We start from the raw sequence: 71,502 nt of genomic DNA, 5'->3' as shown, positions 1-71,502 counted from the left end.
GAGGGGTTTTCATGGATGAGTGGCCAACTCCTTCCGGGTTCCCGACATCCCACTCAGACTTCTGCATCATCCTGAGAACAAGAAATGAACAGGGTTTGAGGCGCTAAACAAAACACGAAGTGACAGGTTGCTATACTAGATTAGCCCCTTCAGTCCCCTATGGACGTACCGGTACGTCCAAAAAACACATCCCAAGAATCCCCTATGGACGTACCGGTACGTCCTGCCCTTCTTGCAGCGTCAGGGACACATCCCTGCCGCTGCACGGGAGATCAGGCTGTCGTTTGACAGCCTGGACTCCCCCCCGACAGCAGAAGCCAGCATCGCCAGCTTTCTGCTGTCCGATCTGATGCAGGGAGAAACCATGTTTCTCACCCTCCTCCCATGCTGAAAAATGAAACTGAGAAAAAAAAAAAAAAAGTCACTAAAATAATAAAATAATTAAAAAATAAAACAATAAAGTGAGCTAAGTGATGTCATTGTGAGTTCATGTCATTGTGACATCACTGGCATTAATAACATGTTCAAGAGGTCCCTAAGAGGACCTCTAACAATTTTTTTTTTTAAATGCAAAAAAAAAATGTAAACAAATTAAGAAAAAATAAAATAAAATATATATAAAAAAATCTTACATCCCATTGCCCTAAGATAACATCTACCCAGTATAACCCTCCTGCCCCCGCTCACAACCCCCAAACCTGTGAAAAATAATAAAAATTCTACGAATAATGTACACCTTATAGTATGTTCCCTATAAGTGCTGGGAAAGTATGGAAAATCTATAGAAATTAGGTATTTCTGAAATCAGGACACCTGAATTGATAAACTTGGAGGGGATTTTCCATCACTTTACCCAATTTTGTGAGGATTCAGAGTGAAAATTTATATTGCTTAACCGACATACCGCAAAAATGGCAAAATTGCTCCGGGGCTTGGGATTGAAGGGGTTAAAAGCTTTACAGAAACTACAGACAGAAGCCGATCCACGTTCCTTGATGGAGGAAAAATTTCATATCCAAGAAAAATAAAGTTTCACCCAAATATGCACGTAGGAAATGTAAAAAAATGTAATTAAAAGACACTTTAAAGAGTGTGGAGAAATCTACAAAGACAAAGGGTTAAATTCACCATGGTGGATACCGAAATAGAAAGGGGCAGCTTCCGAGGGGTGGGGGAGCGCAAGGGAAAGGGGTAAAGTTAGGGGGGTGGATGAATAGGAGAAAGGCCTGGGAATAGACCAGGGGTGTCCAACCTGCGGCCCTCCAGCTGCTGCAGAACTACAATTCCCATACTCCTCAGCCAGCCCCTTAGCTGAAAGAGCATTATGGGAGATGTAGTCCTGCAGCAGCTGGAGGGCCGCAGGTTGGACACCCCTGGAATAGACAGATGCATACAGGGAAGGAAAACCTGCCCGACCCGGGTCAGTAAAAGATAAAAAGTGCCCTCAAAGATCCACCCGCCCCCGATAATCTTAAACCATTGGCACACTCCAGATCCTTTGCTCTATGTCAGGGGTGTCCAAGTTTTTTCTGCAGAGGGCCGCACTCATTTTTCACTGAAAATATGGCCTTTTTCGCTTTATAATGCATATTAATACAGTGTTATTCTATCAATACTGAATGACTTAAACCGCAACACAGAGTCCACAAACCATTTAAACCAAGTTCAGCCACATAAAACGGCACAAGGCTGGAGCACACTGTGGGCACACGCTGGATTTAAGATGGAGCACACTGTGGGACACGCTGGATTTAAACTGGAGCACACTGTGGGCACACGCTGGATTTAAGATGGAGCACACTGCGGGCACACGCTGGATTTAAGATGGAGCACACTGCGGGCACACGCTGGATTTAAGCCGGAGCACACTGCGGGCACACGGGCGGATTTAAGCTGGAGCACACTGTGGGCACACACTGGATTTAAACTGGAGCACACTGTGGGCACACGCCGGATTTAAGATGGAGCACACTGCAGGCACACGCTGGATTTAAGATGGCGCACACTGCAGGCACACACTGGATTTAAGATGGAGCACACTGCTGGCACACGCTGGATTTAAGCTGGAGCACACTGCGGGCACACGCCGGATTTAAGATGGAGCACACTGCGGGCACACGCCGGATTTAAACTGGAGCACACTGCAGGCACACGCTGGATTTAAGATGGAGCACACTGTGGGCACACGCTGGATTTAAGCTGGAGCACACTGTGGGCACACGCTGGATTTAAACTGGAGCACACTGTGGGCACACGCCGGATTTAAGTTGGAGCACACTGCTGGCACACGCTGGATTTAAGCTGGAGCACACTGTGGGCACACGCTGGATTTAAGATGGAGCACACTGCGGGCACACGCTGGATTTAAGCAGGAGCACACTGCGGGCACACGCTGGATTTAAGATGGAGCACACTGTGGGCACACGCTGGAGTTAAGCTGGAGCACACTGCGGGCACACGCCGGATTTAAGATGGAGCACACTGGAGGCACACCCCGGATTTAAGCTGGAGGACACTGCAGGCACACGCTGGATTTAAGCTGGAGCACACTGTGGGCACACGCTGGATTTAAGCTGGAGGACACTGGAGGCAGGGCCGGATTAAGAGCATCACAGGCCCGGTGCTGAGGGTTTTGGGGGCCGTTTTATGGAAATTAATAAAATGGACAGAATCTTAACCCCTCGGCATCGATGTGCGCTGGATAAAGATGACATCAGAGCTCGGCAGATAATATAGGACAGAATCTTACGTGATGGGAGTGGGAGTCATCAGTGCACTAAAAAAGTCTTCATACACGGGACGCCTGAAGCCACAATTTACTGCTTTTTAATAAAATACGCAGATTGAAACACCGTATTTGCTCGATTATAAGACCGCCCTGATTATAAGATGATTATGATTTAATAATACGTTAGGAAAAAACATAAATCTACCCTATAAGAAAAAAGCTTCACCAGCAAATATTAATTCGCGCATAAACTATTTTCTCATTTTTAATAAAAACTATGATGGAGAAAAATGCTTTTTTTTTGTTTTTCTCTCTTTTTACTTCCCAACCTGCCCCATACCCCCTTATATACCACTCTGCCTCCCTGATATTCCTATTTAACCCCATATATGCCACTCTGCCTCCCTGATATTCCTATTTAACCCCCTATATGCCACTCTGCCTCCCTGATATTCCTATTTAACCCCCTATATGCCACTCTGCCTCCCTGATATTCCTATTTAACCCCCTATATGCCACTCTGCCTCCCTGATATTCCTATTTAACCCCCTTATATACCACTCTGCCTCCATGATATTCCTATTTAACCCCTATATACCACTCTGCCTCCCTGATATTCCTATTTAACCCCCTATATGCCACTCTGCCTCCCTGATATTCCTATTTAACCCCCTTATATACCACTCTGCCTCCCTGATATTCCGATTTAACCCCCTTATATACCACTCTGCCTCCCTGATATTCCTATTTAACCCCCTATATGCCACTCTGCCTCACTGATATTCCTATTTAACCCCCTTATATACCACTCTGCCTCCCTGATATTCCTATTTAACCCCCTTATATGCCACTCTGCCTCCCTGATATTCCTATTTAACCCCCTATATGCCACTCTGCCTCCCTGATATTCCTATTTAACCCCCTATATGCCACTCTGCCTCCCTGATATTCCTATTTAACCCCCTATATGCCACACTGCCTCCTTGATATTCCTATTTAACCCCCTTATATACCACTCTGCCTCCCTGATATTCCTATTTAACCCCCTTATATACCACTCTGCCTCCCTGATACTCCTTTTAACCCCCTATATACCACTCTGCCTCCCTGATATTCTTTTTAACCCCCTATATACCACTCTGCCTCCCTGATTTTCTTTTTAACCCCCTAAGTATTATTTTTTTGTTTGTTTGTTTTAAAATACTAACTTTTTTTGCTGGCTTCTTTTCCCTGGAGACGGCTCTCCTCCAACACGCTCTTCCGCCCGTCACGAGGAACGCTTCCGTGTGACCCCGCCCCCTTGAGCGTCACGACACATTTTCAAATGGGCGGGGCGAAGAGCTCCACATGGGGCCTATGTCATGAAATTAAGTCATGTAGGGCTTCTTGAAGGATTGACAAAAAAAAAATGTAACAAGTACTGGTTGTCATCACCATGGCAACCAGTAGAATGTACCTGCCCTATTAATTCCCTTGCAGCACCCAAACAATTATTCTAAATTTATTGGGCCTGCTTTATCTTTCAAAAATCCCAACTGTGGTGGACAAACAAAAAATTCATTAAAATAAAACTTTACTGCAACTGTTTTCCCTCCAAATCTCCCGATTCTAAAAGAATATGATATATAATATAATGTAACAATAACGCCCCCCCCTCTGTAGGACAGGAAGAACCCAGTGATATTAAAAGCAACATCCAGCTGCCAACCCCCCCTGAACTCCACTATAGTATCTACTACTGACCCGCATGCAAAAGGGGAATTTAAACACTTACTGTACTGCCGGGGGCCTTCACACTCACAGGGAGCTGTGTCATGTACTGAGGGGTAGTAGATAAATGGATCCGCCTCCCATCAGAAGTGATAGAGGCTAATACGTTACAGTAATTTAATCATGTATGGGGTAGGCATACAAACCTCCTCAGATTCCTTTCACACAAACTGCACATCAATCAATGTCTTCAATGAGCAGAGAAATCACCCCCCATTACATAAATATACATTTACTATACCCACACTATACCCAGTGTACCCCCCCGCAATCTACCCCACACTATACCCAGTGTACCCCCCCGCAATCTACCCCACACTATACCCCCCGCAACCTACCCCACACTATGCCCAGTGTACCCCCCCTTAACCTACCCCACACTATACCCAGTGTACCCCCCCCGCAACCTACCCCACACTATACCCAGTGTACCTCCCCCGCAACCTACCCCACACTATACTCAATGTACCCCCCCTCGCAACCTACCCCACACTATACCCAGTGTACCGCCCACAACCTACCCCACACTATACCCAGTGTACCCCCCCGCAACCTACCCCACACTATACCCAGTGTACCCCCCTGCAACCTACCCCACACTATACCCAGTGTACCCCCCCGCAACCTACCCGGCACTATACCCAGTGTACCCCCCCGCAACCTACCCCGCACTATACCCAGTGTACCCCCCCGCAACCTACCCCACACTATACCCAGTGTAACGCCCCGCAACCTACCCCGCACTATACCCAGTGTACCTCCCTGCAACCTACCCCACACTATACCCAGTGTACCCCCCCGCAACCTACCCCACACTATACCCAGTGTACCCCCCCCGCAACCTACCCCACACTATACCCAGTGTACCGCCCCGCAACCTACCCCGCACTATACCCAGTGTACCCCCCGCAACCTACCCCGCACTATACCCAGTGTACCCCCCCTCAACCAACCCCACACTATACCCAGTGTACCCCCCGCAACCTACCCCACACTATACCCAGTGTACCCCCCGCAACCAACCCCACACTATACCCAGTGTACCCCCCGCAACTTACCCCACACTATACCCAGTGTACCCCCCGCAACCTACCCCACACTATATCCAGTGTACCCCCCCCGCAACCTACCCCACACTATACCCAGTGTACCGCCCCGCAACCTACCCCACACTATACCCAGTGTACCCCGCCCCCGCAACCTACCCCACACTATACCCAGTGTACCCCGCCCCCGCAACCTACCCCACACTATACCCAGTCTACCCCGCCCCCGCAACCTACCCCACACTATACCCAGTGAACCGCCCCGCAACCTACCCCACACTATACCCAGTGTACCGCCCCGCAACCTACCCCACACTATACCCAGTGTACCCCCCGCAACCTACCCCACACTATACCCAGTGTACCCCCCACAACCTACCCCACACTATACCCAGTGTACCCCCCGCAACCTACCCCACACTATACCCAGTGTACCGCCACGCAACCTACCCCGCACTATACCCAGTGTACCCCCCGCAACCTACCCCGCACTATACCCAGTGTACCCCCCTGCAACCTACCCCGCACTATACCCAGTGTACCCCGCCCCCGCAACCTACCCCGCACTATACCCAGTGTACCCCCCGCAACCTACCCCGCATTATACCCAGTGTACCCCCCCGCAACCTACAACACACTATACCCAGTGTACTGCCCCGAAATCTACCCCGCACTATACCCAGTGTACCCCCCGCAACCTACCCCACACTATACCCAGTGTACCGCCCCGCAACCTACCCCACACTATACCCAGTGTACCGCCCCGCAATCTACCCCGCACTATACCCAGTGTACCCCCCCGCAACCTACCCCACTATACCCAGTGTACTCCCACGCAACCTACCCCGCACTATACCCAGTGTAACGCCCCGCAACCTACCCCACACTATACCCAGTGTACCCCCCCGCAACCTACCCCACACTATACCCAGTGTACCCCCCCGCAACCTACCCCACACTATATCCAGTGTACCCCCCTGCAACCTACCTCGCACTATACCCAGTGTACCCCCCGCAACCTACCCCACACTATACCGTGTACCCCCCGCAACCTACCCCACACTATACCCAGTGTACCCCCCCGCAACCTACCCCACACTATACCCAGTGTACCGCCCCGCAACCTACCCCACACTATATCCAGTGTACCCCCCCGCAACCTACCCCGCACTATACCCAGTGTACCCCCCGCAACCTACCCCACACTATACCCAGTGTACCTCCCCCGCAACCTACCCCACTATACCCAGTGTACCGCCACGCAACCTACCCCACACTATACCCAGTGTACCCCCCGCAACCTACCCCGCACTATACCCAGTGTACCCCCCCGCAACCTACCCCGCACTATACCCAGTGTACCCCCCGCAACCTACCCCGCACTATACCCAGTGTAACCCCCCGCAACCTACCCCACACTATACCCAGTGTACCCCCCCGCAACCTACCCCGCACTATACCCAGTGTACCCCCCCGCAACCTACCCCACACTATACCCAGTGTACCGCCACGCAACCTACCCCACACTATACTCAGTGTACCCCCCGCCACGCAACCTACCCCACACTATACCCAGTGTACCCCCCGCAACCTACCCCGCACTATACCCAGTGTACCCCCCCGCAACCTACCCCGCACTATACCCAGTGTACCCCCCGCAACCTACCCCGCACTATACCCAGTGTAACCCCCCGCAACCTACCCCACACTATACCCAGTGTACCCCCCCGCAACCTACCCCGCACTATACCCAGTGTACCCCCCCGCAACCTACCCCACACTATACCCAGTGTACCGCCACGCAACCTACCCCACACTATACTCAGTGTACCCCCCGCAACCTGCCCCACACTATACCCAGTGTACCCCCCGCAACCTACCCCACACTATAACCAGTGTACCCCCCGCAACCTACCCCAGACTATATCCAGTGTACCCCCCCGCAACCTACCCCGCACTATTCCCAGTGTACCCCCGCAACCTACCCCACACTATATCCAGTGTACCCCCCCGCAACCTACCCCACACTATACCCAGTGTACCTCCCGTCACACTGCCCCCTTACAAACCCAGCTGCACCCCTACCCACTGCCCCCCTTACTCACCCACCTGCACCCCTACCCACTGCCCCCCCTGTATATGTATCTGTGTGTATGTATAATTATATATTTAATGGTATGATTTAAAGAAGAAACCTCATACACATTTTATTGGATCCACATTAAAGACCCCCCTTGTTTCATAATACATTAATTAATAATAATGATAATAATATAATACATTAATAATAATAATAATATAATACAGCAATAATATAATACATTAATAATAATATACATTAATAATAATATAATACAATACATTAATAATGATACAATACATTAATAATAATAATATAATACATTAATAATAATATAATAAATTCATTGAAGTGATATTGATAATTATTTGAAAAGAAAAGTGTTTTTCCCATGGGACGGTCACAAAGGCATATGAAGACGTGAAGACTCTGACTTTGCCAAGCGATGATGTCACCAAGCTGTGCAGACACTGGCTGTGCCTAGTGATGATGTCACCAAGCTGTGCAGAAACTGGCTGTGCCTAGTGATGATGTCACCAAGCTGTCCAGATACTGGCTGTAATGTCATACAGCGAGTGACCCGCGTCCAGACTCCGCTCTCCTTTTATTCTTTATCAGCATTTCTTTAGATTTCTGAATGTGTTTCTTTTTATTCTGTACTCCGGCATCTCTGTAAAGTCTCCGGGCGCTGGGATTTCAGCAGGTATTCCTTTCTTATTTGGTTACAGCGAGTGAGAGTGGTTACTCCGCTAGCATGGAGTCCGCCGGCGGATCGAGTGCTTCAGCTCTCCAGCACCTGGAGGAAGAGCTGAGACAGAGAGATCTCCAACTTAACGACACTAAAGGAGAACTTGAGAAAGAGACGGCTGCTTATGAGCGAGTAAGTAGAGAGCGCTTCGAGAGATTTCCATATAATAAATTCACTGTACAGCGCTATGGAATATGAGGGCGCTATGCAAAACAATAGATAATAGTAGTAGCTGATAAAATGGGTTAATTCCGGTACACGTTCAAATCCTTCTTTCAATGTCTGGTCCCTTCTGCAGAACCTCCTCTATTTCTATGACCTTTCGACCTTGAGTAATGGCGCAGAATATGTCACTGATTTGGTTTTTTTTTTAGTGTTTTATTTTATTAGGAGAGTTTCAGGTTTATTTGCAATGTTTATTACCTTCTGTGAAAAAGTCATTTCTCTGTTTTTTAAATAACTTTGTTTTTGAGTAATTTATTTAACCCCTTAAGGACAATGGGCGATCCCTAAACCCATTGAAAACAATGCATTTTGACCCCGTACATGTACAGGCTTTGTCATTAAGGGGTTAAATACATCTGAAAATGATTCATTTCCTCCTCGATTGTTTTTCTGCGTTATACAAATTACCCCAGCATCACCGGCCACACTGTATCTTATTTATGACACGTGTTTATCAAATATAATATAAAATACAGGGTTTGTCCATCGGGGGCCACAAAACGGCACCATGAAATATAGGGCTGGGATTACATTGTTACCGGGGCCACTCCGGCCACCTATGTTATGTGTTGGCAACATGAAATAATCAACAAAAAGGTAAAGTTTTTCCTCCCCGATACTTCGTTTCAAATACTTTACTTAATAAACGGAATGTATTTTTGTAATTTCAGGTCAGGCGTCAGAATCGAGAACGTTTTACTGAATTCACGAAGCTCAGACGTGAGGTTGGTCCGGTGGGGTATTTGTTTTTTCTGGGGGGGGGATGCGGAAGGAAATTCTCTCTCGTTCTCGTTGTCTCCCCACCTTTTCCATCGTCCTCTTTTTGCCGCAGCTCGGCTTCTTCATTTGCCGCCTCTTCTCCGTCCGCTTCTCCTCGGTACCGGCACCGTTGGCCGGGCCTCTCGGAGAACATTCGGCCCCTTTGGCAGAAGTCATCCGGGAGGCCTGATCGACGGAGATAAAATAGGCAAGGGCCGAGGGAGAGCTGCGGGAGAGGAGATGGACGCACGCAATCAGACAGCGGAGGTAGGGTGAGCGAGAGAGAGTGCGGGGGTCTTTACATTTTAAAGCAGGGGGTCCAGCGTGCGGCCCTCCAGCTGCTGCAGGACTACATCTCCCATAATGCTCTTTCAGCTAAGGGGCTGGCTGAGGAGTTTGGGAGAGGTAGTCCTGCAGCAGCTGGAGGGCCGCACGTTGGACGCCCCTGCTTTAAAGGGTAGAGGACATGGGACGTTCCAAATATAGGATGCGCCCCGGGGGCCAAATACTTTAGGTAAATGGTAAATGTGCAAAAACCTTTAAATAATATCATATCAGCTAAAATGATAAGTAGGGGCAGCGACTATTAGATTTTTAACTTGTTTTATTTTGCAGAATAACAGCCGATGCGTTACTTTATTGTCTTTATTGTTATTTAATCGGTGATGGAAAAACCTTCTTAATTTCATAAATACCACTTTCTTTGTATCGTCATTAAACATTACAAAGTAAAAATACGCAAATAAAAGCAGAGCGCCCAACCTAAAAAAAAAACTAAAAGGGACACAGAATTCAGATTCCTGGGCTGCTGCCACAATAACAATAGTAATGATAAGAAAGGAAAACACTGAAGCCTCAGCTTATATTTTGAAACAGAAAGACCGACGGCTGGATGAAGTCGCCGAGCTCAAGAGACAGATTGACTCCCAGACGGAATCGTACGGATCCGTCCTCTCCGAAAAGGATTCGGAGCTTCAGCGATGTCAGGGCGCCGCTAACGTAAGAATAATAACCATTCTAGAAAGAACGTTTCGGGGAACGTTTTTGATCATTTCCTTATCTTTTCACCCAAAATGTTTATGATAAAAATACCATTTGTACGATAATGTTATTAAAAGACCCAGATTTCAAAGCTGGCGAAACTCACCGGATTCCGGCAAAATTTCCCAGACAAATTTTGCGTATTTCTCCCAAATAACCTCAGCGATGGGGTTTCCGCGACGTTACGCCAAAAATGCTCGTTTTTTTTTACATTTCAGCTCCTAAGGGCCCACGGTGAGAGTCTGGGGGCCGAGCGGCAGCTGCTGGCCCAAATCACGGAAGTAACGGCCCAGACGATGAATCGCTTGGCAGGAATCCACGAGCAATCGAGGATTTCTATACAGCGCTCGGATCGCGTTATCGGGGAACTGTGCGAGCGAACAAACGGCAATATTCTTCAGGTGACTCCAAACATAACATCCAATTTAATAAACATTTATATCTCTAATATAATATTAATATAATAGAATTCTTTATATATATAATATATATAATATTTATAGCACAAATAACCAAAAAAGCATATAAAAAGACTAGTAATCATGTAACAAGAGGGCATGACGCAGAGCTTACAATCTGTTAGTATTAGTAAATGTGAAGCAAAAAATAACATGGAGTGTTTTATGTTTTTTGACATTTTTTTTTATGGATTCAACACAAGGTGCAGCAACTAATAAGACGCCGTGAAGAGCTGGATGAAGAAGACCGGAACTTCAGACGGTTTCTTGATGCCCAAGTAGAGGAATGGCAGACAAGACTGGAACCTATAGATAAGACGCTGGAAGAATATGGCAGAACGGTGAGAAGTTTGGAAGATGAGCTTAGAATCGCTGGAAAGGAAGAAGACGATCTCCGGCAGGTAACTTCAGAAGACTTTCTCACTAGAGACCTCCTTGGTTGTTAAAAAGTAAATGGAGTAAATAAATAAATTTATAAATAAATACATTAAGTATGATCGTGTGTATATATATATATATATGGAAACGGTTTACAAGCCCCTCTCATATAATAAGCTAGAAGTATTTGATCAGGACGATGCACTATTCACACTTTTCTGCTCCGTGTTCTACACATAAATAGGATATTCTGATATAAAATTATTTGAATTTAATTTTTTCCTTTTTTTTATATTTTTATTCGGATATAAACATATTTTTTTAATTCTATTTTTTTAAATTTTTTTTATAAATATTTTTATTCGTATATAAACAAATTTTTAAATTACATTTTTTGAATTTATTTTTTTTTTTAATAAATATTTTTAGTTTTATATAGACATATTTTTTAAATTTTATTTAGAATATTGTGTATAGTATATATTATTTCACTGTGTTCATACTACATTGTGTTATGTAGTTCGGGTGTTTTAGAAACACGGATCCACTCTTTCAAATGAAGCGCTCCCTTTTAACAGAACAATACGCTTTTTATACATTTAAAATTATTTCATTCCACGAGGACACTAATAAAGTTAGTGAATTACAAATATACCGGTTATAAACGAGCACGGTTAGGTAAATGCAGTGTCTGGCTTTTAACCTTGATCACGACCTCTATACCATGTTGGCTTTTTTTTAAGGTTTTGCAAGAACGAGACGCTTCAAATCTGAAGGAAGATATAAACCGCCACAGCCAGAAAGCCCAAGAATTCCTCTTTCAAGCAGAAATGCGGAAGTTACAAAAAGGTAAAATCCAATGATTGTTCTTCTTTTCACATTTGAGACCGAATTCATAAATGTATAAATGGAAGGAAACACATAAATGAACACCATTATAGCTAATGTGGGAAAAATAATAATATTATATTATATATTAATATATTAATAAACTTGCCCTGATTTTTAGCCCACCTTATATGCCCAGACTTTTATATAGAATAGAAATAGGAAAAATATATATAGGGAAAATATCAATTTTTTTTTTTTAAATTTCAGATTTTTGGGTGGATCCAGTTTTTGAGGGGAACGATAAAAACAAGCAATGTTTAAAAAAAAATACAATATTTAAAGACTTCAATGACATTAACACACATTATCGGACAAGAGGGAATAGAGGGCGAGAGCGTACGAGCTTCGATTCTATTAGGACGTCGGGGACAATGAAACATAACATGGTCATTACTTGGAGAAGCAAAGGTTACGTGGAAAGGTCTCTGTGAAGATCTAGAGAATAGATGTGGGTGGAGGGTATTAAGTGGGCACAGAATAAACTTCTAAGAATTAGGTGGGCTTTACGTGAACATTTGGAATAGAGCCGGGAGATGAGACCATTATAGGAGTCGCTAGAGACTCTAAATTAGGGGATAGCTGATACCAGTCGGTAATCATTGTCTATTACTGTGTATTATATATATATATATCATATACATCATATATATCAACCATTTTTCCTCCCTTTGATGAAACTTTTTTGGACCTTAGACAAGGAACATAATCGCATGAAACAGCTTCAGTCAAGAGAGCGGAATCTGCAAAGCCGGCTGGAAAGAGCAGAGACGAGCGAGACGCGCGGACAGCAACTACCTGCGAAAAAAGAGAGAACTCGAGGCGTCCCGGCAAAAACTAAGGGAATATGAACTGGTGAGCCTGCTAGTCTATCACTTACTGAATGATATATATATATACGTGTGTGTGTGACTAGTAACGGAAATCAGTGCAGAATATTTATACAATACAGTGTATCGGATAAGAGCAGTATACACACAGAATGACCTAGAGCTGATTCTCATAGGGTATATAAGGGGTTAAGAAGTATCTGAGATGGATTAAGGGGCATAATTGCTAAATTATGGGAAATCTTTGGGAGGTCCGGAGTTTGCGATGACGAGATCACGAAAGCGTTACTATTCCCGGCCCCGGTACTTATCACATAGCCGAGAAATCCCATCTGAAAACAGCCTGCGTTTTCCTTGTAAAATCCGCTAATGGCATCTGAACGTTCTAACGAAACAGGCGCAGTCAGAGAGGGAGACGATACGGCGGAGATTCCTCCAAATATTCTGCTGCTGCATCCAGAAGCGATGAGAACTCCGAGAGAGGAACGGAATGGCTGGAGTGGAAGCCGGCCGGTAACTTCTCACTCACACTCACATTTCTGCACCGTAATCTCCGCAACTCAATCCTGTCTATAAACAGAACGCGCTCATCTAAAACGATATACGGAGTTATACGGAGATATACGGAGTTAATGCTGGAGAGCGACTGGAGCGGGATTATAGATCGGCTTCTTTCACTCTTTCAGTATTAGATTTGTTTAATCGTCTCGTATTCAGTGACAGATTTTGGTCAAATGGTGCAAAAAAGTCCTTTTCTTCTGAAACTCGCGCCATGCATTGTAATCCTTAGCCGGTATTTTACTATTACATTTGAACGGCTTTTTGATACAGTTTTTAGACGTGTTTCCTACTCCCGGGGGTAGGTGGTATTTCATTTGTTTAATTTAATTTAATTTACTATTTATTTAATTCGGTTTTGTGTGTTTTCTAGGCAGACTTTGTGACCTTGGCCAGCTCCTGCGCATATTTCAGTTCTGTTGCTGTGTGCTGCTGGGAGGCGGTTCCAGTCACCTACCACCCTCTCAAAGCACAGAAACGATGGCGGCTTTACTGTATTCAACTTCTGCCGCCATATGCACTGTAATGTATATATGTAAATAACCCCCCCCAATAGCTCGTCTTTTTATTGTGTAACTCCTCGTGCACTAGAAGCCTTTGATCAATGTATTCGAAGCGAATGTCAGCAAAATAGTCCCAGTAAACGATCACAGCACAGATATCGACATGGTTTAGCCGGGGAAATAATACCGGAGCTGTGGCTTAGGTCTCACGGGTCTCTCTGTGATTTAGGATTTGCTCAGACATAGTCGAGACCGAACTCGGGTTATTCAGAGACCCCCAGGGAACATGAAGCAGCCTGGACTCCCCCCTGACAGCTGACTTCAGTCTGATCTGATGTAACAGCTTCTGGCATGAAACCCGGAAAGCTGTTACATTTTAAACTGCCCGATTGCGCAATGGTGCAGTTTAAAATGCCCAATTGGGCATTCCCTTCCGGGTTGCGTCACTGCTGACGTAACCCGGAAGTTCATCGGAGGACAGGATATCCACTGCAGGGTCTGTCCTCCGATGAGGCACAGACGCTGCGATCTCTATGCACATCTGTGAGGACCTGCATAGAGATCACAGTGTGATCATTGCAGGGCGATTGCGGGGAGGGGAGTGAGAAACCATGTCTGTCACCCCCCTCCTGTGCTGAGAAACGAAACTGAGAAAAAAAATCATTATAATAATAATAAAAAAAATAAAGTGAGATAAGTGATGTCATTGTGACATCACTGGCATTAATAACATGTTAAAGAGGTCCCTAAGAGGACCTCTAACCATTTAAAATATATATATATATATATATATATATATATATATATATAAAAATAAAAAAACATGAAAAAGCTAATAATAAGAAGAAAATTAAAAAAAAACCTTACATCCCATTGCCCTAGCACAACATCTACCCAGTGTAACCCTCCTGCCCCCGTTCACAACCCCCAAACCCGTTAAGTCATACGCATAAAAATTCTACAAAAAATTTACACCTTATAGTATGTTCCCTATAAGTGCTGGGAAAGCATGGAAAAAATCTATATAAATTAGGTATTTCTGAAATCAGGACACCTGAATTGATAAACTTGTAGGGGATTTTCCATCACTTTACCTAATTTTGTAAGGATTCAGAGCAGTGGCGACTCTAGAAACAATATATAGGGGGGGCACACAAGATACCACAGTCAAACTGGGGGGGCATTAGTAATTTCCACCATTAAATCATACCACTGAAAAAAAAACACACACACACACACATATATATATATATATATATATATATATATATATATATATATATATATATATATATAGCCAAAAGTAATGTGCTATGGAATGATACTTTTGTTATTGGACAATACAATACTTGATCATTGAACATGGGAAGCCTGAAGCCACAATTTAGTACGACTAATCCTTGAAATCCTTTAAACAACACAATACCTTAACTTTTGCACTAAATGATTTCAGGGCCTAATATTAGATCCTGCTGCTGATATATATATATATTAGCCCCTGCTGCCCAAATATATTAATATTAGCCCCAGTTGCCGATATATATATTAATATTAGGCCCTGCTGCCGATATATATATATAAATATATATATAAATATTAGACCCTGCTGCCGATAGCAGGTATAGATCAACACATTAACACACAAACCCAGCTTTGCATGTATAGATCAATTGAAATTCACTTGTGATCTCAGCACCGAAGGTATATATCAAATAAACAGAATCAGACATACAAATCCTGTATTTGCAGGTATACAATAATAATATATGAAACGTAGCATCGCAGGTATAGATCAAATAAATACATGGAAACAGCATTCAGGTATTAATCAACTGAACAAGACATACAAACCCTGTATTTGCAGGTATACATAAATAATGTATGGAAACATAGCATAGCAGATATGGATCTACAGAAGAACACACAAAAACCCAGCTTTGCAGGTATAGATCAATTGGAATTCACATAAAAACACGGCATTAAAGGTATATTTAAAACCCGCTAAATTACAGGGATAGATCACAGGTTGCACACCCAGATAACACATACGATTTGCCATCTTTGTCCCATATACACCCTGCCTGTGCCATCTTGGTCCCCAAGGCTCAAACATCCTGCTAGTGCCATCTTTGCCCTTCCACAATTATACATCTATGATACGCACAATCACAGTAACTCATGCTCTCCCTCATTCAGACAGTTCATCCACATATTAACGCATGCTCTCCCTCATTCAGACAATTCATCCACATATTAACGCATGCTCTCCCTCATTCAGACAAGTCATCCATTTTAAGAAACTACACCCCTTGGAGCTTCAAATGAGGGGTTACATGTATTTCTAGGACAAAAGTTGAGTGCACAAATAATGATGGAATATGTCGCTTTGGCTAGAAAATATGTTTTTTCTAACCATAACGACATGTTCATTTGTGTCTTGCGCACTCCAGGTTTGTACTAGAAACACATATAGCCCCTCATTAGATGCGCCAAGGCGTGTAGTTCTTGCAAATGTGTACTTTTTGTGCCATAATTTAACTTCCTACGTGAGCAGTAATGCCACGTCAAGGCTTCAACCCTAATTACTGATCATTCACACGCCTTTCATATCTCCATTCACTCACAGAAGCACACACCATTCTTTCCATACATTCACTCACAGAAGCATACACCATTCTTTCCATACATTCACTCACAGAAGCACACACCATTCTTTCCATACATTCACTCACAGAAGCACACACCATTCTTTCCATACATTCACTCACAGAAGCACACACCATTCATTCCATACATTCACTCACAGAAGCACACACCATTCTTTCCCCTTACAATCCCAAAGAAATGATGGTAAAGGGAGAAAAAAAAATCACTTTTACAGCAAAAATAAGTCTTGCAGTAAAAATGCAAGGCGCTGCAGGGATGAGATGGTTACTCACGTACCGCACAGGCTAAATGGCTGATTTTAATAATATTTGCAGTTCATCAGGATTTCAAATATTTGCTTCCCTCAACCGTTGGCTAAATTTAACCCCATGATCAAAGGGATCGTGGGATTAAAAATTAGTATCGGCCATTTTTAAAAAGGGAATGTGACTTTTCATAGCTATATGATCGCTGTGGTAACATTGGCTACCACAGTGATCATTTAGCTAGAATACTTAAACTTTTTTTTTTTTAAGTTAAACTACTTTATGTTTAAATAATTTAATTTGGGGGTTTCTAGGCAATTTTGATCTTTTTTTATCTGCCTTTAGAGACCCCCAAATCATTTTTTTTTACATTTTTATTTTTTAACTTAGTATTTTTTATTCTTATTTATTATTCTACATATTTTTTATTTATATTTTACAAGATATATACCATTCGAAAGCTGAGGTAATTACCTTTCCAACGGTATATGTTGGGGGTCTGTAGCTGCTTAGATGCCTGAGATACAGGCATCTAAGCAGCATGCCCCCATACCTCTTTAACTGACAACTGTCAGTTGTTAATAAAGTTGCGCGGTGACGTCTTCGCGTCATTACGCGAGACGTCACCGGCCGGATCGGGTGGCCCCGGTGATGCCCTTCAGTTTGAGGGGCAGATCGCCGGGGTAGGGGGTGATGGAGGTCCACAGACCTCCATCAAGGTAGGGTAGTGCTAGTGACGGCATGGTGCCGTCGTTAGCACCTGGCTGTGACTGCTAGCGACGGCACCATGCCGTCGTTAGCAGTCAAGGGGTTAAAGTCCCATTGCGGGACTGGCCTGGGTGACTCCAAATTCGGTGGTGGGGGGGGCAACAGGGGGGGCAAGGAATATCCTAGGGGATGGAGAAACCATCTCTCTCACTCCCCCTCCCGTCCAGTAACAGAAAAGCTGGAAAAAAAAGTTAATTAATTTAAAAAATAATATTAAAAAAATCATTAAAATAATAATATAAATAATACACAAAAAATTATAATGTGAGCTGTGATGTCATTGTGACATCACTGGCATGTTCAGGAGGTCCCTAGGAGGACCTCTTACCATTACTGTGTAAAAAAAAAATATATAAAAAATATAAAAAAATGAAAAAAATATTAAAATAAAAAAAATTAATAAAAAATATATAAAAAAAGATAATAAAAAAATTCTTAAAAAAACCTTACATCCCATAGCCCTAGCATAACATCTAGCCAGTATAACCCTCCTGCCCCCGTTCACAACCCCCAAACCCATTAAGCCATAGGCATAAAAATTATACAAAATTGTACACCTTATAGTATGCTCCCTGGTGCTGGGAAAGTCTGGAAAATCTATATAAATGAGGAATTTCTGAAATCAGGACACCTGAATTGATAAAATTGGAGGGGATTTTCCATCACTTTACCTAATTTTGTGAGGATTCAGAGGGAAAATGTAAAAAAAAATTAGTTTATTTTTCTAATCTTCGCTAATTTTTACTAAATTTCTCATTCTAAATTTTCAGCTAATCATCCAACTATGGTATCAAACGAAAGCTCTATCTCTCCTTGAAAAAACAATATATAGTTTACATGGGTGCACTATTCACAGAAAACGAGAATAATCGCTAAACCGACATACCCCAAAAATGGCAAAATTGCTCTGGGCTTTGAGGTACCAAAACCCCCTGGGATTGAAGGGGTTAATAATTACTTTTAATATTTTGAATAATAAATAAATAATATAATACGTTAATAATAAATAACCCCTAAGTAAACTCTTGTCAGCTACGAGTCCTAAGACAATCATCAGACCGGCAGGCAGCCAGGCACTAGCAGTAGAAATACAATTTATTTTAAATTATTTAATTGATTATTATTAGTTAAAAATATCCATCATTTTTAATGTTATTCTTTAATGTATAAATATTAGGCGATTCTTAAATAATAATAAATGATTGGGTTATATAAATTTATAGATTAAGTTTAAGGGTAAATTAATCCTTAATAGGTGATATTAAAGAATTTATTTTATTAATTATCTGTATTCATTATTTTATTTATTTATTATTTCACACCTCTTGGGTGCTGTTCCCTGGCAGTTTATTTTTTTGGGGGGGCTGCACGGTGTAGGAAATCCAACTGCTTTGGAGTTAGGATCTAAAATTAGAAGTGTGATGAGACGTTTACGCGCAAACGGTAAATATATTTTCCTTTCAACCCACCCATCCCTCCGCCTTTATCTTGGTCTCCGTTTGGAGTTTATTTACAGCAATATGCTGCCACCTAGTGGTAAATGAGGGATTGTCGAAAGCGATCACGTGGAGGTGAGGGAGGCAAAAGTATTAAGGTTTCCCGCGGGCGGTCTTTTGATATTCCGAAATAGCCAATCGGTGTCTGAGGCACGCTTGGAAGCTTCTCCAGCCAACCAACGAGAAGCATATATTAAAAAAGCAACGCCCCCTTGAGGCAGAATGGTGCAGTTCCCCATCAGGTCCGTCTAGTACGCATAAAAGAAAGCGGGCCGGTCTTAAGCGAGTATTGTGCTGTGGAACGCGTGGAGTAAAGGTAATCATGTCTGGTCGTGGTAAAGGAGGTAAGGGACTCGGGAAAGGTGGCGCAAAGAGGCACAGGAAGGTGCTTCGGGATAACATCCAGGGTATCACCAAGCCTGCTATCCGCCGTTTGGCTCGCAGAGGAGGTGTAAAGCGTATCTCTGGGCTGATCTATGAGGAGACCCGTGGTGTGCTCAAAGTGTTTTTGGAGAATGTGATTCGTGACGCAGTCACTTATACTGAGCACGCCAAGAGGAAAACCGTTACCGCTATGGACGTGGTGTATGCCTTGAAACGCCAAGGCCGTACTCTGTACGGTTTCGGAGGTTAAGCTTGTTCAGTCGTGACCCTGAAACACCCAACGGCTCTTTTCAGAGCCACCCACACACTCTCTTAGGCTATGATCATGTTGTCCCCGTGTCTGCCCGCGTTTTTCCATGCACGCCTTGAAATAACCAGCTTAACAGTGGCTGGGTCTGGCTATAGATTGAGCTGCTGGCAGGATCGGAGTGCTGGGAGTTGGGCCCGTTTGCAGAACATGTGCTGGGATCAGCAGCTGGTGTCCTCCAAAGGCTGGCCCATGGCTGGCTTGAAGGGGGGCCGGCCCAGGGTTATTAGGTTCCGTCTGTGGTGTAGTTCTCTTAATTCTGTATGTCTCAGTATGTGTGTGATTTTTATTATGACTTTGTCGTCCCCTCGCGTCTTATCCTGTCCGTGTGCCACATGTCCGCACTACCGAGTCAAGTCTTAGTGGGGTAAGACTCGGCGCTGCCCTTTTCAGGGCGGTAGAGCGCTGTATTGCTATACTTCCGTATACTACAGCGCCACCGAGGTTTCTGATGAGCTGTGTCCTCTGCTAGGATCACGCATTGTCCTTTTCAGGACAATAGCCCCACGATGTAGCTCAGCTTGGGCTAGCCGCAGTGGTAAAGCAGCCCCTTCTCTCTGCAAAGCTAGTTCTGTCTGGCGGTGAAGGGGTTAATCCCTTGGGTCCTAGCAGGAGAAATCAGCGATTAGCTGGAATACCCAGTCGGGGTACAGGTCGTTGCCATTACAGGAGCCCCTTCACCTTGGGCTTCTCTTCCCAGGCAGTCTGGTCGATGGGCACGATACCCCAGCTAACCTGGAGCGCTAATAGTCCGACAAAAGGGCTAGATCATTCACATAGCTCTGAGACAGACCGTGTGGGTGGCTCTCAAAAGAGCCTTTGTTTAAAGAGAGAACAAAGAGAACTTTACTTGGCGCTGGTGTACTTGGTAACAGCCTTGGTGCCCTCTGACACAGCGTGCTTGGCCAGCTCTCCAGGAAGGAGGAGGCGTACAGCAGTCTGAATCTCCCGGGAAGTGATAGTGGAGCGCTTGTTGTAATGGGCTAGGCGTGAAGCTTCCCCGGCAATGCGCTCAAAGATATCGTTGACAAACGAGTTCATGATGCCCATGGCCTTGGAGGAAATACCAGTGTCTGGATGCACCTGCTTCAGTACCTTGTAGACATAGATCGCGTAGCTTTCCTTTCTGCTCTTCCTGCGCTTCTTCCCGTCTTTTTTCTGGGTCTTCGTAACAGCTTTCTTAGAGCCTTTCTTCGGAGCAGGCGCAGATTTCGCTGGATCAGGCATCGCGTCTGTTTTCCTTTCAACACGCAAGGCAGGAGAAAGTGATGAACAATGAAGCGTAACTGCGCTGGGCCCTTCCCTTTATAGGCACCGCATGCAAATAAGGCCGTTCTGCTGTCTCGCGTCCGATTCGATGAGGTTGTCACGTGTGAAGATGCGACCGCCCATGAACCGCAGTGCCTACACCGATTGGTGTCTCAGACTATTTCCACCCGATTGGATGTTTTGAAATGGAACCAATCAGTGACGAACAGCGTCACGGGGGGAAGCTACAAATAGCTGGGTAAGTGAGCGGCGTTTCATTTTAACGTGCTTTTAGTCGGTTATCAGGGTGGTGGTTTGTCGAGAGATATCATGTCTGGCAGAGGTAAACAAGGTGGAAAAGTTCGTGCTAAGGCGAAGACACGTTCTTCCCGAGCTGGTCTGCAGTTCCCTGTCGGCCGTGTGCATAGGCTTCTTCGCAAGGGTAATTATGCCGAGAGAGTAGGAGCCGGCGCCCCCGTGTATCTGGCAGCGGTGTTGGAGTATCTGACTGCTGAGATATTGGAGTTGGCTGGTAACGCTGCACGCGACAACAAGAAGACCCGTATCATTCCACGCCACCTGCAACTTGCCGTTCGTAACGACGAGGAGCTCAATAAGCTGCTCGGAGGGGTCACCATTGCTCAGGGAGGTGTTCTACCCAACATCCAGGCGGTGCTCTTGCCCAAGAAGACAGAGAGCCACAAACCTGCCAAGAGCAAGTGAGTGCGGTAATCGGTAACCGCAGGGCAATTAGCCAACACCACCAAAGGCTCTTTTCAGAGCCACCCATAATCTCTGGAACAAGCTATATCTGTCTTGCTATAAACTTGCTGCAAACTTCCCTAAAGGCAACTGCTTTCCACTGCAGTTTTTCAGCCCGATGTTTAGTTGCTGAGCTTCACGGTGGCTAAACACCATTCATACAAACTACATTATACACCATACCCCGTTTCAGGGGCTAAAATTCGAGGCAAAGCTGCCAGCACTTACACGGATAAATATGGTTCTCAAGAAAGGTGGGTGGAGAAGTGTTACCACACGGTGGCAGCATTGCATAAGAAATTGTGGTTTACCGCAAATTAATGTGGCAGAAGCCGGGAATCCCTCAGCTGTGTGATGATCGTGTAGCTGGCAATGGTCTGGGCAGCGTATTAATGAATTTGATAATCATTCTGAGAGAGAGCCGTGAGTAGCTCCACTGTAGACATCTCCCTTGCCTCTGAAAGCTTAATTGCTAAGAAGGGATTAACCCTTCCTATACCCCAAAGTAGTGATGCGATGTTCGGATCAGTAAAGTGAATCGGATCATTTCGAGTCGGTCATTGAAATGATCCGATTCATGATCCGAATCTTCGGATCACTCAGTGTGACTCATAGGAGTTACTGTTTCCCCAGTCCCTCCCTCCAGTCAAACTAACGTTTGGCCCCGCCCCTTTCATTAGCGTCAATGAACCCTCCTGCCTGCCTACTCTAGCGATGTCACTGAAGGCAGAGAATATCACTGACACCACACTTTTATAAATAAATACATTAATAATCTTCACTGCCCCCAGGATTTAGATTCCTCTTAGATTACCCACTTTAAGATTGCTTTTAGATTGCTTTACCTCTAACTGCACCTTTAGTTAACTTTATAAAATTAACCCTCAGTCCTCAGCATTAAATTAACCCTAAACACCCCATTAACCATTACTGCCCCTAAATTAACCCTAAAGACCCCCATTAACCATAACTGCCCCGGCACGGCTATCGGACCCATGCCGGCTCTCGCGGTCCATCTCGGGGGAAGCTTCAACCTACTGCCGCTTGGCTCCCCTTCCCGTCCTACCTCATCCCTGTATCACCTGCTCTACCCATGGACTTCGGCTCTCGTAGCCCAGACACCCTCGCAGAGACTGGGGATCCCTTGTCACTGGAGCCGCTAGAGAGGTGGCGATCAGGCGGTGCGTCTATCGTACAAACGCCGGCTGTCCCGGGGAAACTTCGATTTGCTGCCGCCTGGGGTCCCTACGGATATTGCGGGGCTCGGTTGCCTAAGCGTGGCGCCGGACTGTCTGGGCAGGGAGGGAAGATGTGTGCCTGATTTATGACCTTTTTATCACCTAACCTGTATATAAGCCTGTGTGTTTCCCCAATAAAGTCTGTTACTTCCCTGGAACGTTAGTTTCGTCTAATGCTTCAGGGACCCGCTGGATCACTAATTGTCCTTTTCAGGACATTTACGGCACTGTACTCAGCTACGCCTCGGCCGGCTGCGGTGCCGTGAAGCTAGGGTCACCGGACCAGCTCGTGAGCCCTGCTCCACTAGTGTCGGTGTGACAGACCGACCAGGGACCTCAGGTTGTCCCTCTCCGCCAAGAGCGACTTCTCCCTTCAGGACAATAATTCCCCGCAATCTGTGGGCAATATACCCGAGCAAAGTAAAGGGATATCGCTATCCGGTACCCAAATAACCAGGCAAGACTAGTCTTTAGGTACAACAAAAGGAATAACTGTTTATTATGGGACAGGTGTCGCCTTTTATAGGTAGGGACACCACGAGGGGGGGAGGAGCAATACAACAGGACACCGGCACCACTAAGTCTGGGAGATAAAGAGCACACATTATCTTTATTAGATTATCTCTCAGACCTTAGTGTGCCGTGTGCAAACTTTTACAAAATAAGGCAATAATATACATTTTTATTAATAACACATTAAAGAGTTTCATGTCACTGGATAACATTATCTGAGGGGTAGGGTGACTCTAGGAACCATCACATTACTCCCCCCCTTTATTTCCAGTGACAGACCCGGCTAGACCCCAACGGGTCGGCTTAGGGCTGTTTCTTTGGTTAGGTGGCTAACTCCGATTGCCGAGACAACGCGCAAGCATAGTCCTGGAGGCCATCGAGGAGTCGATCTACCATCCTCTGGAATGTCGCCGGAGCGTTCTTCATCCCAAAAGGCATAATCCTAAATTGGTATAGTCCGAATGGGGTGATGAAGGCCGACTTCGGAATTGCCTCCGCCGCCAGAGGTGTCACAAACCTGGGTTGAAAAATGCAGTTTAATATCATTGTTGTGATAGTTATGTATATCTATCTGTTTGTCCGTCTTCTGTGCCTTTGTTCTCCCTCCCGTGCTGCCCCTGTCCATGTCCCACATGCCCTGCCCCCATACATTAACCCCTCGTATCCCGGACGCCATCAGCCCTCACCTACCGCACCATTTACCTTGCTATTAACCCACCGGGGTGGGGTACGGAGCAAGACCAATTCGTGGGGAAAAGCCTCCCCTGGATGCCTGGTCGCCGGGACCTCCGGAGGAGCGGAAAACGGACGGCGCGGCTGCCGAAGGCGTGCCGGCTATTTCGCGGTCCGTCCTAGGGAAACTTTAAACTGTTGTTTCGCTCGGGACCCCGTTGACCGATCACGTCGCTTTTTGGACCAGATCTTCCTGGTCCCCGACCGCCCCCTTGGCACCCCTACGATCGCCGCTGCGCCATCGGGATCACCCTGAGAATGATGAACAAATGTATACGGACATTGCGGGGCTCGGTAGCCTAAGCACGGCACCGGACTGTCTGGGCAGGACGGGAAGATGTGTCCTGATTTATGACCTTTTTATCACCTAACCTGTATATAAGCCTGTGTGTTTCCCAATAAAGTGTGTTACTTCCCTGGACATTAGTCTTGTCTAATGCTTCAGGGGCTTGCTGGATCACTCACTGTCCTTCTCAGGACAGTTACAGCACCGGATTCAGCTACGCTTCGGCGAGCTACGGTGCTCCTTCACCCAAGAATCCAAGCCGCATTCCTAATCCCTTCCCTGCTAGTATAGGCTACAGCTGGAAGTGGTTAACTCTTGTGGTTCCGGGAGGAAGCAACTAAGAATTGACAGGTGTACCCAGCCGGGGTACCCGAGGCCCGTCACAAGAGGAATCTGCCAGTACCCCTTGCATAGGTCGAGGGTGGATAGGAACTTACCACGAGAGATGCGGTGTAACAAATCATCTACTCGGGACATGGGGTACGTGTCAGTCACAGTCCGGTCATTGAGCCTGCGGTAGTCTCTCTTAGGCACTAGGACTACCGGAAAAGCCAAGGGGCTCTCGGACGGCTCAATCACTCCCAGATCGAGCATCTCCCTAAACTCCCTTAACATCCCTTCTCGGACAGACTCAGGAACTCGGTACGCAGCTTGGCGTAACGGGGTCTGCCCTGGAGTCACCACGCGGTGGTGCATCCCGGGAGGGCAGAGAGTAAGCCGCCTCTCTGGTCTAACAGCTGGCGAACTTGGGCCTTCTGGGATTTCCCTAACTGCGCCGCTGACTGTATCGCGCCAAGTTCCCTCGTCCCTGCCGCTACCTGGGCAATTCTAGCAGCGTAATCCCTCAGGGTCATCTATCGCCGGGGCGCAAATAACTGCTACTTCCTCCGGACGCTCCTGGTAGGCTTTCAACATGTTCACACGGAAGGTTCGCTGGATCCTTCCGTCTGCACATTTAGCTACCATGTAGGTGGTGTTGCACAGTTGCTTCACCACCCGATACGGTCCCTGCCACACCGCCTGCAGCTTATCCTGACGGGATGGTTTAAGCGCTAGGACCTTTTGCCCTACTTCAAAGGAGCGGCTCCGGGGCGGTCCGCTCGTACCACCGTTTCTGCCAACCTTGCGCCACTTGAAGGTTTTCCCGGACCATGTCCATGTGGTCCTTCAATCTAGACCAGAAGGCCAACACGTACTCTACTATGGTCGGCCCTTCGGTCCCTGCCAGTGCTCTCTAAGCAAATCTAGGGGGTAACTGGTGGCATAGTCCACGACAGTGAGGATATATTTCCCTTGTTACTCCCGGTAGCATAGGAGATAGCGCCGCCTATCCGAATAAGGTAGGAAAGATTTAAACCCCCAGAACCCTTTACCCACAGTACTTTCCTGCCCTATCCGGGTAGGTACATCCCCCGTTTGTTGTTTTCAGAGCTCGTGGGAGAGCTCTCCTGTCCAGCGCTGCAGTCCCGCTTTGGGTAGTGGGCAAGGGTTTTTGCCCGTTTTAACCCTCTCCGGTCCGGTCCTCGGTAGGAACCTGTTTACCGGAGCAGGGAAAGGCTCCTTCACTCAGGGTCCTCGGAAGGACTCTAGCCTACTTACCTTTAGCAGCCCTTGGGCGGGCTAGCTGTAAGCAGAACATCGGGACTCTGCTTCAGTCTGCCGACGATTTCAGCCAGGAAGCGTCTGATCTTTGCGGTGGCGTGCTTCTGGTTTCTTCTCAGTCTGCCAGGAAGCATCTGAGGTCAGGAAGGGGGCAGATCTGTAAGCAGCTCTCAGGTCCGAGAAGGCTTTTTGGCAGTTTTCTGGACCCTTTTCCCTCGGTTTGGTAAGGTTTTTTATTAGCTTGTACTGCTTTTAGTTTGCAGTTTTCTTCTGATGAAGAGTCCTGGCTTCCTGAGATTTTCTGTTCTGGTGTTTTCTGCCTCTTAACCCAAGTAGGTTATGAGTCTATGGGAATTTGTCTGCGTTTGTTTTTTCTTTTTGTTTTAACCGTCTCCTGTCCTTTATTATTAGGATGTCGCTAGATAAGCCAGACTTCCCTGAAGAGTCACCAGCTCCTAGGAAGGCTGCATCCAAGACGAAACATTTTGCCTGTAAAAACCGCAAGGCTACAATGTCTGACGCCTCTAGGAAATTTTGCTCATCCTGCCTCAAAGCCAGAGAGGAGTCCATTTCAGAATTCAAGGAATGGATGAAGGCTGAGCTTCAGTCCACTTTTCAGCAGATTAAAACCTCTGTTATGGATTCTTTACCTCAGCCTAGATCTGTGGGCCCGACCCTCGGCCTGGGTTCCGGCCCTCTGGTCAGGAACCTTACACTTCAGATTCTAAAAAGGAATGGCATATGGAAGATCCCGAATCCCTAGAGGATGGGGAACTATCGGAAGAATCCTTCTTCTTTCCAGCAGAAGACGTAAACAAGCTGGTTATTGCCGTAAGGGCTGCTCCGGACCTGGAAGAAGAGCAGCCAAAAGACAAACCAGGGCTCCTTTAAGAAACCTAAGGTTTTTTCTATTCATGAAACCTTAAAATCCATAATCACTGACCAGTGGAAGGCTCCGGAAAGAAGGCTAACTACCTGTAAAAGGGTGTCCAGACTCTTTCCTTTTCCAGACGATTTCTCTGAGCTCTGTTCAACTCCCAAAGTTGATGCTCCAGTGGCCAGAGCCACAGGAAGATCTGCTATACCTTTAGAAGATTCCTCTCATTTTTCGGATCCCATGGATAGGAAGGCAGAAGGGGCAGCTAAGAGATCTTTTGAAGCCTCAGCAGCTATCTTTAAGCCAGGCATTGCAGCAGCCTCAGTAGCTAGGGCTATGCGCTTATGGCTTCAACAAATTGAAGATGATATCCTAAGCGGTGCAGGAGAAGAGGATATCCTCTGTGGCATCTCAGATTTGAAGAGCGCTGCTGATTTTTTTATGTGTCTAGAAGGGCTCTATGGCTCAAAGCCTGGTCAGCAGACTCCGCTTCCAAGCAACATTTGTGCGGGATTCCCTTTTCTGGCAAAGATCTGTTTGGGAAAGAGCTGGAAACTTTATTGGAAAAGGCTACTGGGGATAAGTACTTCTTGCCTAAACGTAAACCTTTACCTCATTTTCGTCCAAATTGTTCGTTCAGGTCCTCCAGAGGTCAAGATTCTGACCCCAGGCTTGGTTTCGTGGTAGGGGCAGACCCTTCCCATCTAAACATGAAGATGGAGCCGCTAAGAGACCTTGATGCCAGGAGTTGTGCGGTAGGGGGCAGGCTGAGAATTTTTTTTCCACCTTTGGGCTCTTGTTTGTCCAGACCTTTGGACCCTGGGGATCATTTCCAGAGGGTACGGTCTGGAGCTTGTCAGCACTCCCCCAGAGCGTTTTATGATGTCTACACCTCCCGCGGATCCTTCCAGGAGAAAGGCGCTTTTGGATCTGGTGCAGGATTTTGTCAAGAAACAAGTACTTATCCCAGTGCCTGCTGCCCAAAGAGGAAGAGGTGTTTACTCCCACATCTTCGTGGTTTCCAAACCATCGGGAGACTTCAGGCTTATCATAGACCCCAAGTTTCTAAATCAATTAGTGAGTTCCAGGAAGTTCAGGATGGAATCTATCAAATCCACCGTGGAACTTCTTTCCGAAGGGGATTTCCTGGCTACTCTCGATCTTCAAGACGCCTATCTCCATCTCCATGTTCCCAACAAGCAAGATTCTCAGAGGTTCCTTCGGGTGGCCATTCCGTCTACATCAGGGATTCGTCATTTCCAATTCCAGACCCTTCCTATCGGCTTCTATCAGCTGAGTCTCAACAGATTCACAGGACTGTTTCCATGCTTCAGGATTTGGGATGGATTGTCAATTTTCGAAAATCCCACCTGCTTCCCAACAGAATAATTCCCTTGCTGGGGTTTATCCTGGACACTACGTGTCAAAAGATTTTTCTGCCGGAGAACAAAATTCAGAACATTATCAGCCTTACCAGCTTGATTCTTTCCAGACGTCTTTCCAGTCTACGGCTTCTCATGTGACTTCTTGGACTGATGGTTTATACAAGGCCTGCCGTGGCATAGGCGCTTCTGCATATCCGTCCTCTACAATGTCTCATCCTGAAGTCATGGAATCGATCCGTTCCGGCACTTTCAAGGAAGGTCTCTCTTCCTCCCAGCGTCCGTTCTTCCCTCAGATGGTGGCTTCAGGCGAAAAGGCTGGGTTCAGGTCTGGTCTGGACCGAGCCCTCTTGGACAGTCGTTTCCACGGACGCCAGTCTATCCGGTTGGGGAAGTCTATCCGGTTGGGGAGCTACGATGGACAAAGAATTTCGTCAAGGTTTTTGGTCCAACCACGAGCGCCATCTTCAAATCAATATGCTGGAACTTCGGGTAGTTTGGAAAGCTCTCCTCTCATGGCAGTCCAGGCTATGATGGAAAGCGGTAAGAATTCTGTCGGACAATCGCACGGTAGTGGCTTTCCTGAACAAACAAGGTGGCACGAGAAGTCTTCAGTTAGGAAGTCTTCGTCAGAAGATCGGGAAGTGGGCCAAATTTCATCTTTCTCACCTTTCGGCCGTCTTCATCCATGGAAAGGATAACGTCACTGCAGATTTCCTAAGCAGAACTTCTGTTCTTCAAGGAGAGTGGAGCCTGAGCTATGCGACGTTTCATCAGATCACGAAGATCTGGGGAGTTTCAGAGATCGACCTCATGGCTACTACAGCCAACAAGAAACTCCCTCTGTTTTATTCTCTGTCAGCAGCAGGCCATCCCTTAGCTCTGGATGCCTTTTCTCAGGTTTGGGCCTTCGACCTGGGTTATATCTTGCCCCCTCTTCCTCTCATCGCCTGGGACAGATGTCGGGTGATTCTGATAGCTCCCGACTGGCCCAAAAGGATTTGATACCCGGAGTTGATTCGTCTGTCCATAGAGAGCCCTCTAAGGTTGGAGATCAAACCAGACCTACTCCAGCAGGGGCCTGTCCTCCACCCAAATCCCGCCTGTTTCAGTCTTTCAGTTTGGCTCCTGAAAGGGAGACTTTAATTCAGGCAGGTCTGTGAAGAACCATGTCTCATCTTCACTGTTATTATTATTATATTTATTTGTAACCTGTTTGAATGTAGCTGCAGCTCCAACCTTCAAAGAGACAATCCTGTAATCCGGCTGGGGCTCTTAATAAACCAGCACAGCCCTGTCTGCCCAGGCGGCACCCGCACTACAGGGGGGGGGATAACACAGGTGGGGGAAACCCATTGTATCTCTTAATCTCCTCACCCGATACATCCCCTGGAAACTGATGGGATTTGTGATGGGATGTGGCTGATGGGATTTGTGATGGGATATGGCTGATGGGATTGGGGGTTGGGTTCGGTGCTCATTGAATTGAGATTGTATAGAAATTCTGTGTGTAATAAAAGGAGAGTTCTGTTTTAACCTCAAAGCATGAAGTCCTGTCTCATGATTGAGGGAAGTGCTGGTCTGTGACTGCTTTCTTCGGACAGCCACAGCGTGTCCGCTGACTGGGAGAGGGAAGGAGCTGGCTGGCGGATGTGTCCAGTCTGGGGCACAGGACGATCCGTCACAAGGTCTCTCTAAAGATGTAGCTGATACTTTGATGAAGAGCCAGAAACAAGTTACCAACCTCGGTTACCACGCCGGCTGATCTCTGCTCTCCTGGCAGCCCCAGCAGCCGGTAATCTATAGGAGGCCTCTTCCCCGAACCACCCCTGGTCCGTGCCCCCACCACCCGTGGAGTATCTCATGGTCCGTCACGGGGAAACTTTGAACTGCTGCCGCTCGGGGTCCCTTCGACCGATCGCCTAACCTTTTGGACAGGATATACTCAGGACCCCGAGCCAGTAGCGTACCTAGCAGGGGGCGGGGGGGGCGGTTCGCACCGGGTGCCGCTCATCAGGGGGGTGCCAACTTGCCGGCACCCCTCCAGAGACGGACAGCAATGTCCGCCGCTGGAGGAGAAGGCTCGCAAGGGAGCGGCTTAAAATCACTCAAGGGAGCCGGAGGTCTGTTTTCTTTTCCTTTATATTATACAAAATGGAAATCCTCTGTTTGGCTTGATACTATGTATTCCAAGTTTGGGCTATTGTACACATGGGTGCTTTGTTATTGTGTGACATTCATGATCCGGTAACATTGTAAAGGAATGCTATGCTCTCGTTTACATTTTTATGACCGTTACTGTGACGCTTCTTTGTTGTATGGTTTTATGCCTTTATTTGTACTGCCCTTTTCACAGAGGCTAATAAAAACTGATTTAAAAAAAAAAAAAAGACCTCCGATACCGCTCCCTCGCGATCTGCGCGGCAACTGTTGCTGTGCGCCGGGGTTTGTTGTCAGATCCCACTGAAGCCGTCCGTGCCCTCTGAACCCGGAAGAAGACAGAAGAAGAGGAGCGAAGAGAAAGAAAATGAGCTGACTGTTGTAAGAAGAAAAGAGGAAGGGAGGAAATCATTCAGTTAGAGTGACAGTGAGAGTGGATGGGTAGGTTTGGATGGTGGGTATGTGTGGATGGGTATGTGTGGATGGGTATGTGTGGATTGGTATGTGTGGATTGGTATGTGTTGAATCTGTGGATTGGTATGTGTGGATTGGTAAGTGTGAAATCTGTGGATTGGTAAATGTGGATTGGTATGTGTGGAATCTGTGGATTGGTATGTGTGGAATCTGTGGATTGGTAAGTGTGGATTGGTATGTGTGGAATCTGTGGATTGGTATGTGTGGAATCTGTGGATTGGTAAGTGTGGATTGGTATGTGTGGAATCTGTGGATTGGTATGTGTGGAATCTGTGGATTGGTATGTGTGGCATCTGGAATGGTAAGTGTGGATTGGTAAGTGTGGATTGGTAAATGTGTGAGAGTGATGGGTGTTATGCTGTACCATTTCCAATGTCTTTTTCATTATATAATTATGCTCTAAAGTACATCATAACTCCCATCACTCTCACACATTTACCAATCCACACTTACCAATCCACACTTACCAATCCACACTTACCATGCTGTTCCATACAGTGGCAGAGCTGGGAGACAGAGGCCTTGCACCCCCACCCCAGGACTCCTGAAAGGTAAGTGAACTTCAAAGGGGGGAGAGGGTAGATAGTAAGGGGGGGTAGATTGGGAGAAGGGAGTGAGACGGGGGGGATAGGGGGTAGATAGGGAGAAGGGAGTAAGAAGGGCAAGATAGGGCAGAAGGGGGTGAGAATGGGTAGATAGGGAGAAAGGAGGGTAGCAAGAATATTGAAATAAAGAGTCAGAATGAGAGTGAAAATGAATGGATTAATGTGTGGATGAATTGTGTGAATGAGTGAGAGAATTAATGAATTTGTGAGAATGCATCAATGAATATGTGTAAATAATTTGTGTGAAAGAATAAATTATTGTGTGAATTAGTGAGTGACTGTAAAAGTGTTTGTGTTAATCATAGGTGTATAGTTGATTTGTCAAAAAAGGCAAAGATGGTATAAGCAGGGTGTTTATGGGAGAAAAATGGCACAGGCAGGGTGTTTATGGGACAAAGATGGCACAGGTAGTGTGTTTATGAGACAAAGATGGCGTACACTGGGCTGTTTGGGAACAATGCTGACTCATGCTGGGCTGTTTGGGGGCAAAGATGGCACGTCCTATGTGTGTGTAATTTGGGTGCTGGTCAGGTTCTATGTGGGCAATGTGGACGCCGTTTTTACAGTTTACATACAGTTTACAAATTGGTGCAATGAATATTCTTGCCAACATAATTTTGTAGATGTCTTTACATTTTTGGGGGGGTGCCACTTACAGGATCTGCCCCGGGTGCCAAATACTCTAGGTACGCCCCTGCCCCGAGCTACCGGGGATCGCCGCCGCTCCTTCAGGATCACCCCCGAAAACACCGGTTTAATGTGGTACGGCCATTGCGGGGCTCGGTGGCCCTGATAAGGGCAGCACCGAGCCTTAACTAAATAGCAAGACGAGACTCGTAATGAGGCAAAACGGGGACTCTTTATTTGGGAAACACACGGGCTTATAAACAGGTTAGGTACACCCGCCAGACGTTGCTTCCCTCTGCCCATAGTCACCGGACATACAAGACTTGGATTAACAGGAAATACAGCCTATCAGGAACCTCGCCAGCACTGTAGTACACGGAAGTGTAGCTGTCATGATTAACTCATATAATGTAGTGGATACATGGAAGGATAATCCAGCAGAGGTGGTTAATTCATTTGTGTTAGCAATGTTGATCTAAATCAGTTTCTTTGTACATGCCCTCCATATCTGATCTGGCAAGAGGTGTCATCTTCCCAGGACCCCTGTGGTGATTCATGGCCTAACTGATAAGGATCCTTAGTAGTAGGAATTCCATTCCTATCTTAAGTGGAGGGGTTTTCCATCACCTTTACCCCACCATAATTTATTGGCACATCAAAGATGGGAACCAATTCTTGGAAAAGGTGTCATATAATTGGCCATGTGGTCAGAGGGATGTTTTCTTGAAACAGAATCTGATTTAGGGGCAATGCAGCGACCTCAAAGCAGAACTTCACGATATACTCTGATCGGAACAACATCATAAAAAAACCGTCTGGACTTAAGGAGTTCCCACAGGCCGGCTTATTGAAGAAACTCGTGAGTGAGGGTCCTGTGTTTAAGTCCCATCGTTTTAAGAACTGTTTGCCATTTTGGTTTTCTTTTGTACGTCTTGTTTTTTTGTAATTGTGGCACTGTGTAATCTTTGTCTTTTTGTTATTAAAATATTCATAATCCAAGTCTGTCTTTGGGCTCTAGTCAGGGCCGGCCTTAGGGGTGTGCGATCTGTGTGGCCGGGACTTAAATTAAACCATTGTTTTTTTAGTATGTTTGGTTTTTTTTAACTTTATTTAACATCCTCCATGTAAAATACACTTTTTAACTTTATTTAACATATTTAACAACAAAAAAACCCCTCGATGTTTTAATTTAAGTCCTGGGCAGGGGCGCCGAGCGTCGCTCGTGAAGTTTTCAGCAACCGCTCGGTGCCCCTCACTCTCCGTGACTCCGTCCGGTGCCGGCGTTTCATGCTGAGCACCAAAATATGATGTCATATTCCAGTGCTCAGCTGTGAAGCATGCACCGCGGCAGATGGATGCCTCCCGCTCCCACCGCAGGACTCAACAAGGTAAGTAAGGATAATGAGAAGTAGTGAGATGGGGGGGAGGGGAAGGCAGTGAGATGGGGCGGGGGGGGAGGCCGTGAGAAGGGGCAGAGGTGGTAGATAGTGAGAAGGGGCAGAGGTGGTTGATAATGAGAAGGGGCAGAGGTGGTAGATAGTGATAAAGGGGGAGAGGGGATAGATAGTGAGAAAGGGGAGTTTCGTGACAAGATTTTTTTTCCTTTCTTTTTGGGGGATGGGGGGGCGTCAGAGGAGTAGTCCGCACAGGGCGCCAGAACACCTAAGGCCGGCTCTGGCTCTACTATAGATATCCACAAACCCTAAGAGAGGATAACACGTTACCGTATTGTTATTAAGTTCTAGAGGATATATACCGTATTGGCGTGAATATAGGCCGCACCCGAATATAGGTCGCACCCTAAAAATTAGGTGCTTTTTTAAAGAAAAAAAATTCTGCCACCCCCGAGATATGCTGCCACTCTATCCCCCCCTTCCCGAGATTTGCTGCCACTCTACCCCCGACGCGAGCATAAACAATCTCCGGCAGGGGAGGCTGTCTGAGCGTATCAGAGAGTAGGATGCAGGTCCCCTGCACCGCTGCGGGGGATCTGTATCATAACGGGACACATGTCCCGGGCGTCGGGCGCTAGACCCCGAATATAGGCCGCACCCCCACTTTAAAGACTTAAAGTGGGGGAAAAAAGTGCGGCCTATATTCGAGCCAATACGGTATATAGAGAGAGATAAATGTTCTAGTTCGGATTTCTCACAAATCCGGTATCAAAATCGTGAGTGGTGGCAGACTACCTGAGGGGATAAAGGCAGGATTTGGGGGTTCATTTGGTATAACTGATGCCTTGTTAAGTGGTGAAGATAGTAAATACAGAGGCCTGGTGCTATTAACCACTTCATGCCCAGGGCCGGCCTTTGGGGTGTGCGACTTGTGCGACTGCACAGAGCGCCACACTCCAGGGGGCGCCGCGGAGTCCTCCTCCGCCACTGCGGGGTCCTCCTCCGATGCCGCCGTGGGGTCCGCTGCCGCCCCCTCTGCACCTAAATGAAAACATTGTTTTTTTTTTTTGTTGTTGGTTTTTTAACTTTATTTAACATCCTCCATGTTAAATTACGTTTTTTTTTCTTTATTTAACATGGAGGATGTTAAATAAAGTTAAAAAAAACAACAACAAAAAAAACCAACAATGCTTTCATTTATGTCCCGGGCAGGGGCGCCGAGCGGTTGCTCGTGAAGTTCTCAGCAACCGCTTGACGCCCCTTACTCTCCGTGACTCCATCGCAGTGCCGGCATCTCATGTTGAGCGCCGGACTATTCCGACGCTCAACATGAAATGCCGGCAGGACTCCTCAAGGTAAGTTAGGATAAGGAGAAGTCGGGAGGGGGGGGTAGTTTGAAGGAAGGGGCAGGGGGGTTAGTTTGAAGGGGCAAGGGGGGGTAGTTTGAATGGGCAGGGGGGTAGTTTGAAGGGGCAGAGGGGGGGTAGTTTTTGAAGGGGCAGAGGGAGGGTAGTTTGAAGGGGCAGAGGGAGGTAGTTTGAAGGCACAGGGGGAGTAGTTTGAAGGGGCAGAGTTGGGGGTAGTTTGAAGGGGCAGAGTTGGGGGTAGTTTGAAGGGGCAGAGGGGGGTAGTTTGAAGGGACAGGGGGGGTAGTTTGAAGCAGCAGAGGGGGGTAGTTTGCACAGGGCGCCGGAACACCTAAGGCCGGCTCTGTTCATGCCCACACCCTCCACACCGTCACAGCTTGGCAAGTAGTCCTGACCGTGACAAATGTGGTGTCAGTGGTGGGATAACTAAAAGATTTTCCATCTTTTTCTGTACCAGATTTCAGTGTTGCCGGATTTGCTAGTTAATCCAGGCACTAAAAAGAAATTGTTTCTCAATTTCCAAAGGCTGAACTCAGTGCATACTTAGTATATTTACACCTCAACAGTGTGATGGAGTGCTACCCACAGATTATGGACCCTGCCTCCCTCCCCTGGCGAGTGGGACTGTTGTCCTCGTCTGGGGGGTTAAAAGGCCACATTTGAGAGGTGTGCATTTTTCAAATTGGAAATGTGACGTGTGGTCCCTGCCCCCCGTGTTATTTGGGACATTGTTGAACCCGGCCAATTCAATTTACCCATCAAATCATACATTTAAAAAAAAAAAAACACTAGATAACCCATGGACATTTAACATGCTAGCATTTTAACTCTTTCCACGCAAGAATTGTCTGACACCGGCCAAACCATTCTTTTCCCTGGAAATGTTGGCCAGTAATATATAGTGGAGGTGGGGACCCCATTGTATTGTTAATCACTTTAATGGCCGTATTGCCCCTGGGGGTCCAAATTACCCAGATTAAGGGGGCGGTTCTGTAGCCGTTGTAATCCAATACCTGACTGTTTATGTTAATGTTCGCTTTGCTGGCTATATCTAGCCATGTGTGTAAGGCTAAGGGAGCACAAGTCAGCGGAGGTAGTCGGTCGTACTAGCCAGCTCTGTGACATTACTGACATGGAACGACAAAATATTTTCACAGGAATGCAGGGGTAACTGGGGCCTGATCAGAGAATTAAAGAAGAGTCTGGGCATCTATCTGCCTTTACTAACTGTTACGGAGCTGGCTAGTCCAACCGACTACCTCCGCTGTCTTGTGCTCCCTTAGCCTGGGACAACACTCTTTCCCCGGTTCCCCAGTCACTCGCCGAGACTCAGTGTAGGGTAAAACCAAACGAAGACTGATTTATTTCTCACACACAGGACTGGATATATCCAGCAAAACACACATTTACATAAAACAAGATATTGGGAAACAAACCGCCCTCTGAATCTGCCTCTCAGAGACAACAGGGGCAGTAACAGGATTAACAATACAATAGGTGGGGGGGGAGACTGATTTATACAACATTAAACATCAAAGAATGGTGGTCACTCCCTGGTGGCAGATCCTGGCTGTCTGCTGGAGATAATCCCCTCAGCCAGTGATGGATGATACTGCTGGGGGTAGCCACAGAAGTCTCTACAAACCCAGGGCCCATAGTCAATAGGGAGGAGGCTGGCAGTCAGGCTTCTCCAGTGGCCCCAGTGATGGAGGCTTCCGTCACACTAACTATGGCATAACTTTTACAGTAAATCAAAGAAATACCATTGGGAAGCGACAATGAATATATATATGACAAATATGCCACAATTATATAATACTGTAACAGAATACATTAACATACTCTGCAGCACTGTATATAGTATGTCAGTGTAATTTATTATCCATTATTTAGTTGTCGAACAATACTACTACTCTGAGCCATCACATATAAATGGAACTAACTTTATTTATATATATAATACATTGCTGGTATAAATACACATTATGAGGCCAGGAAGCGGTGGGAAGGGGCCCCCTGAGCGGAAGTCCGGATGCTTTGGGAGGGGGGTCCCGAGTGGCAGTCCGGAATCCTTGGGAGGGGGCCCCCGAGTGGCCGTTCAGAAGCTGTGGGAGGGGGGCCCATGAGTGGCAGTCCAGAAGCTGTGGGAGGGGGTCCCCCAGTGGCAGTCTGGAATCCTTGGGAGTTGGGCCCCCGCGTGGCAGTCTGGAATCCTTGGGAGGTGGGCCCCCGCGTGGCAGTCTGGAATCCTTGGGAGGTGGGCCCCCGCGTGGCAGTCCGAAAGCAGTTTGAGGGGGTCCCCCCATTGGCCGTTTGGAGGGGGCCCCGGGTGGCCTTCTGGAATCCTTGGGATGTGGGCCCCCAAATGGCAGTCTGGAAGCTGTGGGTGGGGGCCCCGAGTTGCCTTCTGGAGGGGGGGGCCGAGTGGCCGTCAGGAAGCTGTGGGAGAGTGGCCCCCGCGTGGCAGTCAATCATCCGAGTCGCAGTCAGGGAGCTGTGTGAGCTTTCTCAATCCGCACAGAGAAGCGTCCCCTCCTGTTACTGACAATTAAAGGAACGTTCGGCACCCTCTCCTCGCCGGCATTCATTTATCACAACACCAAGTCAATGAACGCCTGGACAGCTGCCAAACCGCAACCAATCAATAGACCGGGACCGCTGCCAAACCACAACAAGAACACCGGGACTGCTGCCAAACCGCAACAAGAACACCGGGACTGCTGCCAAAACCATCAAAGTACTCAACAAGAACAACAAGAATCTAAATACCTAAGGAGCGGGACTCGGCTCCCTATTCAAGGCAGGAATCCATTTAAAATGTTATTTAAAAAATATATTAAAAATGTAATTTCACGTCCATCCGCTCTCTCCCTCCTCCAACTTTTTCTTGCCTTGAGCAGATCTGGGATCTCCAGAAGACGCAAGAAAGGAAGGGGTTGATCCAAACAGACACTCGGGGGAGGGGCTAGGAGAATGAGAGAGGTAGTAGACGGCTAGATAGTCCCTCCCCTGTCTCTGTATTGGTGCCGGCTGCTGAAGAGGAAGCCCCGCCCTCTTAAGTAAGTCTGGTGCCGGCTCCCCCTTTCACAAATATACAGGCTTCGAAGGGCTGATTACAGGGCAGGGGGAGGGGGGCACGCTAGTCCTTGTCAACTCTGCTGCTCTGGGCCCCCAATATTAACGTATAGTCATAAGTCAGTCTGTGGGTTACTATACAGAGGTCCTGGTGTGTGGTTTATACAGAGGTCAGGGGGTTTTGTATAGAAGTCAGGCTGTGTGTTATTATACAGAGGTCAGTCTATATGATCATAGATGTAAAGCTGTGTTTTACAGAGTTCACACACACACAATTCACAAGGATCTTTCCTGTTATTTTCCCTTTCTAGTTCTATTCACTCGCACTCACGTTAAAGAAATAGTATATACATCATTAATACACAGTGGTGCATGCACACAAACACATTCTCACGCTTAACCCTTTCCTCACTAACGTATGCTCACGCGCTAATACACACAAACACACTCTCGCACATAAAACGTCCTGATAAGACAAAACCTAATCTTAATAATTACTTTTATTATTTTGAATAATAAATAAATAATATAATATGTTAATAATAAATAACCCCTAAGTAAACTCTTGTCAGCTACGAGTCCTAAGACAATCATCAGACCGGCAGGCAGCCAGGCACTAGCAGTAGAAATACAATTTATTTTAAATTATTTAATTGATTATTATTAGTTAAAAATATTCATCATTTTTAATGTTATTCTTTAATGTATAAATATTAGGCTATTCTTAAATAATAATAAATGATTGGGTTATATAAATTTGTAGATTAAGTTTAAGGATAAATTAATCTTTAATAGGTGATACCGTATTAAAGAATTTATTTTATTAATTATCTGTATTCATTATTTTATTTATTTATTATTTCACACCTCTTGGGTGCTGTTCCTTGGCAGTTTTTTTTCTATCTTTTTTTGGGGGGGGGGGCTGCACGGTGAAAGAAATTCAACTGCTTTGGAGTTAGGATCTATAATTAGAAGTGTGATGAGACGTTTACGCGCAAACGGGAAATATATTTTCCTTTCAAACCCCCCTCTCCCTGACTGCAAATCCAGCGATGCCCCGGCGATCGGCAGCATGGGGAGGTTTCAGAAACGGCGTCCAATCATAGGCTCGCAGGCCACTGCTCATGAACCAATGAATGTGCGGCAGCTCGTCTATAAAAGCCAAACTTCTGGCGGTTTAACCCCGTGTTTACGTGCGGTTTCCAGTGTTGTGTGGTGTGATCCAGGCATTGAGATGGCCGAGACAGCTCCTTCCCCTGCGCCTCCGCCGGCAGAAACCTCTTCCAAGAAGAAACAGCCGAAAAAACCGGCAGCTGCAAAAAGCCGTTCTGTGAAGTCCGGTCCCAGTGTCTCCGAGCTGATTGTGAAAGCGGTCTCTGCGTCCAAGGAGCGCAGCGGAGTGTCTCTCGCAGCTCTTAAAAAAGCACTCGCTGCTGGCGGCTACGACGTAGAAAAGAATAACAGCCGCCTGAAGCTCGCTCTCAAGGGTCTGGTGTCTAAAGAGACCCTGATCCAGCTGAAAGGAAGCGGTGCCTCTGGCTCTTTCAAGCTGAACAAGAAGCAGCTGGAGAGCAGAGAGAAGACATCAAAGAAGAAGGAAACTCCCGTAAAGCCTAAAAAAGTAGCCTCTAAGAAGGTTGTGAAGTCGCCCAAGAAAGCCCCTGCAGGAGTGAAGAAAAGCCCGAAAAAGATCAAGAAACCGTCGGCCGCTGCCAAGAGTCCCAAGAAGCCTAAGGTTAAAGCGAAGAAAGCTGGCAAGAGCCCAGCTAAGAAGGCCACAAAGCCCAAGGCAGCCAAAAGCCCCGTTAAGCCCAAGGCAGCCAAAAGCCCCGCTAAGCCCAAGGCTACCAAAAGTCCCGCTAAGCCCAAGGCTAAAAAGGCAGCCTCCAAAAAGTGAGAAGGGGGGGCGTGAGTTTTGGAGCGCCTCTGGTGTGTGCTTTCCCACTTAATTCTTCACACAAAAGGTTCTTTTCAGAACCATCATATCCTCCGAAAAAAGAAAAAGCGTTTAATCACCCGGCCGCGGCTATGTGGGCCACCCGCTGCAAGCCTAGCCCCATACTTGTGTGTTATGCATGGATTCACATATTCGGCCAGCGCTCTCGCTCGGAGCGCTGTCCGTAACATAATAGAGATAAGGGGCGGGCTTAAAGATTGTGCTTTGCCGTTACTCGTTATGCCCAGCCGGGGACTCGGCCGCTCAACGGCTCGCTCGGTAGTGGGATAACGGTGTGAGATATTTCAAGCTTGGGCGCGAGCAACAGGGTTAATTTCATGCATGCGAAGGGAAACAAATCACAAGCTCGTTTGAGTGATAATGTGGTGGCTCTTAAAAGAGCCTTTGTGGGAGGGTGAGGGGGAAATCGCGTTCGCCAACACCACGTTTATTTAAGCACGTTCTCCTCTGATCCTACGAGCCAGCTGAATGTCTTTTGGCATGATAGTAACCCGCTTAGCGTGAATAGCGCACAAATTGGTGTCTTCGAAAAGCCCCACGAGGTAAGCCTCGCTGGCTTCCTGGAGAGCCATAACAGCAGAACTCTGGAAGCGTAGATCGGTTTTGAAATCTTGAGCAATCTCACGGACCAGCCGCTGGAAAGGCAGCTTTCTGATCAGCAACTCCGTAGACTTCTGGTAACGGCGGATTTCCCTAAGAGCTACGGTGCCCGGGCGGTAGCGATGTGGCTTCTTCACGCCGCCGGTAGCTGGAGCGCTTTTCCTCGCAGCTTTGGTCGCCAGCTGCTTCCGAGGAGCTTTTCCTCCGGTGGACTTACGGGCTGTCTGCTTGGTGCGAGCCATGCTGTTGCGTGCAGATCTGATTCACCGACAAATACAACGTAATTGTAACGATTCTGCGGCCAACTCAAGCCCTTTATAGAGTAGAGGTGAATGTGATTGGATACGCTTAATCACGCCCCTCTTTTTCATAGGCTAGGACGATGGTTTGAAAAAGCCAGCCTTTGATCAAGAGGCTTCGGTGTGGAGAGTTATCTTTTTTTTTTATTTATTTAAATTAAATGCTCGAATCGGTCATTTATTCGTTAGCTGCGGTTCTTTTTTTATTTAGTTCTTCTCCTATCTTTTGGTCAGCCTCCTACCTAGTGAACCTGTGTACTGGCTGACCGTTAACAGTGATACGGCGAAAGCTAAAAGCCCGCCGTTATCTTGGTCTCCGTTTGGCGTTTATTTACAGCGATATGCTGCCACCTAGTGGTAAATGAGGGATCGTCGAAAGCGATCACGTGGCGGTGAGGGAGGCAAAAGCATTAAGGTTTTTGATATTCCTAAATAGCCAATCGGTGGCTGAGGCACGTTTGGAAGCTTCTCCAGCCAACCAATGAGAAGCATATATTCAAAAAGCAACACCCCCTTGAGGCAGCATGGTGCGGTTCCCCATCAGGTCCGTCCAGTACGCATAAAAGAAAGCGGGCCGGCCGTAGGCGAGTATTGTGCTGTGGAGCTCGTGGAGTAAACGCGATAATGTCTGGCCGTGGCAAAGGAGGTAAGGGACTCGGGAAAGGTGGCGCAAAGAGGCACAGGAAGGTGCTTCGGGATAACATCCAGGGGATCACAAAGCCTGCTATCCGCCGTTTGGCTCGTAGAGGAGGTGTAAAGCGTATCTCTGGGCTGATCTATGAGGAGACCCGTGGTGTGCTCAAAGTGTTTTTGGAGAATGTGATTCGTGACGCAGTCACTTATACTGAGCATGCCAAGAGGAAAACCGTTACCGCTATGGACGTGGTGTATGCCTTGAAACGCCAAGGCCGTACTCTGTACGGTTTCGGAGGATAAGCTTGTTCACTCGTGACCCTGAAACACCCAACGGCTCTTTTCAGAGCCACCCACACCCTCTCTTAGGCTATGATCATGCTGTCCCAGAGTCTGCCCGCGCTTTTCTATGCACGCCTTGAAATAACCAGCTTGACAGTGGCTGGGTCTGGCTATAGATTGAGCTACTGGCAGAACATGTGCTGAGATCGGCAGCTGGTGTCCTCCAAAGGCTGGCCTCGCTTGAATGGGGGCTGACACGTCCCAGGGGTAATAGGCGCCGTCTGTGGTAGTTATCTGAATTCTGTATGTCCCAGTATGTGTGTGATTGTTATTATGACTTTGTCGTCCCCTCATGTCTTATCCTGTTTTCAGGACAATAGACCCACGATGTAGCTCAGCTTGGGCTAGCCGCAGTGTTAAAGCAGCCCCTTCTCTCTGCAACGCTGGTTCTTTTTGACGGCGAAGGGGTTAATCTCTTGGGTCCCAGCAGGAGAAATCAGCGATTAGCTGGAATACCCAATCAGAGTACAGATTGTTGCCATTACAGGAGCCCCTTCACCTTGGGCTTCTCGTGCCAAGCAGTCTGGTCGACGGGCACAATACCCCAGCTGATCTGGAGGAGTGAGGAGCACATTTCAATGCTCACAAATGCTCTTCCCAGAGCTAGCAGTCCAACAAAAGGGGCTACATAATTCACATAGCTCTGAGACAGACTGTGTAGGTGGCTCTCAAAAGAGCCTTTGTTTAAAGAGAGAGAACAAAGAACTTTACTTGGCGCTGGTGTACTTGGTAACAGCCTTGGTGCCCTCTGACACAGCGTGCTTGGCCAGCTCTCCAGGAAGGAGGAGGCGTACAGCAGTCTGAATCTCCCGGGAAGTGATAGTGGAGCGCTTGTTGTAATGGGCTAGGCGTGAAGCTTCCCCGGCAATGCGCTCAAAGATATCGTTGACAAACGAGTTCATGATGCCCATGGCCTTGGAGGAAATGCCAGTGTCTGGATGCACCTGCTTCAGTACCTTGTACACATAGATCGCGTAGCTTTCCTTTCTGCTCTTCTTGCGCTTCTTCCCGTCTTTTTTCTGAGTCTTCGTAACAGCTTTCTTAGAGCCTTTCTTCGGAGCAGGCACAGATTTCGCTGGATCAGGCATCGCGTCTGCTTTCCTTTGAACACGCAGAGCAAAAGAAGGTAATGCACACTGAAGCGTTAGTGCGCTGGGCCCTTCCCTTTATAGGCACCGCATGCAAATAAGGCCGTTCTGCTGTCTCGCGTCCGATTCGATGAGGTTGTCACGTGTGCAGATGCGGCCGCCCATGAACCGCAGTGCCTACACCGATTGGTGTCTCAGACTATGTCCACCCGATTGGATGTTTTGAAAAGAAACCAATCAGTGACGAATAGCGTCACGGGGTGAGCTACAAATAGCTGGGTAAGTGTGCTGCGATTCTTTGTAACGTATAATTTCGTCAGTAGTCTGAGTGAGTGTTTGTCGAGCGAAAGCATGTCTGGCAGAGGAAAACAAGGCGGAAAGGTTCGTGCTAAGGCGAAGACACGTTCTTCTCGTGCTGGTCTGCAGTTCCCTGTTGGCCGTGTGCATAGGCTTCTTCGCAAGGGTAATTATGCCGAGAGAGTAGGGGCCGGCGCACCCGTGTATCTGGCAGCGGTGTTGGGAGTATCTGACTGCTGAGATATTGGAGCTGGCTGGTAACGCTGCACGCGACAACAAAAAGACCCGTATCATTCCTCGCCACCTGCAGCTTGCTGTCCGTAACGACGAGGAGCTCAATAAGCTGCTCGGAGGGGTCACCATTGCTCAGGGAGGTGTTCTACCCAACATCCAGGCGGTGCTCTTGCCCAAGAAGACCGAGAGCCACAAGCCTGCCAAGAGCAAGTGAGTGCGGTAATCGGTAACCGCAGGGCAATTAGCCAACACCACCAAAGGCTCTTTTCAGAGCCACCCATAATCTCTGGAACAAGCTATATTTGTCTTGCTATAAATTTGCTGCTAACTTATTTATAGGCAACTGCTTTCCACTGCAGTTTTTCAGCCCGATGTTTAGTTGCTGAGCTTAACGGTGGCTAAACACCATTCATACAAACTACATCATACACCATACCCCGTTTCAGGGCTAAAATTCGAGGCAAAGCTGCCAGCACTTACGCGGATAAATATGGTTCTCAAGAAAGGTGGGTGGGCAAGTGTTACCACACGGTGGCAGCATTGCATAGGAAATTGTGGTTTACCGCAAATTAATGTGGCAGAAGCCGGGGAATCTCTCAGCTGTGTGATGATCGTGTAGCTGGCAATGGTCTGGGGAGCGTATTAATGAATTTGATAATCATTCTGAGAGAGAGCCGTGAGTAGCTCCACTGTAGACATCTCCCTTGCCTCTGAAAGCTTAATTGCTGAGAAGGAATTAACCCTTCATATACCCCAAAGCAGTGATGCGAAGTTCGGATCAGTAAAGTGAATCGGATCATTTCGAGTCGGTCATTGAAATGATCCGATTCATGATCCGAATCTTTTGCCCAGTCCCTCCCTGCAGTCAAACTAACGATTGGCCCCGCCCCTTTCATTAGGGTCAATGAACCCTCCTGCCTGCCTACTCTAGCGATGTCACTGAAGGAAGAGAATCGTTCAGAGATTCAAACCATTCAGAGAATATCACTGACACCACACTTTTATAAATAAATACATTAATAATCTTCACTGCCCCCAGGATTTAGATTCCTCTTAGATTACCCACCTTAAGATTGCTTTTAGATTGCTTTACCTCTAACTGCACCTTTAGTTAACTTTGTTAAATTAACCCTCAGTCCTCAGCATTAAATTAACCCTAAACACCCCATTAACCATTACTGCCCCTAAATTAACCCTAAAGACCCTCATTAACCATAACTGCCCCAGCGCGGCTATCGGACCCACGCCGGCTGTCCCGCGGTCCATCCCGGGGGAAGCTTCAACCTACTGCCGCTTGGCTCCCCTTCCCGTCCTACCTCATCCCTGTATCACCTGCCCTACCCATGGACTTCGGCTCTCGTAGCCCAGACACCCCCGCAGAGACTGGGGATCCCTTGTCACTGGAGCCGCTAGAGAGGTGGTGATCAGGTCGTGTGGCTATCGTATCACTAATTGTCATTTTCAGGACAATTATGGCACTGTACTCAGCTACGCCTCGGCGGGCTGCGGTGCCGTGAAGCTAGGGTCACCGGACCAGCTCGTGAGCCCTGCTCCGCTAGTGTCGGTGTGACGGACCGACCAGGGACCTCAGGTTCTCCCTCTCCACCAAGAGCGACTTCTCCCTTCAGGACAATAATTCCCCGCAATCTGTAGGCAATATCCCCAAGCAAAGTAAAGGGATATCGCTATCCGGTACCCAAATAACCAGGCAAGACTAGTCTTTAGGTACAACAAAAGGAATAACTGTTTATTATGGGACAGGTGTCGCCTTTTATAGGTAGGGACACCACGAGGGGGGGGGGGGAGCAATACAACAGGACACCGGGACCACTAAGTCTGGGAGATAAAGAGCACACATTATCTTTATTAGATTATCTCTCAGACCTTAGTGTGCCGTGTGCAAACTTTTACAAAATAAGGCATTAATATACATTTTTATTGATAACACATTAAAGAGTTTCATGTCACTGGATAACATTAACTGAGGGGTAGGGTGACTGTAGGAACCATCACATTACTCCCCCCTTTGTTTCCAGTGACAGACCCGGCTAGACCCCAACGGGGTCGGCTTAGGGCTGTTTCTTTGGTTAGGTGGCTAACTCCGATTGCAACGCGCAAGCATAGTCCTGGAGGCCATCGACGAGTCGATCTACCATCCTTTGGAACGTCGCCGGAGCGTTCTTCATGCCAAACTGCATTACCCTAAATTGGTATAGTCCCAATGGGGTGATGAAGGCCGATCTCTCTTACCACGAGAGATGCGGTGTAACAAATCATCTACTCGGGGCATGGGGTACGTGTCAGTCACAGTCCGGTCTTTGAGCCTGTGGTAGACTACACAGAACCGGGTCGTCCCATCTCTCTTAGGCACTAGGACTACCGGAAAAGCCAAGGGGCTCTCGGTCGGCTCAATCACTCTCTGATCGAGCATCTCCCTAATCTCCATTAACATCCCTTCTCGGACAGACTTAGGAACTCGGTACGCCGCTTGGCGTAACGGGGTCTGCCCTGGAGTCTCCACGCGGTGGTGCATCCGGGGAGGGCAGAGAGAAAGCCGCCTCTCTGATCTAACAGCTGGAGAACTTGGGCCTTCTGGGATTCCCCTAACTGCACCGCTAACTGTATCGCGCCAAGTTCCCTCGTCCCTGACGCTACCTGGGGCAACGGTAATCCCTCAGGGTCATCTATCGCCGGGGTGCAAATAACTGCTACTTCCTCGGGACGCTCCTGGTAGGCTTTCAACATGTTCACACGGAAGGTTCGCTGGATCCTTCTGTCTGCACATTTAGCTACCATGTAGGTGGTTTTGCACAGTTGCTTCACCACCCGATACCATCCCTGCCACACCACCTGCAGCTTATCGTGACGGGATCGTTTAAGCGCTAGGACCTTCTGCCCAACTTCAAAGGCACGGCTCCGGGTCGGTCCGGTCGTACCACCGTTTCTGCCAACCTTGCGCCACTTGAAGGTTTTCCCGGACCATGTCCGTGTGGTTCTTCAATCTATCCCAGAAGGCCAACACGTACTCTACTATTGTCGGCCCTTCGGTCCCTGCCAGTGCTCTCTAAGCAAATCTAGGGGGGTAACGGGTGGCATGGTCCACGAGAGTGAGGATAAATTTCCCTTCTTACTCCCGGTAGCATATGAGATAGGTCCGACTATCCGAATAGGGCAGGGAAGATTTAAACCCCCAGAACCTCCCCTTTACCCACAGTTCTTTCCTGCCCTATCCGGGTAGGTACATCCCCCATTTGTTGTTTTCAGAGCTCGTGGCAGAGCTCTCCTGTCCAGCGCTGCAGTCCCGCTTTGGGTAGCGGGCAAGCGTTTCTCGGCCATTTTAGCCCTCTCCGGTCCGGTCCTCGGTAGGAACCTGTTTACCGGAGCAGGGAAAGGCTCTTTCACTCAGGGTCCTTGGTAGGACTGTAGCCTACTTACCTTTAGCAGCCCTTGGGCGGGCTAACTGGAAGCAGAACGCCGGGACTCTGCTTCAGTCTGCCGACGATTTCAGCCAGGAAGCGTCTGATCTTTGCGGTGGCGTGCTTCCGGTTTCATCTCAGTCTGCCAGGAGGCATCTGAGGTCAGGAAGGGGGCAGATCTGTAAGCAGCTCTCAGGTCACAGAAGGTTTTTTGGCGGTTTTCTGGACCTTTTTCCCTCGGTTTGGTAAGGTTTTTTTTATTAGCTTGTACTGCTTTTAGTTTGCAGTTTTCTTCTGATGAAGAGTCCTGGCTTCCTGAGATTTTCTGTTCTGGTGTTTTCTGCCTCTTAACCCAAGTAGGTTATGAGTCTATGGGAATTTGTCTGCGTTTGTTTTTTCTTTTTGTTTTAACCGTCTCCTATCCTTTATTATTAGGATGTCACTAGATAAGCCAGACCTCCCTGAAGAATCACCAGCTCCTAGGAAGGCTGCATCCAAGACGAAACATTTTGCCTGTAAAAACCGCAAGGCTACAATGTCTGACGCCTCTAGGAAATTTTGCTCATCCTGCCTCAAAGCCAGAGAGGAGTCCATTTCAGAATTCAAGGAATGGATGAAAGCTGAGCTTCAGTCCACTTTTCAGCAGATTAAAACCTCTGTTATGTTTTCTTTACCTCAGCCTAGATCTGTGGGCCCCGACCCTCGGCCTGGGTTCCGGCCCTCTGGTCAGTATCCTTACACTTCAGATCCTGAAAAGGATTGGCAGATGTAAGATCCCGAATCCCTAGAGGAGGGGGAACTATCGGAAGAATCCTTCTTCTTTCCAGCAGAAGAAGTAAACAAGCTGGTTACTAGACTTGCGCATTCGTCTTCGGGCGAACATGAAAACGAGCACGAAGAGGCCGTTTTTTTGTTCGTTCAGAAGACACACCGAAGAGAATACAGTGCCGGCAAAACGTAGGTGAAGACGAAGACTCACAACCACGAAGAATCGAAGATTCTTCGCGATCGTCTTCGTTTTTGCCGCGCAGCCGCCAAAATTTCAAACAGGAGTGAGCTGATCTCGTCTGTCCAATCAGCTCACTCTTGTGACGTCACGCTAAGGGTCTCGTCCAATGCCTGTGCTGCTGTTTTTTGAATTCTGAAGGCGCCTTTATAAGACCAGAGCTTGCCTGAGAGATCCATTCATTTTTCGCTGTGACTGCTTTGGCAACACTGCTGTGCTGCATCCGAGCGTTACAGAGCGATTGTTCTGTTCTGTGTGAGACTGGTAAGCCTTAGCCTGCCATTTCTCACAGTGTACTTCATCCTCACTTCAGTGCTACTTAATATAATTAATAATAATAATTTGATTAATTTTTTTTTATTTATTTAATTTGTCATCAACTGTAGTGTAAGTGCTGTTGAGTTGACAGTGCACCCAGTGCCTCAGTGGCACTGGGGTGCCCTTGCCCTGGGCTGGCACTAGTGCCTATTGCCTGTCCTGCTTAAATAAATTAAATAGAATTTATAAATAATAATTTAATAGAATCTATAATTTAATAGTTCATTATTATATATATATATATATATATTTGTCAGTCATATATATATATATACTATATATACTATAGTATACTAGTGTAGAGTGTACTGTAGACATTCATCTACTAGTGTCTAATTTAAAATCAGTAATATTAATTAATATAATTAATAATTGAATTCATTATAAAATTATATATATATTTGTCAGTTATAGTTAGTAATAGTATACTAGTGTAGAGTGTACTGTAGACATTCAAGACATCTACTAGTGTCTAATCTAAAATCAGTAATATCAATAATTCTATAATTCTTTCTTGTCTTAATAGTTAATTAAATTAGCTATAAATAAAAGTAATAATATTAATTAATTACTACTAGCGTATAGTTCAGCTAATCTTATTTGTACTGGTGCTGCAGCTCTATATTTTGTGCTTTGTTTTAGCAACAGTAAGAGACCAAGTCAATTTTTCTTAATTAATCTTTCATTTTATTTCATTTGTTTTGCTCACCTCAGTCCATCAGTGAAGTGAACTTGTTGGGCTAGTGAGTGCAGCCGCATAAGTGCTGTGGTTTTTTTTTTGATCAGCAAGCAGTGACGTTAACTGTTTTGCAAAGATTTTCTCATTTATTTTACATTTTATTTCAATTTTATTAAAAGTACCCTTAGTGTTTTGCTCACCTCAGTCCATCAGTGAAGTGAACTTGTTGGGCTAGTGAGTGCAGCAAGCAGTGAAGCTAACTGTTTTGCTCTGACATTTTATTTTATTTCTAATTCTTTTCAAGAAAAATTGACTGTGACGAGCTGTACTAAGCAAAGCTTCAAGCTACTAGCTGTAGCACTAAAATAATTCTAATCTTCTTTAATCTTAATCTATAATATATTATAAATAATAATATTCTAATTCATAATCTATAATATAAGTAATTCTAATTCTAAATTCTAATTCATAATCTATATTCTTCTATCTATAATACATAATATATAAGTAAATTAGTTCTAATCTATTAATATTATATAACTTAATATTAATTAATAAATCATATACTGAATCTGATTTAACCTCACTTTAGCTTAGTGGGTTTGAGAGCGTCTGCCTAGAGGTAGACTTATAGTAAGGAAATATAGCTTTAGGCTAGCATAGTAGTAGGCTAAGCTCTTAGGCCCGTGTAAATTCAAATTAAAAATAAAATACTGCTAGTTATTAAATAGTTAATCTTGAGTTAATAATTTAAATAACTTTAGCACTTTGGCAGATTGCACACAGCACAGTGCAGTAGTGCATAGTTTTACTTTTTAAGCAGTAGCACTGAAGAGAACTTCCTCTAATTTTTTTGTCTTTAATTCGTTTTTCCTTTTTTTTATTTATTTATTTTATTTATTTTTTTATAGTATTTTAAACACTACACTACACTACACTACACACACAACACAAAATTTGAAATGGATCCTCCTTTTGGGACTAAGAAGGGACAAGCTCCATCTACCACCACCACTGTGACGAACCCTGTCTGATCTTCACTTATTATTATTATTATTATATTTATGTGTACCCGGTTTGAATGTGGCTGCAGCTCCAGCCTTCAAAGAGACGATCCTATAATCTGGCTGGGGCTCTTAATCAGCCAGCACAGCCTTATCTGCCCAGACGGCCCCCGCACTACAGGGGAGATAACACAGGTGGGGGAACCCATTGTATCCCTTAATCCCCTCACCTGATACATCCCCTGTATACCGATGGGATTTGTGAGGGGATGTGGCTGATGGGATTGGGGGTTGGATTCGGTGCACAGTGAATGGAGATTGTATATAAATTCTGTGTGTTTGTAATAAAGAGAGTTCTGTTTTAACCTCAAAGCATGAAGTCCTGTCTCATGATTGAGGGAAGTGCTGGTCTGTGACTGCTTTCTTCGGACAGCCACAGCGTGTCCGCTTACTGGGAGAGGGAAGGAGCTGACGGGCGGATGTGTCCAGTCTGGGACACAGGACGATCCGTCACATTGGTGACAAGCGGCGGGATGTTTCCTTCCAAACGGGACATCCAAACCAGCACCAGGATTGGTCACCCTTCGGGCAGAGAAAGAGCAACGCCAGGATCCTCAGCTATGGAACTGGAGTTCAGACGGCGTATGCAGGAGGCACGGGCCCAACCCGATGGACCTGTATCAGCTGAGGACGAGCTGCGGTGGAGGGATCATATCCGTCGGCAACTCTGATGGGAGACTCTGCGATGGGAACAGGAATACTTGGGTAAGTGCCTCCCAACCAGCGAGGACATTTACTGGTTCCAGCTGGAGGCACGAATGCCATTGCTGGGAAAGCAGCCCAGGGAGGAATGGGTGTCCGAGTTAGACGGGCTGGTCCAAACCGAGATGATGTGGGATGACGGATACAGGGCGTTACGATGGTATGCAGCCGAGGCGGGTTGGTGCCTGGAAGGAACGGAGCCCACGGAGGGCTATGACTTTGGCGGCCTGGGATTGTTATGGGATAGTCTTCAGGAGGACCTGGACTTCGGCAGTACAGCGGAGTGGCGGATTATGGACATCCGAGATTTCAGGGAATTGGACCTCCCAGGTGCACTGAGAGGTGATTTTTACTTTTTAACTACACAGGAGTGGGAACTGGAAAAAGCATATAAAAAACTGTTTGACCGTGTTCAGCAGTATGCCCCAGTGTCCATGGATTTTGTCGATTGTTCATCCGAGGATGTTAACCCAGGATGGGGGGATGAGGCTGCGGTCTTCCCACCGGGGTCCTCCGAATGCTGGGTAGTTCGCTCAGATCCACAACCCCCAGCTGAAGTGCTGACAACAGGGTGGGGAGCCCCTGGCCTCTGCCCCGTATCTGGAACAACAACAGGAATCCAGGGAGATGCGGTAGCCAGCCCATATCCCCAGCGGCAGCAGGAGCACGAGGGAGTGGAGGGTGCTGTCCATCCTCCCCAGCGGCTGTTGGATAACCCGGGAGACAGCGCAGTCGGCTCATCTCCCCAGCGGCAGATGGAGAACCAGGGAGGGGATGCAGGCGGCATCACTCCCCAGCGGGTGGGCGAGTGTCCAGGAGATGGTGGAGCCGGCCAGTCTCCCCAGTGGCAGCTCACAACTCTGGGAGCGGAGGAACCTGTTCTCCCTCCCCAGCGGCAGATCCCAGTTGAGGGAGCTGAGAGTGTCGTCCCTCCTCCCCAGCGGCTGACGGATGACCTGGAAGACGGCGCAGCCGGCTCATCTCCCCAGCGGCAGATCCCAATCGAGGGAGCCGAGGGTGTCGTCCCTCCTCCCCAGCGGCTGTCGGATGACCCGGGAGACGGCACAGCCGGCCCATGTTCCCAGCAGCAGAAGGAGCATCAAGGAGGGGGTGCAGGTGGCATCACTCCCCAGCGGCCAAGTGAGTGCACAGGAGATGGCGCAGGCGGCCAGTCTCCCCAGCAGCAGCTCACAGATTCGGAAGTGGAGGAACCTGTCTTCCCTTCCCGGCCGCAGATCCCAGTTCAGGGAGCCGAGGGTGTCTTCCCTCCTCCCCAGTGGCGGACAGATGACCTGGGAGATGGCGCTGCCAACCCATCACCACAGTGACAACAGGAGCCCCAGGGAGAAGATGTAGGCATCATCACTCCCCAGCGACTGGGAAGATTCCAGAGAGAAGGTGCTGTAGGCACTTCTCTCCAGCAGCAGTTGTATTTTTCTGGAGAGTCAGAGGTGGGGCGGGGGAATACTGCTCTTGGAGGGACAGATTATTTGGAGCACCAGTTTCGGGAGGGCATTGATGGGCTAAGTGAACTAACTGACTACGGAGTCAACCCGTTTGGGGTTTCCTCCTGTGTCAGTCCTATTTGGAAGGGAGAGAAGTGTGACAGAACCCTCCATCACTGGGGCCCCTGGAGAGGCCTGAGAGCCAGCCTCCTCCCTATCGACTATGGGCCCGGGCCTTTTAGAGACTTCTGTGTGTGGATACAGGGGTTCAGTCTGCTGATGTACCCCATGTTTCAGCACTCAGAGTCTCAGAACTGTAACGTCTGCTGGACATCCTGTGGTAGGAAGAAGGCTGATTGTCTTAGCATTGTTGATTGTATAGGTGTGAAGTGTTTCCCCTGTTATTGTGTGTTAGCCCTTATCTTAAGACCCCCTGTAGGTATGACTAGGTGTCACTGCTGCATACCTAATTATCAATTACATAACAGGTAGCTGTTAATCCTGTGAGCTCCTGTTATCTCTGTGTCCCGGCCATTGTCTGTCTTAAGCCAATTATATGTCTATCGTCATTCCACGTCTACGTCCCCAGTTAATACCATTATTTATGTCTCGTGTCATCCTGTCCTTCCCCCGGATATTGTGTTGCAGGATTTGATCTAATTACTTCATTCCTGCCATGGTAATTAGATCATGTGATATTTGTCTTGCCCCTTTTCTTACTTGTGTATATATAGCTCTGTCTTTGGTTTTAATAAATGAGTCCTGTTTTCACCTCAACATGAGTGTTGCCTGATGTTTGGGGTGGGCTGTAGCCTCGCTGTGTAGCTAAGCTTCGGATAGCCACAGTGCCAATGCGGCTTCGGTGCAGCGACGTCCCCCCTTCTATCTACAACGCTGGTTCTGCCAGGCGCTGAAGGGGTTACTTGTTGGTGTCCCGTCAGGAGGAAGCAACGTTTGGCGGGAGTACCCAGTCGGGGTACAGGTTGGTCCCGTCACATTGGTGGCAAGCGGTGGGATCTACTCCTTCCAGACCAGAGCGGACCAAAGCAACTAGCCGCAGAACAAAGTTGTACCCTGGCGAGGAAGAGCCAAACGGATCCACAGATGGAGTGGATTGAACAGTCACCGGGATGCGGGGTGACTTGGAGGGGAGTCGAGACCCTCGAATCGGAGACTCCAGTATGGGAGTTTGAGAGACGGACCCGAGCCCGGCTCATGAGATGGAGAGCGGCCCTAGAAAAGTGCAGCGCCCACCAAGGTACACATCTGCCCACCCTAGAACAACGAATCAGGGACCAGGTGAATGGGAGGCTCTACTTGTTTGGGGGACCTGCGTCTCCAGGTGAGGTTGCAGAGCTAGAGAGGCTGGTCCGACAGGAGATTGGGCTCGAAGAGGAGTACCGAGCCATATACTGGGAAGCCCGAGGCCCGCAGCGAAAATCCAGAAAGCCCCATTCTCCGGAAGGGATGGATGTTGGCGGGCCTGGCCTGTTGTGGGAGGCATTCGAGGAAAGGGGTGTCTTTGGCAATGGCAACATGGACCGATGGTGGGACATTTGTGACAAGCGCCGGAGAGCCCTGCCGCCCACTGCAACAAGTGAACTCAGCCAAGACCTTGAGAGACTAGTAGACAGAGAATGGTGCCTCGAGGCAGAATACTTGGCGCTGTTCGAGGGGAGCTACGCCCTGCAGTGTGAGCCGACAGATGTCACAGAGCGAGCTCCGGAGGCCGCTCACTGTAATTGGCAAGCCTCCGGACTTGAAGGTTCAGCCACTCTGCCCCTGGTATTGCAGCCAGAGCCCGAAGAGGTGAAAGTGGGCAATCACTTTTGGGAGGAAGTCTTCCGGGTGATTATGGACCGCATGCAGTCACCGAAATTTGAGGCAGCGGTCTATGGGTTCCCACTAGAGGCGGCAGAAGCGCCAACAACAGGGCAGAGAGACGCTGTTCTCTGCCCAGCACCATGCGCCCCTCCTACTCCGGCTGAAGCGCCGGCACCGGGGCAGAGTGCCGCTGGCCTCTGCCCGCCCCACAGTGAAAGGTCCCTGCCTGCTAGCAGGGACCCACCAGCGCAGTGCGACACAATCCTCTGCCCAGCACAGCAAAGTGCCAGACCGGCAGAAGAGCCGGCCACGGGGCAGAGTGCTGCTGGCCTCTGCTCATCCCCCAGCACAGTGTTCCCGCCGGCTAACGAGGACCAACCAGAAGTGCTGGCACCCGGAGAGAGAGTCGCTGACCTCTGTCCTGCACCAGCAATCCTCGCTCTGGCTGAAACGCCGGCAACAGGGCAGAGGGACGCTGTTCTCTGCCCAGCACCATGCGCCCCTCCTACTCCGGCTGAAGCGCCGGCACCGGGGCAGAGTGCCGCTGGCCTCTGCTCGACCCACAGTGAAAGGTCCCTGCCTGCTAGCAGGGACCCACCGGGGCAGTGCGACGTGATCCTCTGCCCAGCACCGCAAAATGCCAGACCGGCAGAAGAGCCGGCCACGGGGCAGAGTGCTGCTGGCCTCTGCTCATCCCCCAGCACAGTGTTCCCGCCGGCTAACGAGGACCAACCAGAAGTGCTGGCACCCGGAGAGAGAGTCGCTGACCTCTGTCCTGCACCAGCAATCCTCGCTCTGGCTGAAACGCCAGCAACAGGGCAGAGTGCTGCTGGCCTCTGCCCGCCCCACAGCGAAGGGTCCCCACCTGCTAGCAGGGAACCACCAGCGGAAGAGCTGGCCACAAGGCAGAGTGACGCTGTTCTCTGCCCAGCACCGTTCCCTGCACCAGCAGAAGCACTGGCAACGGGGCAGAGAGTCGCTGACCTCTGCCCTGCACTGCTTACACCCCCATTATCTGGCTCTCTCCAGCACGAGCATCCGGGAGGGGGCGCAGGCGGCGACCCTCCCCAGCGGCTGTAACCAATTATGGGAGGAAGGGCAACCGGCACTCCTCCCCAGCGGCATGGTCCAGTGGGCAAAACGAGCCCCAGCTCGGAGAGCCAGGTAGGGGTAAGTGAAACTGCTGCTGCTTTGGAGTGGGCTCTTGTTGTCTGGGTGGGGGAATGTGGAGCTGACTCGGGACAAACCCGTAGTCAGGGTAACCATGGGAGGGTTCCATCAGGTTGGGAGGGAGCCGAGTCTGGGCTGAGGGCCCAGAGGGGAAAGGAAGCCCTGGAGAAAGGTCTCCCATGCATGCAGAGGAGACTAAAGAGGGCTGCCCACTGGAGAGGCTTCTGGGCTGGCCTCTTACCCTTTGACTACGGGCCACGCCTAGGAGCCTGGGTGACTGACATGGGGCTGCCAGGGTGCCCCAGAGGCCGCACGCCCCCTCTCCCTACCCCGCAGGACTAGAGACAGTAGAGGCCCGGTCATCCCCAAGCCGATCCGTTAGGGATCTGGCTGTGTCTGCCGGACGTTTGCACAAGAGGGGAGTAATGTGACGAACCCTGTCTGATCTTCACTGTTATTATTATTATTATATTTATGTGTACCCGGTTTGAATGTGGCTGCAGCTCCGGCCTTCAAAGAGACGATCCTATAATCTGGCTGGAGCTCTTAATCAGCCAGCACAGCCCTGTCTGCCCAGACGGCACCCGCACTACAGGGGGGATAACACAGGTGGGGGAAACCCATTGTATCCCTTAATCCCCTCACCTGATACATCCCCTGTATACCGATGGGATTTGTGATGGGATGTGGCTGATGGGATTTGTGATGGGATGTGGCTGATAGGATTGGGGGTTGGGTTTGGTGCACAGTGAATGATGATTGTATATAAGTTCTGTGTGTTTGTCATAAAGGGAGTTCTGTTTTAACCTCAAAGCATGAAGTTCTGTCTCATGATTGAGGGAAGTGCTGGTCTGTGACTGCTTTTTTCGGACAGCCACAGCGTGTCCGCTTACTGGGAGAGGGAAGGAGCTGACGGGCGGATGTGTCCAGTCTGGGGCACAGGACGATCCGTCACAGGGCTTATACCTTTTAAAGGGCAAATCAGATTATTCAATGCCTATTATACCCCTTGTTGGGGCGGAATTAATCCCGCTTGTCATCTCTTTGTGCGAGGGCTAATGGGCCATTATAGTTTGGTGAATAAACCGGACAGGCGCTTGAAAATCCCCCTTTTCCTTTCAGGACGGACGACGCCCCGGTTTATTAATATGATAACGTACCTTCATGGGCATGATGGGCCCTCCCCAAACAACCAATCACATCTGCTGCTGAAGGCTCCTGACTTAAAGATTTACTACCGCACATGCACAAGATGATTAATACCCATCCAACCTCCCAAGTGTCCCTGTTCAGCTTGTCCAGTCCCTCACCCAAATGCCTGAGCCCCTCTTTCCTCCCATGATGTCCCTCTTTCTAGGAGCTCAGGATGGTTTCTGAGTCTATCAGAATCTGATGACGGATCAGACCCATCCAGGACTCAGACCTTAATCAGGATTCAGTAGCCATATGCGCATTCTCTACCATCTCTGCAGGAAGGCTGTTCCACTTATCTACCACCTCCGTAAAGTAAAATTCCATCTAAGTCTCTGACCCTCTAGTTTAAGATTATGGCCTTGTGTTCTAACATCTCTCCTCCTTTTAAATAAACTTGGGGTGTATAACAGCTGTCTGTTCTTGGTGAGGTTCTCAACCTTGTTTTCTATGGTATTTCACCCTTCAGGGGTCTTTTTGGGGCTCAACCCAAGTGAAAAGCTGAGTCCGGACGTGGACCTCCTTGTTCACTTGTGACTAGAGGGATACCAACCGGACCCCACTGACAAGGCCCATAAAAGTTAAAACATACATGTGAGGTTGTTGGTTCCATTTCCAGTCCTGAGGAAGGATCAGACTGATATGTCGATGGAGGTTCTTCTTCTGCAATGGCACAAGATGTAACTTGTAATGTAACTTGAGATGCCCCCAAGTGGGGGACTCGCCGTAAAATAGGCTGTCCGTTGTTGGTGGGCATTGCAAGCTTGTGTATGCTCCGTATAGAAAGCACAGGAACGCCGTGAAGAGGCTTAAGTGCTGCTGACCCAAAATTAGAAAGGCGAAGAATCAAGATCTCCCTGGGTAAGTTTGATGGCTGTAGAAGTGGTGGCTCCTAAACAACAGATCTCCTGAGACTTTCACCCACTACCGAGTTTACAAAGAAAGGAGCCCATGAAACATTCAGAGAGAGTCAGGTCGATGGGTGAAAACACCTTGCTAGTTATAGAGGTCAGCGGAGAATGGCTACAAAAGGGCCAAAAACACTCAAATAAGGCTCTTTACCACAATGTTGAACAGAAGGCCATTGGTGAATGCCCAACACATTGACCCTTTGAAGCCAACGCAGCAGATCTCCACCATGGTTTCCATTTCTGACCCCTAAGAACTAGACAGGTTTACCTAACAAGGTTAGACTGCTCAATCTATGGGTCCTGGAAAAAATACTAGCTGAGACCTCCGTAGCTGGTAAGCACATCCTTAGAAGAACCTTCAACTAACATTAGGGTGTGTTGCAAAATCTCCCGGCATGTAGTGGGATAGTTACATGGACAATCTCTGTCTTTTATTACAAAACAAGCCATCCTTGAACATCAAGACTGTTGATGAGGACCATTATCATACACCTGTGCTAAACAATAGAAACACTCTGTCTAAATCACCCTGATGGAACGCCCTGACTAATGAAAGCCTATGGTGGGACGGACTTCATTAGCATTACCATAATGAATTGTCTTGGCAGGGTGTATGAGTCCTTCATAATTATTATTATTATTATTATTATCTTTTATTTATATAGCGCCAACAGTTTACGCAGCGTTAAGATGTTGATGGACAATCCAGTAGAAGTATTTCTGAAGAGTTTGGTTACCAAGGTTATCTTTAATTATCATCAGCAGTGACAAAAACATTCTCTATGGTTCCACCGTTCAATCGTCTCGGTGGCATATGTGACAATTCCCACCCCCCCGAAGATTTCTTCTGTTCTTCTGAAGAACCATGAAACGGTTAACCCTGAAAGTGTTTGAAATTCCACCAAAGTTCCAACATTCCATCTCAATCCTAAACTTCATTCTCCCTCATAAGAAGGACAAAGTGAGCAACGGCCTCCAAAGTTTGACGAGAAGTCACAATACCTTGGCCTGTGCATACAAAGACACAGCCCATCGTTCTTGTTGGCTTTCTGACGAGGACCATGCAGGATCTGATTAAAAGGGGTAAGAATTAATGTTGTCACTCTACTAAACTCCATCGCGCCCTCCCTCCATTCTTCACGCCGCTTCTCAAACCCAGAGACTAATTGATTTTTTTTGTCGATGAATATTGCTCCCTAGGTGCTTTTATTTACTCCCTCTTCATCTTCTGAGAAGAAGAAGGTCCTCTTTTATATTCAAGACAAATGGGGAGAAAGAAGAAGAAGAAAAAACCCATTGAAATCTCTCCACAAAGCTTCCCCCCTTAAAGGAAAAGTTACCAGCCAAAGGTCAAAATAATAAATGCATAGCCAAATTGAAGCCTTCGTGGACTACAAAAAAGGCAAAATGTTACATTTCGGCAAACCGTGATTAACTCATTTGAAAAAAGCTGATGCCAAGACAGATCAGCGTGTGATCGGAAGACAAAAATGGGTATTCAGAGGAGCAGAGAGAGAGGGCTTCTCTTCAACCGTCGCCCCCCCCCTCGTTCATTCCTACCTCTTGACTCTCCATTCCTAAACCTTTACAGCTGCCCCAGCTTCGCGCTCGATTCAAGGACCTCATTTACTTAAATTATAACCTCATCACGAAGAAAGAGGGGGTTGATGACGGGACGGCGTTGAATTTCTTATGCTTTTGCGGCAGCTGCTATGGGGTTTTTTCTCCTCCTTCCAAAAAGTCTGTCATTTTTTTATTTGCTGACTCAAAATCGTGGGATCTGTTCTGAGAGCGATCCAGCATTTTAATAATACTAAACATCTCAGTCTGGCCACCTGGTAGACCTCTGGCCAACAGCACCCAGTACTCACCAGATCTGCCGTAAGATGGCGGGTCTGGTGCTGAAGTGTGCAGCTGCCAGCTGGATATGTCTGGCCGAGCTCTACATCCCTTGTCATCCCTAGTCAAGCCCGGAGCTGTCCTCACTGGCCGACAGTTGTAAAATTAATTGAGGTCTATGCTATGTTGCACCAAAGAGCTCAAACGTGGCCACCTCTCAAGGCGCTGCAGTAAGGTACACGGGTGGCAACACCTCCAGCCATGGGGTGTCAGTATACAGTGTTAGATTGAGTGGAGTCTCTTTGTACAGTGTTAGAGTGTGCGTCAGAGTGTATGGGGTGTCTTTGTACAGTGTAAGAGTGTGGGTTAGAGTGTATGGAGTGTCAGTATATAGTGTTAGACTGAGTGGAGTCTCTTTGTACAGTGTTAGAGTGTGGGTTAGAGTGTATGGAGTGTCAGTATATAGTGTTAGACTGAGTGGAGTGTCTTTGTACAGTGTTAGAGTGTGCGTTAGAGTGTATGGGGTGTCAGTATATAGTGTATATGAGTGGAGTGTCTTTGTACAGTGTTCGAGTGTGGGTTAAAGTGTATGGGGTGTCAGTATATAGTGTTAAACTGAGTGGAGTCTCTTTGTACAATGTTAGAGTGTGCGTCAGGTCACATTATTTGAGGGCAGAGCAAATATCCTTGTTTATTGCACACAGGATCCCTGTGCTTCTTATGCCAAAAACACAACTACGACAGAACAGGGAAGCGGTTTCCTGTGTCTCTTTCTGCTTGTATAACAATGCCGTCACATAAAAGGGTCGGACCTTGAAGCTATTTGTCCCTAATCTCACGTGCTACAGTTCTGTACACCAAATTAAAATAAGCTTTATTATTATGTATGAGAAATCCACCTTCGAGTATACCATGGGAGCAGTCATCTAAACTTCCTGCTGGATTATTCATTTCCATTGGGTGTAGCCTCCCTTGGGGTTGTCGCTGTTGTTTGAGCTTGCACTTTAATATAAAAAACCAAAAACATAATACAGATGTGTAAACGTGTATTTTTCTTTATTATGTTTCCGGTAATTTTTTTCGAAGTGAGGCTTTTACATGCAGATGTTTCAGACAGAGTAGAGGTAGTGCGGGTTGACAGGGAACCCTTTAAATTGATGTGGAGTCAACTGCAATGCGTGTTGAGGAGTAAATGCTTAAGTCAACTCTGAACATTGACTGGAGTCACACATTTTAAACTCATCTCCTCTGCAAAATGAAAATGGGCCAGTTACAACTGGACTGGAGAGCTCAATAGCCCATTAGGGGGATCTGCTAGGCCACTGATTGAATGGAACCAAGCTAAACAAGAATGCTTTATCCAGGTACAATCATTTAACAATCCGGACCACAGTACCTTAAAAATGAATCCCTCTGGACAACTGAGTTGCTCGTACCACAGAGCCTTGTACATCACCAGCATGAGGAGGCAAGCCAGAAACACGATGGTGATTTGGATTAGCCCAGTGAGCTGGAGGACAACATGGAGACAACATGACATCATCATTATTACTAGACTTGGGCACCAGGGGGCTCTTCGTGTTCGTCTTCGTGCTCGTCTTCGTGCTTGTCTTCGTGCTCGTCTTCGGGGGGGGGGAATCTTCGTATTCCGCGAATATTCGCCCGTTCCTGTCTTCTCTTCAGGCGAATATTCGCGGACATTCTTCGTGCTCGTTTAATCTTCGTTTCCCTCCCGGTTGCCTAGCAGGGGTTAATACGGGGTTTTCAACACATAGGAGCAGCAGCAGCTGCCGTGAAGGTACGTGTGTGCAACTCTATTGGTCGTTTCGGCAGGGGGCTGGTCTGGCATCAACGAGTGAATTGCAGAACGGCAGAATGCACTTCATTCGTTGATGGCAGGCCAGCCCCCTGCCGAAACGACCAATAGAGTTGCACACACGTACCGAGGTGTACTGTACACAAAATGACCTAGACAAATGCTCCAAGGAACTTGGCCTCCTTTTTATCATACACAGTCACACAGCCATAGATGTTTAACCCCTTCGCGACCTTTGCCGGTTCAGGACCGTCATGACAAGAAGGTCACTAAATGACCTTTGACGGTCCTGAACCGTCAAAAAGTTAAATAAGCTTAGAAAGTGATCAAGGATCACTTTCTTCGCTTAAACGGCCTTGCTGCAATGCCTCGATGTCGAGGCATTCAGCAAGGCCGAGATCGGCATCGGGGGCCATGTCTGACCCCTCCCCGGGGCGTCAACAGCCGCCATACATTGTATGGCGGCGGACGCCCGTTTTAAAAGCGTTTAGGAGGCGATCAACGATCGCCTCCTAAACTTAAATGGTGTCGCTGGAATGCCTCGATCAGGAGGCATCCAGCGACACCAAACACTCACCTTTAGGTGGGCTGTGACCGCTCCGGAGAGCGGTCACAGCCGCAGCTGCCAGTGATCTTCGCCATCAAGTAAGATGGCCGCCGCTCTGTAAAAAAAACAAACAAGAAAAAGTTTGCTAGATGGTCTCCAGACCCTCTAGAGAACTGGCTCCACTTGCTGGTTGAATACAGGTACTGCATTCAACCATGCAAGTCAATGGAGCCCAGCTTTCTAATCACTATGTGATTAGTAAAATATTCAAAAATAAATAAAAAAAAAAAATGGAAAAAAAAAAACGTGCTAACATTTAAAAATAATTATGCAGTGATGTCACTAGATGAACCATCCAGTACCAGCAAAATGTGTAAAAAAAATATAAAAAAAGTATTAAAAAAATAAAAAAATAAAGTTTATTATTTTGAGCAAGTGCTAAAATTTCTCAAAAATCTCAAAGAGTTAAAATAAAAGCACTTCAAATACCCAAGGGGTGTCTAATATATAAAAAAATGGCTGATGGGGTAAATTGGAGTGGCCTAGCTCACAGATAGGGCATAGGTACAGACTGACCAAAATGGAGAAAAAAAGCGCACTTCCCAAATGTGGCATTTTAAATCTGAAACAACCCGACAAACCCATGCATGTCGGGTATCACTGCACTCAGGAGATGTTCCTGAACACATATTGGGGGGTTGTTTGACAGTGACATATACCAGAACCTGTATATCTATAACTAAAGTACAATTTGTGTGAAAAAAATTACTATTACAAAGTTTGACAAAGTGTAGTTCTATAATTGGTGCATGGAAAGGGTTAAAATAACAGCATTCAGAATACCCTGGGGTGTCTAGTTTTCCAAAATATATGGTTTGAATGGGTTAAATTGAGTTAACCAGCTTCAAAGATGTTCCAAAGAGGAGATGGAGGCAGAATGACCAAATGACCACCTGAATTACGCATGCCCCAAAAGTAGCCTTTTACCAGCCAAACAATCTGACAAACCCATGCATGTGGGGTATCGCTGTACTCAGGAGATGTTCCTGAACACACATTGGGGTGTTGTTTGATAGTGACATATACCAGGACCTGTATATTTATAACTAAATTACAATTTGTGTGGAAAAAAAAATAAAAAAAATTACTATTACAAAGTTTGACAAAGTGTAGTTGTATAATTGGTGCATGGAAAGGGTTAAAATAACAGCATTTGGAATACCCTGGGGTGTCTAGTTTTCAAAAATATATGGTTTGAATGGGTTAAATTGAGTTAACCGGCTTCAAAGATGTTCCAAAGAGGAGATGGAGGCAGACTGACCAGATTTGTTAAAAAAGATTTGGAAATCATAAAACGCTGCTTGTACTTATTGCCCTATAACGTACAAAAAACAGCAAAAAAACATAAAAACATTGGGTATCTCTAAACTCAGGACAAGTAGTAGAATCTATTTAGCTAGTTTTTTTACTTGCTTTTTTAGGTGAGTAAAAGATTTTTCAAATAAAAGTCATAAAATGTCTTTTTTTTCATTTTTTCACCATGTTTTTTTTATTTTTTTTATAGTAAATAAGATGATATGATCAAAATAATGGTATCTGAAGAAAGCCCATCTTGTCCTGAAAAAAACAATATATAACTTATGTGGGTACACTAAATGGGTGAGGAGAAAATTACACCTGAACACAAGCACCACAAAAGTGTCAAAACAGCCTCGGTCCCACAGGGTAGAAAACGAAAAATGAGCCCGGTCCTTAAGGGGTTAATAAAATAGGGATTATTTTACATTTTTAAATTGATTTTGGACCACTTGTAATACATGCATTTGCTACCTATTTACAATGGCATACTTTGCAACAACCCAACTTTTACTGGACGGGACTGGAAGAAAGCAGGACTGTCCACCAAAATCTTGGGTGTGTTGGCAGGTATGCGGATGGAAAAATGTTGGACAAGAACTAAAAAATAGCTTAGGGTTAATGTACGGTTATGTTTAAGATTAGTAGCAGTGCATTGGTTTGGTTAAAGAAGTATTATGTCTAAATAATAATTTAATTTTAATGGGTTTTTAAAAAAAATTAGGGGTGTATTTAAATGTATTTTAAAGTTAATTTATTATTTAGTACTTTATTATATTTATTTAATGTTTATACTAGCGTTACCTACCGAGCTATAACTACCTACGTGTATTTGCATACCTAGTTTAGCCAAATTAGATGGGACAGGACTGGAAAAAAGCAGGACTGTCCCTGAAAAAGTTGGGTCTGTTGGCAGGTATGTGGATGGAAAAATGTTATAGGGTGAAGTGTGAGTTATAGTGTTAATGTAATGCTATTAGTGAGTGAAAGCACCCAAACACTGTCAGTCTTAGACGTTTGGCAGCGGACTTCCAGAGCTCAGACACAAGGCCCTAGCGTAAGCTGGCCACTCCGGCGGAGGTAGCAGGCGTTGCCACACCGCAAACAGACGCAGCCAGGGGGGAGAAACTGCCCTTACCATTAGGGACATTTTAGGCATGACTCTAGCCAGGAAGCGAATTGGCAGAGAAGAGATGCTGGCACCACCACCAGCATTGAAAAATGGGAAAGGCGAATGAGTGGGCAATTGGCGATGCATAGCGCAGACATCTTGACTGCTTTTAGATATTAGATAAAGATAAAATATATTAGATAAAGATATTATATATTAGATAATAAGAAAAGGGGGTGGCTATATTAATTTCAGAAGTGGTAAAGTATGAGAATATATATCAAAAGATTGACTCAGAAGTTAGTTATGTGATCTTAATCCGTCGACTTAATGGGAAACTATTCACTATAGCTAATATCTATGCTCCTAATAGAACTCCAGCTCCTTTCTTAAAGAAGTTAGTAAATAAAATTGAAACTAGAAACTAGACAGGGTCAAGTGTTACTTGCAGGGGATTTTAATATGGTAGTGGACACGAATCTGGATAAACAGCATCCCATGGGAGATAAATGCTCTGTGGACTTAATAAAACAGGCAAAGAAATTCCAACAGCTATTAAAAGAATATCTTCATGATGGTCTTCATGATATATGGAGGGCATTTAAACCGGGAGAATGGGGCAAAAACTATAACTTTAGAAGTGAAAAGATAAAGCAGCGCAATAGGGGGAGTTTCTCTTTAACCCCTTCGTGACAAAGGCTGATTTTACTTTTTGTACCCTTCGTGACAATGGCCGTTTTAACATTTCTGCGCTGCTCGTGTTTAGCTGTAATTTTCTTCTTTCCCGTTTACTGAACCCACACACATTATATATTGTTTTTTTCAGAACAAGAAGGGCTTTCTTTAGATGACATTGTTTTAACTGTATCATATTATTTACTATTAAAAAAAAGAATAAAATATGGTGAAAACTTTAGAAAAAAATGACTTTCTAACTTTTAGTTGAAAAATCTTTTACTCATCTATAAAAGGTAATGAAAAAACCTGCTAAATAGATTCTACTATTTGTCCTGAGTTTAGAAATACCCAATGTTTTTTTGTTTTTTTGCTTTTTTCTACACATTATGGGGCAATAAGTACAGGTAGCGTTTTGCTATTTCAAAGCCATTTTTTCCAAATCTGGTAATTCTTCCCCCCCATGTGCCATTTCGGGTATCTTTGAAGCCGGCCAATGCAATTTACCCCATCAAGTCATATATTTTTGAAAACTAGACAGCCCAGGGTATTCCAATTGCTAGTATTTTAACCCTTTCCAAGCACTACTTCTACCATCAGCCTTTGTCAAACTTTATGGTAGTAATTTTTTTTGCATTTGTTTTTTTCACACACATTTTACTTCAGGTATGAATAAACAGGTTCTGGTATATGTCACTATCATAAAACACCCCAATATGTGTTCAGCAACATCTCCTGAGTACAGCAATACCTCACATGAATGATTTTGCCTGGGTGTTTGGGGGCAAAAGGGCCACATTTGGGGCATGCGCATTTTCAATGTTGAACTTTGGCGTTTGGCGATCAACTGCCCATGCCCTATTTGGTACATCTTTGAGCCGGGCCATTTCAGTATGCCCAATAAAGCCATATATTTTTGAAAACTAGACACCCCAGGGTATTTCAAATGCTAGTATTTGAACTCTTTCCATGCGCCATATCTACCACCAGTCTTTGTCAAACTTTGTGGTAGTCATTTTTTGCATTTGTTTTGTCACACACATTTTACTTCAGGTATGAATTAAAAAGTTCTCGTATATGTCACTATCACAAAACACCCCAATATGTGTTCGGCAACATCTCCTGAGTACAGCGATACCTCACATGAATGATTTTGCCTGGCTGTTTGGGGACAAAAGGGCCACATTTGGGACATGCGCATTTTCAATGTTGAACTTTGGCATTTGGGGATCCACTGCCCATGCCCTATTTGGTACATCTTTGAGCCCGGCCATTTCAGCGTGCCCAACAAAACCATATATTTTTGAAAACTAGACACACCAGGGTATTTTAAATGCTGGTATTGTAACTCTTTGCATGCACACATTTTACCACCAGAATTTTTTCAAAGTTTGCAGTAGTATTTTTTTGTGTGTATTTTTCCCCCACACACCTATGTTATGTATGAATTTACAGCTCCTGGTATATGCTGCTGTCACACGACACCCCAATATGTGTTCAGCAACATCTCCTGAGTACAGTGATACCCCATATGCATGGGTTTGTCATTTTTGGGGGGAACTAAAAGGCCACATTTGGGACGTGTGCATTTTTCTAATTGGAAATTAGATGTGTGGCCATCCTTCCCCCCGTGTTATTTGGGATCTTGTTGAACCCGGCCAATTCAATTTACCCCATCAAATCATACATTTTTTAAAAGTAGACACCCCATGGGCATTTAATATGCCAGTATTTTAACTCTTTCCATGCGAGAATTGTTTTAAGCTAATGTGCTAATTTTAGGACTTGCTCACAAAAATATATTTTTTATATATATATATTATTTTTTTTGCCTTTTTAAAAAAACTTGAAGATTCCCCTGATAGTGACATCAGTTGGAAATTATTTTTACATTTTACTATTTTTTTCTAATTATTATTAATTTTATTTTTTAATTTATTTTTACTAATCACACTGTGATTAGAAAGCTGGGCTCCATTGACTTGCATGGTTGAATGCAGTCTGATTATGAGACTAAGATCCAGATCCCCCACACCGCTGCAGGGGACCTGGATCCTCCTGTCCCCCCCCCCATACACACACTTACCGGTGCTTCCTGCTGTATTGCCGGGGCAGCGATCCGCGTAGACATCGTCCGCTGCAGCCGGAAGGAGGTGTGGCTAGCAGCGGGGGTTGTCTGCGTCCGTCGCGTATACCTTCCCCGGCTGTCAGAGATCAGAGTTCCCCGCACCGGTGCGGGGAACTCTGATCTCTGACAGCCGGGGAAGGTATTCGAGAGGGACGCAGACAAACCCCCGCTGCATACTCCACCTCCTTCCGGCTGCAGCGGAAGGAGACATTAACCCGCTGCCCCGGCAAAACAGCATGAAATCGGAAGCACCGGTAAGTGTGCGTGTGCGTGTTAGTGTGCGTGTTAAATGGGGGCATAGGGCATTTCTGGAATGCCTTATACCCCTATTTGCCACTCTGGCACTTAGGGGGTTAAAAAGCATATTATGGGGCAGAGTGGCATATAGGGAGGTATAAGGCATTTCACCTCCCTATTTCACTCTGCCCCATAATATGCCTTTTAACCCCCTAAATGCAAGAGTGGCATATAGGGGTATAAGGCATTTCTGGGGGCAGAGTGCTCTATACAATGCCTTTTAACTCCCTTAATGCCACTCTGCCTCCTGGAATGCCTTATACCTCCCTATATGCCACTCTGCCCCATAATATGCATTTTAACCCCCTAAATGCCAGTATGGGATATAGGGGTATAAGGCATTTCTGGAGGCAGAGTGGCACATAGGGGGTCAAAAGGCATACCATGGGGCACAGTGGCATATAGAGGGTTAAAAGGCATATCATGGGCCACAGTGCCATATTGGTGTGGCAAGCCTGGGGGCAGATGTGCGTAACTGGGGGACAGGTTGGAAAATACAAGGAAATAAAAACAAAAAAAATATTTTTCTCAATCATAGCGTTTATTAAAAAAATAGTTTACATGAATTCACATTTACTAGTAAAACTTTTTTTCCTTTAGGGTCGTCTTATATTCAGGCTTTTTCTTTTTTTCCTAAGTTAATATTCAGATTTTGGGGGGTCGTCTTATAATCAGGGTCGTCTTATAATCGAGCAAATACGGTATATTGTGAAGGTCTAAATTACAGACATGGCATTTAGTCTATAACAAATGAGTCTATTCACTAAAAAATGATGTGCAGGAGAGTTGAGCGGTGGTGCGAGAGACGCACTCACTGAAACAGAGAGACAAAGCGAGACACACTCACTGGCACAGAGAGAGAGTCTGAGACACTCACAGGCACAGAGAGAGACACTCACTGGCACAGAGAGAGACACAGAGACACTCACTGGCACAGGGAGAGAGTCTGAGACACTCACTGGCACAGAGAGAGAGTCTGAGACACTCACTGGCACAGAGAGAGAGTCTGAGACACTCACTGGCACAGAGAGAGACACTCACTGGCACAGAGAGAGACACTCACTGGCACAGAGAGAGACACTCACTGGCACAGAGAGAGACACTCACTGGCACAGAGAGAGACACTCACTGGCACAGAGAGAGACACTCACTGGCACAGAGAGAGACACTCACTGGCACAGAGAGAGACACTCACTGGCACAGAGAGAGAGAGAGACACTCACTGGCACAGAGAGAGAGAGAGACACTCACTGGCACAGAGAGAGAGTCTGAGACACTCACTGGCACAGAGAGAGAGTCTGAGACACTCACTGGCACAGAGAGAGACACTCACTGGCACAGAGAGAGACACTCACTGGCACAGAGAGACAGAGAGACACTCACTGGCACAGGGAGAGAGTCTGAGACACTCACTGGCACAGAGAGAGAGTCTGAGACACTCACTGGCACAGAGAGAGAGTCTGAGACACTCACTGGCACAGAGAGAGACGCTCACTGGCACAGAGAGAGAGAGAGACACTCACTGGCACAGAGAGAGACAGACACACGCTGACACAGAGAGAGAGACACACACACACTCACCGACACAGAGAGACACACACACTCACTGACACAGAGAGAGAGAGACACACACACACTCACTGACAGAGAGAGAGAGACACACACACTCACTGACACAGAGAGAGAGAGACACACACACACACACTGACAGAGAGAGAGAGAGACACACACACTCACTGACACAGAGAGACACACTCACTGACACAGAGAGAGAGACACACTCACTGACACAGAGAGAGAGACACACTCACTGACACAGAGAGAGAGACACACTCACTGACACAGAGAGAGAGACACACTCACTGACACAGAGAGAGAGACACACTCACTGACACAGAGAGAGAGACACACTCACTGACACAGAGAGAGACACACTCACTGACACAGAGAGAGAGACACACTCACTGACACAGAGAGAGACACACACTCACTGACACAGAGAGAGACACACACACTCACTGACACAGAGAGAGAGACACACACACACACTCACTGACACAGAGAGACACACTCACTGACACAGAGAGAGAGAGACACACTCACTGACACAGAGAGACACACTCACTGACACAGAGAGAGAGACACACTCACTGACACAGAGAGAGAGACACACTCACTGACACAGAGAGAGAGACACACTCACTGACACAGAGAGAGAGACACACTCACTGACACAGAGAGAGAGACACACTCACTGACACAGAGAGAGAGACACACTCACTGACACAGAGAGAGAGACACACTCACTGACACAGAGAGAGAGACACACTCACTGACACAGAGAGAGAGACACACTCACTGACACAGAGAGAGAGAGACACACTCACTGACACAGAGAGAGAGACACACTCACTGACACAGAGAGAGAGACACACTCACTGACACAGAGAGAGAGACACACTCACTGACACAGAGAGAGAGACACACTCACTGACACAGAGAGAGAGACACACTCACTGACACAGAGAGAGAGACACACTCACTGACACAGAGAGAGAGACACACTCACTGACACAGAGAGAGAGAGACACACTCACTGACACAGAGAGAGACACACACACACACTCACACACAATGAGAGAGAGAGAGAGAGAGAGAGACTCACTGTGAAGTATTTAACAGATTCAGGTTTTCTTCTGCCTCCATAATATTCTGTATTTTCAGGAGTTCTGTTAAAGCTTCATCCTCACATCCCATGTTATAGAAACAGCAGCCCAGCACAGCCCATTTGCAGTCATTTGCAAGTCCCGCGCTGCTGCTTCTTCTTCTTCTTCCTGTAGTTCTTTGTACCATGTGACCAAACAGTCACATGGTCTGCTGACATCACCAGAGTCCTTCTACTGGGTAGGAACTAGCCGCTACCCATGTCAGACGAGCGATCCCTCTGCACAGCGCCGCCATCTTGACTACTGGCGTGCATGCGCTGTGACCCTTTACCGCAACAGCCGCTCGCTTCTCGCGCATGCGCATTGGATACATCCGGGGAAGCGCGCCCTTTTGTGTAGTGTTAAAGTTAGACTGCGTCAGTTGTTCTTAGAGTTAGCTGGGGTTGGGAGCTGTGGGTGTAAAACGTTCATAACGTGTTTAATAGGAATCGGAAAAACAGCAGGGAATTATAAATTATGAGTTAAAAATCATATTTAATAATACAAGTATATAAATATTTACTAATAATATATATATATATATACAATTGGTTTTTAGCTGAAGATGGTGAATGACAGGATTTTTTTTGTGGGGGAGTCTGTCGGCTCCCAGCTGTTTAGTGCACCCCTCAGCACTCCCTGAAGGGCCAAGAAGAAACGTTCATAACATGTTTAATAGGAAAAGGAAAAACAGCAGGGAATTATAAATTATGAGTTAAAAATCATATTTAATAATACAAGTATATAAATATTTACTAATAATATATATATATATACACAATTGGTTTTCAGCTGAAGATGGTGAATGACAGGATTTTTTTTGTGGGGGAGTCTGTCGGCTCCCAGCTGTTTAGTGCACCCCTCAGCACTCCCTGAAGGGCCAAGAAGAAACGTTCATAACATGTTTAATAGGAAAAGGAAAAACAGCAGGGAATTATAAATTATGAGTTAAAAATCATATTTAATAATACAAGTATATAAATATTTACTAATAATATATATATATATACACAATTGGTTTTCAGCTGAAGATGGTGAATGACAGGATTTTTTTTGTGGGGGAGTCTGTCGGCTCCCAGCTGTTTAGTGCACCCCTCAGCACTCCCTGAAGGGCCAAGAAGAAACGTTCATAACATGTTTAATAGGAAAAGGAAAAACAGCAGAGAATTATCAATTATAAGTTAAAAATCATATATAATAATACAAATATATCAATATATACTAATACTATATATACAATTGGTTTTCAGCTGAAGAAGGGGAATGACAGGATTTTTTTGAAGGGTGTTCTGCAGGCTTTGGCCCATGGGTGAAAGGGGTTTCATATCCCTTTGAGTTTGGGCTTGAAAGATTTTGGTCGGCTGCGGCCCCACTTAGAGCACGTTTGGGCAGCCCTGCATTCTTCACTTTGTGGATATAGAGGCACAAGCTTCGGTTTAGAGCGTTTATTAAAATGTAAATAACACAAAGTCCCAGTAACCCTACTCCTTGTAGCATGTGGGAAAGAATAATTTTAAAAGAAAAATGGACGTTGTCACCCTACTAGTTACAGCTTCCAGGCTTCCTTTAAGGTTAAGATCCGGTGTCTAAAAAGGTGATTGTATGCAGATATAAGTTCCAAAAAAGCACAT

The 71,502-nt window shown here is 46.6% G+C and overlaps 7 protein-coding genes and 1 pseudogene across 7 annotated transcripts; 5 read left to right on the top strand and 3 right to left on the bottom strand.

Moving 5' to 3' along the window:
- Positions 1-19,482: 19,482 nt before the first annotated feature.
- LOC128469015 (histone H4) lies at positions 19,483-19,822 on the top strand. Its single transcript, XM_053450815.1, has one exon. It carries the CDS (start codon positions 19,511-19,513, stop codon positions 19,820-19,822), a length of 312 nt encoding a protein of 103 aa, XP_053306790.1. The 5' UTR covers positions 19,483-19,510.
- An 883-nt stretch (positions 19,823-20,705) lies between these two features.
- On the bottom strand, positions 20,706-21,175 carry LOC128468954 (histone H2B 1.1). The gene has a single exon (XM_053450762.1). It carries the CDS (start codon positions 21,104-21,106, stop codon positions 20,726-20,728), a length of 381 nt encoding a protein of 126 aa, XP_053306737.1. The 5' UTR covers positions 21,107-21,175; the 3' UTR covers positions 20,706-20,725.
- A 262-nt stretch (positions 21,176-21,437) lies between these two features.
- LOC128468927 (histone H2A type 2-B-like) lies at positions 21,438-21,964 on the top strand. Its single transcript, XM_053450740.1, has one exon. The coding sequence runs from the start codon at positions 21,458-21,460 to the stop codon at positions 21,848-21,850; it is 393 nt and encodes a 130-aa protein (XP_053306715.1). The 5' UTR covers positions 21,438-21,457; the 3' UTR covers positions 21,851-21,964.
- Positions 21,965-39,411: 17,447 nt separating this feature from the next.
- LOC128468862 (histone H1B-like) lies at positions 39,412-40,133 on the top strand. Its single transcript, XM_053450682.1, has one exon. It carries the CDS (start codon positions 39,456-39,458, stop codon positions 40,116-40,118), a length of 663 nt encoding a protein of 220 aa, XP_053306657.1. The 5' UTR covers positions 39,412-39,455; the 3' UTR covers positions 40,119-40,133.
- A 476-nt stretch (positions 40,134-40,609) lies between these two features.
- Positions 40,610-41,020, bottom strand: LOC128468899 (histone H3). Its single transcript, XM_053450715.1, has one exon. The coding sequence runs from the start codon at positions 41,018-41,020 to the stop codon at positions 40,610-40,612; it is 411 nt and encodes a 136-aa protein (XP_053306690.1).
- A 655-nt stretch (positions 41,021-41,675) lies between these two features.
- LOC128469029 (histone H4) lies at positions 41,676-42,013 on the top strand. Its single transcript, XM_053450827.1, has one exon. The coding sequence runs from the start codon at positions 41,702-41,704 to the stop codon at positions 42,011-42,013; it is 312 nt and encodes a 103-aa protein (XP_053306802.1). The 5' UTR covers positions 41,676-41,701.
- A 712-nt stretch (positions 42,014-42,725) lies between these two features.
- On the bottom strand, positions 42,726-43,213 carry LOC128468958 (histone H2B 1.1-like). Its single transcript, XM_053450766.1, has one exon. It carries the CDS (start codon positions 43,138-43,140, stop codon positions 42,760-42,762), a length of 381 nt encoding a protein of 126 aa, XP_053306741.1. The 5' UTR covers positions 43,141-43,213; the 3' UTR covers positions 42,726-42,759.
- Positions 43,214-43,474: 261 nt separating this feature from the next.
- LOC128468940 (histone H2A type 2-B-like) lies at positions 43,475-43,948 on the top strand (annotated as a pseudogene).
- The last annotated feature ends 27,554 nt before the right edge of the window (positions 43,949-71,502 follow it).

Source organism: Spea bombifrons, chromosome 11 (assembly GCF_027358695.1).
Source record: "Spea bombifrons isolate aSpeBom1 chromosome 11, aSpeBom1.2.pri, whole genome shotgun sequence".
Taxonomy (NCBI): domain Eukaryota; kingdom Metazoa; phylum Chordata; class Amphibia; order Anura; family Pelobatidae; genus Spea; species Spea bombifrons.
The sequence above is the reverse complement of the archived record's forward strand: the minus strand, read 5'-3'. Positions and strand labels throughout refer to the sequence as shown.

Excerpts from the sequence above, each read along its gene's own strand:
- LOC128469015 (XM_053450815.1), top strand. The coding sequence starts at position 19,511 with ATGTCTGGTCGTGGTAAAGGAGGTAAGGGACTCGGGAAAGGTGGCGCA.
- LOC128468954 (XM_053450762.1), bottom strand. The coding sequence starts at position 21,106 with ATGCCTGATCCAGCGAAATCTGCGCCTGCTCCGAAGAAAGGCTCTAAG.
- LOC128468927 (XM_053450740.1), top strand. The coding sequence starts at position 21,458 with ATGTCTGGCAGAGGTAAACAAGGTGGAAAAGTTCGTGCTAAGGCGAAG.
- LOC128468862 (XM_053450682.1), top strand. The coding sequence starts at position 39,456 with ATGGCCGAGACAGCTCCTTCCCCTGCGCCTCCGCCGGCAGAAACCTCT.
- LOC128468899 (XM_053450715.1), bottom strand. The coding sequence starts at position 41,020 with ATGGCTCGCACCAAGCAGACAGCCCGTAAGTCCACCGGAGGAAAAGCT.
- LOC128469029 (XM_053450827.1), top strand. The coding sequence starts at position 41,702 with ATGTCTGGCCGTGGCAAAGGAGGTAAGGGACTCGGGAAAGGTGGCGCA.
- LOC128468958 (XM_053450766.1), bottom strand. The coding sequence starts at position 43,140 with ATGCCTGATCCAGCGAAATCTGTGCCTGCTCCGAAGAAAGGCTCTAAG.